Genomic DNA, 72,089 nt, shown 5'->3' with positions numbered 1-72,089 from the left:
ACTCAACTCGTCGTATTTGGAGGACAAGGAATGCTGAGTTGCATCCAAAGAACGCCATACGTACTGTGAAGCATGGGGGTGGAAACATCATGCTTTGGGGCTGTGGTTCTGCAAAGGGACCAGGACGACTGATCCGTGTAAAGGAAAGGATGAATGGGGCCATGTATCGTGAGATTTTGAGTGAAAACCTCCTTCCATCAGCAAGGGCATTGAAGATGAAACGTGGCTGGGTCTTTTAGCATGACAATGATCCCAAACACACCGCCCGGGCAACGAAGGAGTGGCTTCTTAAGAAGCATTTTAAGGTCCTGGAGTGGCCTAGCCAGTCTCCAGATCTCAACCCCATAGAAAATCTTTGGAGGGAGTTGAAAGTCTGTGTTGCCCAGCAACAGCCCCAAAACATCACTGCTCTAGAGGTGATCTGCATGGAGGAATGGGCCAAAATACCAGCAACCGTGTGTGAAAACCTTGTGAAGACTTACAGAAAACGTTTGACCTCTGTCATTTCAAACAAAGGGTATATAACAAAGTATTGACATAAACTTTTGTTATTGACCAAATACTTACTTTCCACCATAATTTTCAAATAAATTCATAAAAAATCCTACAATGTGATTTTCTGGATTTTTTTTCTCACTTCGTCTGTCATAGTTGAAGTGTACCTATGATGAAAATTACAGGTCTCTCTCATCTTTTTAAGTGGGAGAACTTGCACAATTGGTGGCTGACTAAATACTTTTTTGCCCCACCGTATGTTTTCGGTCATTTGTTGAAAAACAAATGATAGTCCCACTATGCACAAACCAGATGGGATGGCATATCGCTGCAGAATTATGTGCTAGCCATTCTGGTTAAGGGTGCTTTGAATTCTACATAACTAACCAACAATGTCACCAGCAAAGCACCCCCACACCATCACACATCCCCCTCCATGCTTCACGGTGGGAACCACACATACGGAGATAATCCGTTTCCCTACTTTTCGTCTCACAAAGACACGGCAGTTGGAATCAAAAATGTGACATTTGGATACATCAGACCAAAGGTCAGATTTCCACCGGTCTAATGTCTATTGCTCGTGTTTCTTGGCCAAGCAAGTATCTACTTCTTATTGGTGTTCTTTAGTAGTGGTTCCTTTGCAGCAACTTGACCATGAAGGCCTCATTCCTGCAGTCTCCTCTGAATAGTTGATGTTGAGATATGTCTGTTACTTGAACTCTGTGAAGCATTTATTTGTGCGGCAAACTGAGGTGCAGCTAACTCCAATGAACTTATCCTCTGCAGCAGAGATAACTCTGGGTCTCCTTTCCTCTGGCGGTCCTCATGAGAGACAGTTTCATCATAGTGCTTGATGGTTTTTGAGACTGCTGCTTATTTGAGTTGTTCTTCCCATAATATGGACGTGGTATTTTACCAAATAGGGCTATCTTCTGTATACCACCCCTACCTTGTCACAACACAACTGATTGGCTCAAACGCATTAAGAAGGAAATAAATTCCCCAAATGAACTTTTAACAAGGCATGCCTGTTATTTTTTTTTATTACCTTCATTTAACTAGGCAAGTCATTTAAGAACAAAAATACTTATTTTCAATGACAGCCTAGGAACAGTGGGTTAACTGCCTGTTCAGGGGCAAAACGACAGATTTGTACCTTGTCAGCTCGAGGATTGAAAATGAACTTGCAACCGTTTGGTTACTAGTCCAACACTCTAACCACTAGGCTACCCTGCAGCCCCGAAATTAAAATGCATGGTTGAGAGAATGCCAAGAGCGTGCAAAGCTGTCATCAAGGCAAAGGGTGGCTACTCTGAAGAATCTCTAATATAAAATTAATGTTGATTTGTTTAAAACTTTTTTTCGTTACTACATGATTCCATATGTGTTATTTCATAGTGTTAATGTCTTCACTATTATTCTACAATATAGAAAATAGTACAAATAAAGAAAAACCCTTGAATGAGAAGGTGTGTCCAAACTTTTGACTGGTACTGTAGCTTTCATTAAATATGGAATAAATCACAAAAACAAAGCTGTATTAAGATTCACATTTCAGACAGTTTCCCATTAACATTAGAAAAGCCGGGCCTCGATATACCCCTAGGCTACCTAAGCCAATAACAAATCTTCTTGACGTTAACATTCTAACAGTCTAATAATTCATGTATTAATATAGGCCTATGCCTATCGCAAAAATAATAATTTGTTTTTGTTTATGAAGATCTTAGGTAAAGAAAATGTATTAAAAAAAACACAATAGCATTTTCATTAGTTTATGTAACTGATGGCTGGCTATATGTGCAATCAAAAAACCTCTAAAACACTGGAATTCAAGAGTTAAAATCCATTAAATAAACAACATCACAAAGATCATTCATTATTTATTCATTAATTAATAATTATCCTCTTAGAGCTACCCCCCTACTTTTTTAAATTTCTGCCTGAAGACATACCCAAATCTAACTGACTGTAGCTCAGGCACAGAACCAACGATATGCATATTCTTGGTACCATTTGAAAGAAAACACTCTGAAGTTTGTGTAAATGTGAATTGAATGTAGGAGAATATAACACAATAGATCTGGTTTAGATAATACAATGAAAAAAAACATGTTTTTATTTTTATTTTTGTAGCATCATATTTAAAATGAACAAGATAAAACAAACATTGAGATAGGATGATGGGGACAATTTCAGTGAAAAACATAAGAGGGCAACTGTACTTGTGCAAAGTTTCAGAATGATAACTTCCAAAATGAGTGTGCTTACATGACATTTATCATTAAGTCACCCAAATGTACCCAAGTGGCCAAATTGGTGAAGGTATACATTTTGAAACAAATAACTATATAAAAAATGCCAAAATGGTATTCTAACACCCCCCCCCCCCCCCCCCCCCCCCCAAATAATGGAGAAAAAAATATGGGGAAAAAAATATGAAGAAAAAAATATATAGATTTACAAAATAACATGGGTAACTATTTACACACTTTCAATATTTGGAAGACCCTCAGTCCTCTATCAAATCCAATTTATTTATATAGCCCTTCATACATCAGCTAATATCTCAAAGTACTGTACAGAAACCCAGCCTAAAACCCCAAACAACAAGCAATGCAAGTGTAGAAGCATGGTGGCTAGGAAAAACTCCCTAGAAAGGCCAAAACCTATTATAATATTATAATATTATAATAGAACATGGTCGAGATTTTCAAATGTTCATAGATGACCAGCAGGGTCAAATAATAATAATCACAGTAGTTGTATAGGATTCAACAGGACAGTACCTCAAGAGTAAATATGAACAGTTTAGGGTTCCATAGCCGCAGGCAGAACAGTTGAAACTGGAACAGCAGCAAGGCCAGGTGGACTGGGGACAGCAAGGACTCATCATGCCAGTTAGTCCTGACGCATGGTCCTAGGGCTCAGGTCCTCCTCCAAGAGAAAGAGAGAATAAGAGAGAGCATACTTAAATTCACAGAGGACACCGGATAAGACAGAAGAAGTACTCCAGATTAACAAACTGACCCTAGCCCCCCGACACATAAACTACTGCAGCATAAATACTGGAGGCTGAGACAGTAGGGGTCAGGAGACACTGTGGCCCCATCCAATGAGACCCCCGGACAGGGCTAAACAGGAAGGATATAACCCCACCCACTTTGCCAAAGCTCTACACAATATTGTGCTGCTGTTGCCTGGTGCCGTAGCAGTTTATTTCTGCTGTAAAGTGAGTATCAACAGGTATAATAAACAGATATATATATATATATATATAGAGTACAGAAAACGTAAGGTTGAATATATTATTATAGACCTGCTAGATCTACTGTCTCTTTTATATTATGACATTTCAGCTAGATCTACTGTCTCTATTATATTACAACAGACCAGCTGTATCTACTGTCTCCATTTCACTTTGGCCATTGTTGTGGGCCTGCCCTCCCTTCAACAGCCTCAAATAGGCTATTTCATGTGGGTTGGGGTGGGGCGGCAGACACACGCATCTCACATTTAATTTACATTACATTTTTATATATTGCTTCTAAAATAAAATAATAAAACAATTATATTTTAGATGATTAATTTCAAACAAGGACATTGGCATGAGAAGAATTTACCAGTCCAAAACATGTCCTCTCCGTTCAAAAAATATTCCTACACTTGGAAATCGCTAAATTAATCGTCCTACAACAATCTGTCTCACTTTTCCGATCAATTTCTTCTAAAATTGTGTGAACACCTGAATATCTAGACTTCGATTTAGCTTTCCCTGACTTAGTCGCCATACTGATTGATATACTGTATAAACAGCTGAATCTGCGCGTTTACCAAACAATGCTGTGCGTGTTTCTCCTTCCGGTATAAAACTTCAATAGCGAATTACTCTCTCTACTCCGGAGTTTACTACATGGGTTGGTCTTTCAACACATAACCATTGCATATTGCCGTTTACCTCAGCTCATTGGCTATCTACCCAGCTAGATTTCAAGACGATCAGTGGTCATTGGGTTAAAATACAGTCAATCAATGAAACAGTGGTCATATCATTGGTGCACAGCGATGTCATTACTTGTTGTCTTCAAATCGGTTTCTTTCAGTCAATACGTCCCGCGAAATGGCCCATCAGGTTTGGTTGTGTTACTGGTTGTGTTACAAACAAACCAGTTGATTGCAATGAAACCAAACATGACTGGAAAAGTCACGTTTTGTGTGGGTATTTACCCTAGAATGTGTCATCAAAAATGGAATGAGACGGAATTCACGACACAAGCGGTTCACAAAATGTTTCGTGTTAGTGTATAAAAACGGATTTTATCAAACAAAAGATAAGTCATTGTGTAACAATGAGCATTGGGATTGCAAACAGATGAAGATTGTCAAAGGTAAACAATTTATTTTAATGCAGTTTGTGATTTTGTTAGCCTGTGCTGGTTGAAATAGATTTTTTTTATGGGGCTCTATCCTCAGATAATCGCATAGTATTCTTTCGCAGTAAATCATTTTTTAAATCTGACAACGCAGTTGGATTAGCAAGGTTCTAGGCTTTTGGTACATGTGAGACATTTGTATTTTCATGAATGTTTAATATGACTATTTATGTAGCGATCACCGTATGTTGTGGAATTTCAGCCGGTTATCGGGTTCCGTGCGCAGAGGTTAAAATGCCTATTTACTCTTTTCCGTCTGACTGCTCAATCCACTGTCTCATCAGCCAGCCAGGCAATTTACAAACTTGATCTCAACTATAAAAAGCATCTAGCATTCTTTTAGACTAACATTTAGTTTTCAACAGTGGAGATTTGTATAAACCTTGCTGTCTGTCTCTCCAACGTTTGAAACATTGTTTGAATATTCAAATTCGATCTCCAACTGTCCCATAGTAATGAACTTGGGATGAGACAGACAGGCAGGTAGCTTTTCTCAGCCAGTCGAAATCCTGAATCAGCATAATTTCTATGGATATATATACAAATAACTATCAATAGAAAACAGGTAAAACTAAACAAAATTCATAAAGCCTGCTGTCTTTCCAGCTTCAGTTCGATGGGATTGTGTTAGCAGTGTTGTTGGCTAGCTCCTCTGAAGAACAGTATCCTGATGAAAGAGCACATTTTCTACGCCAGGCAAAATCATGCATCATTAACTCATTGTCATATATGTATCCAATTAAATGTCAATAGAAAACAGCTTAAACAAATGCAAATGCAGCTACTATGCTGTTATTCTGGCTGCACTGTTTGACATGACTGTAAGTTAGCTGTAGTTGGCTTGCTAGCAAGCAAGTGTAACATTTAGAATGAATGTCTTGGTCCATAGATACAGAAAAAAAAGTCTGAACGTCTGGGTTGTGTATCTGGCAACCGAACGGATAGAACAACGACCAAAACCTAGATTTGTGTCGGGACTATATTTTGTTGAAGGATGAAATAGTAGGAGTAAATGAATCAAAATAACGTTTTTAATGAAAATCTGTCAATCATTATTTGAATATGTTGGTAACCCATTGTATAAAAGTGATAGTGCCCTCGAAACCACTGTTTGGAGGACATTTTTGGCAAGGTTTGCCAGCCCTTGACTTTGTCTCGGGCCTAATAACACACATGCCAATACTTTATTTAAACTCCATTCTTAATTCATTATTCATTCCATTTGTGTAAAAATAGCAACAATCGTTGTGTTTGTCAACAATCTAATGCTAAAGAGTTCTAAAATGTTGTAATGATTGCTGTTTTCATGTAACATTACATGGAAGATCACAGCTCACTGTCTCAGGTCTGCTTACATCCATAATGGTATAACGTATAATAAGGTCTTCTAACCATAATAATTGGACTGAGCAAGCCCGGATATAGAATGGATATGCAGACTTGTGAATACCATGATTATTAACATTGTTATGTGCAGAAACGATTTTCCCCCCATGCACACCAAAGTATTCTAATGTGTTTTGCAGGGAAGGGGTGACAGAATTCCAAGCTGAATCAATTCAGCTGAACTGACATGCTGGGTGGTTTTCTCACCAAAGCAATGGGTTATTCTTTAGGGTCTATTTATAAAGCTTGGTCTGTGATAGAAGAAAAAAGAGCTCCATCCAGACTTCAGCTTTTTTTTTTTACCCTCACGTAATTGGATGGATGAACTAAATATCTTGTAGCAATCAATGGCTATTGATCGGCCCCCTGTGATGCTTTTATTCCTCTTGTAGCATGAGCGCACTTGAAGAGACTTTGGTCATCGTGAGTGTGGAAGGGAGAGAGGAGATAGGATGTTACATTCTGGTCAGGCCATTGTGTTGTGATATGTCTTTCACACGACCTCTAGATTAATTAACAACCAGTATAAACTTACTTTATTGTATACTCAAACTATCTAGCCTTTTGGACATACTTTTTCATCTGAGCTTGTCATGCCAACATTACTCCGATCTTGAATCTCTCCGAAACGGCAGACATACATGAGGTTTGACAAATGACTGTGAATGAATGCCTCTATACAGTACTGTATGACAATGGGGACAAAAGGGCATAGCAGGCACAGCTATATACCGCAACTATAAATGTTCAATGTATGGGTATCAGATTACAAGAACTGCTACTTTGTTGGTGAATCTGTGAAATCTTCTGGGCAAGATCGCTAGGTAACTTTACCGGAACAGCCCTGTGAATGTGGCACTTTGTGCCAAACCACACAAAAGATGATTTGTTCTGTCATATAAACTGCATGACAACATTACATTGAAATATTCCAAATAGAATCTACAACTCCATAGAGCAATCTATACATGAGATGAACACCATGTTTAGAAAAGGCTGCATGGTGAAAAGACCATGAAATTAGATTGCACTGGGCCGGGGCCGATGAAATTGACTGGCTTCTGACATTCAGGTTGGAGTAAGCTCTCCAAGGATATCTGGCCTTCAGGTCTTTCACCAGAGGCCATCTACCATTCACCTGGGTTTGTGGCCCATGCCTTTCCTGTGGCCCCAAGCTGCAAGAGGGCACCAGCGGAAAGGTCTCATTCGCTGAAGAGGAGTGATATGCTTTCCCATAACTGTAGGAGCCATTGAATAGCCTACGCCTAGTCTGTCACCCAGATCTGTATCCAACATCTATTATTGTCTGCAAAGATCTAGAGATCCGAACTGAATTTTCAGTCTGATCTAATTTACAAGATAGCACATAAGACATCAATCATTTATTCAGATTTGGTCTGGACCAAAAAATTATGTCTGTGGACTTTGAAATCAAGGCCAGAGCATACGGACCAAATTTCAATGTCTTTTCACCGTCCATGGACATTGGTGTCGGACGGTGCTCACTGTCAATGCATTTTTTCCTAATATTTAATAATATATAAGCAGTGTTGGGGATAACACGTGTTGGGTGTACTCAGATTACTTTTTTTGTGGTAACGAGTAACTTAACACATTCGTTTTTCAATTTAAGTAATCAGTTACTTACAGGAGTTACTTTTTCAGAGGAGCAAGTTGTTACTTTTACAATATTATTTCCCTTTTTCTTTGCTGGCACAAATAAAATAAATATCTCTCCCCCTACGTTCTCTGTGGTTCAGAGGTTTTGAGAGACTTCTTCTACTGCGGTATAATCGCTACAGAGGAAAGCAGTGAAATAAATATCCAAAGTGTGAATGAAGGTGAACTTCAGTGAGTACCGTAAAGATTGTGCAAAAGAAGATAAAGGAGCGCAGCATCATTGCAACAACAGGGTGGTTTGCCATAGTTGGCTCAACTACAGTGGATTCAGGGGCAACATGTGAGAGAGTGGTGCGGTCCCCACCAGTCAGCCTGCCGAGCCAATGATGGCCCATCGACACTACTGTACACCTAAACTATAGAAAAATACATTTCACACAATGACTAATAGTTAGCCTAAATACAATATTAAATTAACAATCGTCTGAGGCGTGACAATATTATCAGTTGTTTAAATTGTATATGAAGAATCTGATGAACAGTGCAGTTTGGAATTGACACAGAGGCATGGAAATGGTGGACAAAATGTGACTTTTTCAAATTCTCCTATAGTCACAAGCAGATAAGACGTTTTAAATTCTATATAGTACCAGAAAAAGCTGATTTTGTTGTTTCCAAATCACCTACCTTGCCACATAACTTTACATAAAATTACATATTGAGCTCTATTTCAAAGTAACCTTTTGGCAGAATTACACCACGATTACAACACTCAAAGCACAGTAATATATTTAAACTCTAAATATGCTGTTCTTTTCAAATGCATTTTCTTATAGAACTGCCCTTAATAACATCATAGATTTAGCTGGTTGTAACTTGTGGAATAGACACAGGCTGGAATGCAGTTTTAACCAATAAGCATTCAGGATTAGACAGACACAGGTGGGTCTAATCCTGGATACCATTGAAAAGGTCTAATAAATAGATGTAATATAGCCTCACAATCAATCCATTATTTATTTTAGACAGGTCTAAAGAAACATGATATGAAGAAAATGTAGTTTATTTCAGAAGAACAGAATAGCATACTGTCAGGTTTAGACCTGACAGTGAAGTTCTTCCTTACAGGCCCTTAACCAACAATGCAATTTTAAGAAAAATACAAAATAAAGAACTGAAAGTAAAAAATAATTAAAGAGTAGCAAAAAAATAACAATAGCGAGACTATATAAAGGGGGTACAGGTACAGAGTCAATGTGCAGGGGCATTGGTTAGTCAATGTAATTGAGGTAATATGTACATGTAGGTAGTTATTAAAGAGACTATGCATAGATGACAGAGACTAGCAGCAGCATGAAAAGTGGGGGGGGGGGGGGGGGGGGGGGGCAGCAATGCAAATAGTCTGGGTAGCCATTTGATTAGAAGCCTCTTGGACCTATAATTGACACTCCGGGTACCGCTTGCTGTGCGGTAGCAGAGAGAACAGTCTATGACTAGGGTGGCTGGAGTCTTTGACAATTTTCAGGTTCTTCCTCTAACACCGCCTATTATAGCGGTCCCTGATGGCAGGAAGATTGGCCCCAGTGATGTACTGGGCAGTACGCACTACCCTCTGTAGTGCCTTGCGGTGGGAGGCCAAGCAGTTGTCATACCAGGCAGTGATGCAACCCGTCAGGATGCTCTCGTTGGTGCAGCTGCAGAACCTTTTGAGGATCTGAGGCCCCATGCCAAATATTTTCAGTCTCCTGAGGGGGAATAGGTTTTGTCGTGCCCTCTTCACGACTGTCTTGGTGTGCTTGGACCATGTTAGTTTGTTGGTGATTAAGACACCAAGGAACTTGAAGCTCTCAACCTGCTCCACTACAGCCCCGTCAATGAGAATGTGGGCGTGCTCGGTCGCCTTCTCCTGTAGTCCACAATCATCTCCTTTGTCTTGATAACGTTGAGAGGTTGTTGTCCTTTCACCACACGGTCAGGTCTCTGACCTCCTCCTTATAGGCTGTCTCATCGTTGTCGGTGGTCAGTTCTTCCACTGTTGTGTCATCGGAAAACTTAATGATGGTGTTGAAGTCGTGCCTGGCTGTGCAGTCATGGGTGAACAGAGAGTACAGGAGGGGACTGAGCACAAACTCCTGAGGGCCCCCCAAGTTGAGGATCAGAGTAGCAGATGTGTTGTTGCCTACCCTTACCACTTGGGGGCGGCCCGTCAGGAAGTCCAGGATCCAGTTGCAGAGGGAAGTGTTTCGTCCTAGGGTCCTTGCTTATTGATGTGATATTAGGGCACTATGATGTTGAACGCTGAGCTGTAGTCAATGAATAGAATTCTCACATACGTGTTCCTTTGGTCCAGGTGTGAAAGGGCAGTGTGGAGTGCAATGGAGATTGCATCATCTGTGGATCTGTTGGAGCGGTATGCAAATTGAAGTTGGTCTAGGCTTTCTGGGATAATGGTGTTGATGTGAGCCATGACCAACCTTTCAAAGCACTTCATGGCTACAGGTCAGCAGTCATTTAGGCAGATTACCTTAGTGTTCTTGGGCACATAGACTATGGTGGTATGCTTGAAACATGTAAGTATTACAGACTCAGACAAGAATAGGTTGAAAATGTCAGTGAAGACACTTGCCAGTTGGTCAGTGCATGCTCAGAGTACACGTACTGGTAATCTATCTGGCCCTGGGGCCTTGTGAATGCTAACATGTTTAAAGGTCTTACTCACATTGGTTCGGAGAGCGTGATCACACAGTCATCTGGAACAGCTGATGCTCTCATGCATGTTTCATTGTTACTTACCTCGAAGCAAGCGTAGAAGTTATTTATCTCATCTGGAAGGCTCGTGTCACTGGGCCGCTCTCGGCTGTGCTTCCCTTTGTAGTCTGTAATAGTTTGCAAGTCCTGCCACATCCGACGAGAATCGGAGCTGGTATAGTACATTTCGATCTTAGTCCTGTATTGGCGCGTTGCCTGTTTGATGTTTCATCAGAGGGCATAGTGGGATTTCCTATAACCTTCCGGGTTAGAGTCTGGTTGGGGTATGTATGTATAGTCAATGTGGGGACAACGTCATCGATACACTTATTGATGAAGCCAGTGACTGATGTGCTGTACTCCTCAATGCCATCGGAGGAATTCCGGAACATATTCCAGTCTGTGCTGGCAAAACAATCCTATAGCTTAACATTTGCTTCATCTGATCACTTTTTCATTGACTAAGTCACTGGTGCTTCCTGCTTAAATTTTTGCCGTAATCAGGAGGATAAAATTATGGTCAGATTTTCAAAATTTTCCAAAGAGCGAGGAAGAGCTTTGTACGCATCTCTGTGTGTGGAGTAAAGGCGGTCTAGAGTTTTTTTCCCCTCTGGTTTCACATTTAACATGCTGGTAGAAATGAGGTTAAATGGATTTTAGTTTCTCTGCATTAAAGTCCCCGGCCACCAGGAGTGCCGCCTCTGGATGAGCGTTTTCCTGTTTGGTTATGGCGGTATACAGTTCATAGAGTGCGGTCTTAGTGCCAGCATCGGTCTGTGGTGGTATGTTGACAGCTACAAAAAATACAGATGAACACTCTCTAGGTAGGTAGTGTGTTCTACAGCTTATCATGAGATACTCTACCTCAGGCAAGCAAAACCTTGAGACTTCCTTAGATATCATGCACCAGCTGTTGTTTACAAATATACATAGACCGCCACCCCTTGTGGCTGCTGTTCTATCCTGCCAATACAGTGTATAACCCGCCAGTTGTATGTTATTCATGTCGTCGTTCAGCCATGACTCGGTGAAACATAAGATATTACAGTTTTTAATGTCCCGTTGGTAGGAGATATGTGCTTTTAGTTTGTCTAATTTATTATCCAGAGATTGTACATTGACCAATAGTACAGATGGCAAAAGCTGATTAGCCACTCGTCACCTGATCCTCACAAGGCACCCCGCTCTCCTTCCTCGAAACCTCAGTCTCTTTCTCCTGTGAATGACGCTTCTACAAATGATTGACTCAGGGGTGTGAACACTTATTGTATGTAAATGAGATATTTCAGTATTTCATTATCAATCAATTTGAAAAAGGTCTAAAAACATGTTTTTACATTATCATTATGGGGTATTGTGTGTAGACGGGTGAGATTTAAAAAAATTATTTAATATATTTTGAAGACCAGCTGTAACACAACCAAATTTGGAAAAAGTAAACTGGTATGAATCCTTTCTGAAGGCACTGCATATATAATGTATACAGTCTATATTTCCTTTATAATTGTTTTAAATAATAAGAAATAAATACAAATCTGCCTCTTTGTCCCCCCACAGGGGCTTCAGCCCCGTTAAGCACTTGCATTAATCCAGCCCTGATTAAAGCTACAAGGACCACACCAACATTTACATGTACTAACTGACTCAACATAGGCTGTTTGTTAAAAGATAGTTGGTGCTATTTGTACTTTTCGAACTACAACTGTTTTAACTTAGCATAAACGCTCCATAGGCTTGAATGGGAAGTACTTGGATTCACCACTGCTCTTGAACTATTAAAGTTACAGACACCACCTCAATGTTGACATGTGCAGACTGACTCAATTTAGATTGCTTCATCACAGCTTTTTGCTACCATTCCTACTTCCTAAACTCTAAAGTTTGTTGTATCCCCATTAATTTCAATGGCGGAATGCAGACTTCAACATTCTAAACTGAAATCACTGCCACCAAACTTTCAGAATTTTCAAACTAAAAAAAGTCTGAGAGCTTCAAAACCCATTATATGGCTTATGATGATATTGTACTCACTTAGCCTACTATACTAGCCCACTATAACACACTATAATAATTCCACACCTACAAACCACCCCAAAATAGGTCACTATAACTATGAAATCCCTATTACTACCACTACAGCTAATGCCATTACTACTGCCATCCCTACCACTACTATTTCACAAGCACAAATTCTTCAAGACCAGCAAGCACACCACATTTACTTTAGTGAATTTTCTTTTCTAGTTTTGTCTACAATGACCAAATGTATCAAATTTACCAATCTCAATTTTTGTATTTTGCTATAGTATCAAAAATAGATATGTTTTTAAGCTTTGACTATCTTGTTTGCTTCGCTGTCAGTACACAATGTGCCATTCCTAACATTTACTTTACATCGTCAGTGAATCTACAGTACTTTCCATTTACTTTTTCAGAAAGTGGGACCATGGAGGGAGTTTACCAATTGTTACTAATATGAACTAAGTCAAAAAATTACTGTCATTTTTCAAGGGATGATAAGCTATTTAAATGCATAAGTGAGACAATATCTTTACAGTGACTGGAAAATACATTAATACATTTTTTGAGTCTCTGTTAACGTTTGATGTTAATTAGGGTATCGACAAGTTAAAACTAATTGGCCACCCACTGCCAACTTTCATAGATTGAATTGCTTATACACCAACAAGCCATGCCAAAAAACAAATTGAAGTAATGGTATTGATTTTTGTTTATGATGTCGGGAGCCATTCATTTGGGTTCCTACTTAATATCAACCTTGCTAAGTGAAACTTGGCAATAAAAAATAACAGAGAAAGAAAAAACATGGCTTGAAGAAGAAAGAAATCTGCCAATTTCATGCACATTGGCAGGAGGAATCGAATTTCACACTGTCTGATTTGTGCCTTTTAGTCTTACTGCAGATCGAGAAAATGAATTTGTAAGACCGCAATCTCACAAGGTTAATCGGTGAGGACGACATGGAACTTTTATTTTATCTATTTACTTTTTCATTAGTGCTCTCTGAAGCAGAAATTGTAATCAGGAATGCATGCATTGGATGTTGTTTTGACAAGAAGCTGCATTGTCTCAGCTTTATGAGTACTTCCTTTCCTGTGTAATTACTTGTCTATGGCTTTGTTTTAAACTTTGTGTTTACATGTTCCATTGTAAAGTCAAACATTATTATCTAAACTGCAAAGAGGCATTGTAAAGTTCTGCTTATACCAAGGAACATGTCTGACTGCACAAGGCTTGTCTTGATTGCCATAGAGAAAGCTGCATGTATTGATTGGGACTTGTCTGTACCTCGTATGTACTGTATATTAGAGCTCGGGAAGAGCATGGTAAGTTAAATAGCTGCAAACAGCTCTAACAATAAACATTCCAGGGAGGTGAAGAGAGGTATCAGATGGTCTAATAAGGAAACGTCTCTTCCTACGCTACAAGGATATGGTGTTCGTAGTAAGAGCGGCGTGATAATGCTTCTGAAATCATTAGAGGGAGGAAGATATCTCTCCAGAGAAAGGATAAGACCCTGAGGTTTTAGGTCCCATGGGGCTTTAAATCAATGACAAACAGTCAGTCACCTCCTCCCCTCGAACTACATGTAGTACTCAGAGGCTTCTTGCTGCTGTCACGTTCGTCATATGAAGGAGACCAAGGAGCAGCGTGGTATGCGTACATTCTCTTTATTAAAAGAATGAACACAGAACAAACTAACAAAATAACAAACGAAACGTGAAGCTACTGGAATGCACAAAGGCAACTTACTGTAGACAAGATCCCACACCAGAAAGTGGGAAACAGGGCTGCATAAATATGTTCCCCAATCAGAGACAACGATAAACAGCTGTCTCTGATTGGGAACCATATCAGGTCAACATAGAAATACAAAAACCCCTAGACCTACAACAACCCTAGACATACAACACTAGAGTACCCACCCTAGTCACACCCTGACCTAACCAAACTATATAGAAAACAGAGATATCTAAGGTCAGGGCGTGACAGTATCCCCCCCCCCCCCCCCCCTCCTCCCCGGTTCTGGACAGCCCCCCTCCTTACGCTGATCCCTCCGCTTTTGTGGAACCGGACCGTGGATCGTCGCTGGAGGCTGGACCGTGGATCATCGCCGGAGGCCCCGGTCCCCAGACCATCGCTGGAGGACCCAGACTGGGGACCGTCGCTGGAGGCCCCGGACTGGGGACCGTCGGTGTAGGTTCCGGACTGTGGACCGTCGGTGGAGGTTCCGGACTGTGGACCGTCGGTGGAGGTTCCGGACTGTGGACCGTCGGTGGAGGTTCCGGACCGTGGACCGTCGGTGGAGGTTCCGGACCGTGGACCGTCGGTGGAGGTTCCGGACCATGGACCATCGTTGGAGGTTCCGGACTGTGGACCGTCGTTGGAGGTTCCGGACTGTGGACCGTCGCTGGAGGCCCCGGACTGGGGACCGTCGGTGTAGGTTCCGGACTGTGGACCGTCGGTGGAGGTTTCGGACTGTGGACTGTCGTTGGAGGTTCCGGACCCTGGACCATCGTTGGAGGTTCCGGACTGTGGACCGTTGTTGGAGGTTCCGGACTGTGGACCGTCGCTGAAGGTTCCGGACTGTGGACCGTCGCTGAAGGTTCCCCGGACTGTGGACCGTCGTTGGAGGTTCCGGACTTGAAACTGTCGCCGGAAGCTCTGGACTGGGAACTGTCGCCGGAAGCTCTGGACTGGGAACTGTCGCCGGAAGCTCTGGACTGGGAACTGTCGCCGGAAGCTCTGGACTGGGAACTGTCGCCGGAAGCTCTGGACTGTGGAGGCGCACTGGAGGCCTGGTGCGTGGGACCAGTACAGGTGGCACCGGGCTGATAACACGCACCTCAGGGCGTGTGCGGAGAGGAGGCACAGGACGTACTGGACTGTGGAGGCGCACTGGAGGTCTGATGCTTGGTGCCGGCACTGGTGGTACCGAGCTGGGGACACGCACCTCAGGGCGAGTGTGAGGAGCAGGAACAGGACGTACTGGACTGTGGAGGCGCACTGGAGGCCTGGTGCGTGGGACCGGTACAGGTGGCACCGGGCTGATGACACGCATGTCATGGTTAGTGCGGAGAGGAGGTACAGGAAGTACTGGACTGTGGAGGCGCACTGGAGGTCTGATGCATGGGACCGGTACATGTGGCACCGGGCTGATGACACGCACCTCAGGGCGAGTGGGGAGAGGGGGCACAGGACGTACTGGACTGTGGCGGCGCACTGGAGACCAGATGCGTGGGACCGGTACAGGTGGCACTGGGCTGATGACACGCACCTCAGGGCGAGTGCGGGAAGCTAGCACAGGACGCACTGGGCTATGAATGCAAACTGGAGACCTGATGCGTGGGACCGGTACAGGTGACACCGGGCTGATGACACACAACTCAGCACGCCCGCTCTGCAGCGCTCTCAATGCTAACACCTCTCTCCGGAATCTTGCGTCAAGCTCCTCATCCGACTCCCTGACTGGCTCTGGTTCTCTCCTCGGCTCCGCCGACTGCTCCATGTGCCCCTCCCCCATTTTTTTTTTTGGGGGGGGGGGGGTGTTTCTGTGGCCTACCTCGTTGGTTTAACTCCTCATAACGTTGCCGTTCCGCTTTTGCTGCCTCTATTTCCTCCTTCGGACGGCAATATACCCCAGCCTGTGTCCAGGATCCTGCTCCATCCAGGATCTCCTCCCAGGTCCATTCCTCCTGAACACGCTGCTTGGTCCATTTGTGGTGGGATCTTCTATCACGTTTGTCATGTGAAGGAGACCAAGGAGTAGCGTGGTATGCAACATTCTCTTTATTAAAAGAATGAACACCGAACAAACTAACAAAATAACAAACGAACCGTGAAGCTACTGGAGTGCACAAAGGCAACTTACTGTAGACAAGATCCCACACCAGAAAGTGGGAAACAGGGCTGCATAAATATGTTCCCCAATAAGAGACAACGATTAACAGCTGTCTCTGATTGGGAACCATATCAGGTCAACATAGAAATACAAAAACCCCTAGACCTACAACAACCCTAGACATACAAAACCCTAGACATACAACTCTAGAGTACCCACCCTAGTCACACCCTGACTTAACCAAAATATATAGAAAACAGAGATATCTAAGGTCCGGGCGTGACAGCTGCTGACATGTTGCACTGCTTTAAAGGCATGTCAGTTGAACCAGGAGTACAGAATAACAACAGGAGAGTTGTCCTTAAAAATTTAACTTTCAACCCTTCCAACTTTACTTCCTGTATATCCAGTTGGGTTCCATTATGGTGTAACCACCTGTCAAAATATCAGAACATAATCACACATAGAACTATACCACCACACAAAAGAAGACATATGCGCTGCACATGCACGCTAGTACACACACACACACATAAAGGTAGCACTTTGGAGGAGATTTCCTTGCCACACAGTGATCAAAAAGAGAGTAATTGATTTGATTTCTCCATTCAGCCCATCATTCATGAGAGATTTGTGAGTCAGTGACTAAACACTGTCAGGGTGTCACCTGCAGGTTAACCAGCTACCCAGGATGAAGTGCATCACTAATGAAAGGTTTTACTCTAGCAGCAGCCAACCTCTGTCCACAGTCAGCCTAACACCCAGAGTAATTTCCCTCTTCAATAAGAGGTGCTATGATATTATTAATGGCTTTTGTGACACAAAACAATCAGATTCCGGCAAGGAGAAGCTTCAGATCCGCTAAAATAAATTGGAGGAATAACCCGTGCTTTTCTTCTCCCCAAATGGATTTGTGGCCTGTTCTTCAAGTTTCTGCCGAGGCAGTTGTTTTGTCCCAGTTATGGATATCGCATCCACAGTTCACCACGGTCACTGCATTCTTTCTGCCAGCTCAAGTTCTTCGCTCGCAGATTGTTTCCCTGCTGTACTGGAGGAAATTTCAATTTCAGTGATTAGTGCTGCACCTTGTTTAGCTCAAGTCTGCTCAGAGGGTGTTTCTACAAGGTCAGAGTCGTGCGACCAAAGCATGCCGGGAAGAGCAAACACAAAGGGTAATTGATTTAACCATGATCGGCGAGGCTCAGACATGGCTTACTGAGCTGCTGCAGATTTATTACCACATCTATGCGTTCTCCTCTTCTCAGCTGATTAAACTCACAGACCAAAAATGCACAGGGGGATGTAAATTCGATGGCTGCATAGACACAAGATCATATCAGCCCTAAGAGAACAGATTGACTCACTCACACACACACACACACACACACACACACACACACACACACACACACACACACACACACACACACACACAGACACACATACACAAGTGCCTTCCTGGAGATCTGTATCATTGCACATGCAGGTGTGCAGCTCAGCTTTACTGTGGCCTCACAATGTAAACCTTGATAAACTGGCCTGACGACAGAGGATGGATTAGAGAGAGAGAGAACACTGTGGTGTAAGCACTACTCCCATAGAACAGCACACATGGGCAAAATGTACTCACACACACACGTACACTCACACACGCACACAGCAGTTTACAGGAACCACATAGAACCACATAGAACCACAGACACACACTGGTTTCTGTCTATTGACCCAAGGCAAAAACGTTTGTATGCTGTTCTCCTCAGGCTATCCCCAGCTATTTATTCTTCTTCTTTACCCAGATTCTCTCACATAAGGGTGGCCACTGGTTGGAAAAGCCCTGTGGGGTGTGTTGGTGGTTGTATGGCTGACCTACAGCGACACCAACCCACACACACACTCTCCCTGTGATCTTTGCTTTGGTTCCCCATGTTTCTCTCCCACCAGACTGTGTCTGAGACGCACACTGTATTGGCATTTGTGCGGCTGCTGTCGCCCACCCCCTGGGCCAAACCAAGCGTCATAGATTTCCAGTCGTCTGGCATTAGCCTCTGACTCCCGCCTGCATCCACTGGATCGCTCGCTCTCTTTCAACCTTATCTGAGCCATGTGCATCTGAGCATGTGCAGGTGTGCAGCTCAGCTTTACTGTGGCCTCACAATGTAAACCTTGATAAACTGGCCTGACGACAGAGGATGGATTAGAGAGAGAGAGAACACTGTGGTGTAAGCACTACTCCCATAGAACAGCACACATGGGCAAAATGTACTCACACACACACGTACACTCACACACGCACACAGCAGTTTACAGGAACCACATAGAACCACATAGAACCACAGACACACACTGGTTTCTGTCTATTGACCCAAGGCAAAAACGTTTGTATGCTGTTCTCCTCAGGCTATCCCCAGCTATTTATTCTTCTTCTTTACCCAGATTCTCTCACATAAGGGTGGCCACTGGTTGGAAAAGCCCTGTGGGGTGTGTTGGTGGTTGTATGGCTGACCTACAGCGACACCAACCCACACACACACTCTCCCTGTGATCTTTGCTTTGGTTCCCCATGTTTCTCTCCCACCAGACTGTGTCTGAGACGCACACTGTATTGGCATTTGTGCGGCTGCTGTCGCCCACCCCCTGGGCCAAACCAAGCGTCATAGATTTCCAGTCGTCTGGCATTAGCCTCTGACTCCCGCCTGCATCCACTGGATCGCTCGCTCTCTTTCAACCTTATCTGAGCCATGTGCATCTGAGCATGTGCAATGCAAGAAGGAGCGAGAGAAGGAGAGGCAGGCAGGGGAGGGAGGGAAAGCAAGGGCAGTAGACAGAATAAGCAATAAGGAGAGAAGGAGGGGTAAAGGAAGAGCGAGAGAGGAGAGACAGATTCAGTGGTGGGAAAAGGGAATAAAGGAATACAGATGGAGCAGAGGAGGATGGCGAGTGAGTGAGGAAAAAATAAAGAAAAGAGGGTTGGAAAGATGGCTGGTGAGAGAGTACGCGTGGCAGCAACACAGAGCTGAGGGAGGGAGAGCATATAAGGCATTGTCAATACTTCTAATGAGAATGACATTCATACGGCATTATGTTAATGGAATAGGAGATTATTCTGAGGGACACATTGTACAAGATGATGCAATTACAGTCCTTACAAAGACCCAACTAAAGGAGGAGTGTGAAAGTGATGAAAACTGATGAACAACAGTGTTCTCTGTGGACTCATCAGCAGAAAGATAAGAGCCAGAGCTCCTCTTATTGGTTGGTTTAGGTACTGCGGCACTATTCCACTCTGGCACCTGAAAGCAGTTTGTGTTCCATAGAACTAAAGGAAGATGATAAGGAAAATAGAAAGTTGAAAGTGCTGTGTAGGAGTAGACATGTGCACAGATGGGGCTCTAGGGGTACCTGAGCATCTGCCCTTGTGACCTCCTATGAGAAAAGTGCCCTTTCAGATTGGTAGCATTTTTTATTAATACATTTTTATTTGACTTTAAGTAGGTTTTCTCTCCTGTTCTGTGACAGAATTGCCCATCAAACTAGCTAAGTAAAAAAAAATGGAAATTCCACCTCCCCTGTTCCTCTGACGCCCAGCAAGCGTCCACTGCACTTGTCCTCCTGCTGCTGCACAAGAAGAAGCTATGAGTAGTAGCACACTGGCTACTTTTTGAGCTGCATGTCATCTCTCACGGACAGGGAATGGAAGGGTTCAGTTCGACACTTTTTAATTAGGCCTAAAACCCAGATGTTAGACGCAGAACAAACTCCAATCAAGAGTAGTTATATTGTTACAACAGCATGCAGTAGCTGACAGTTCAAAAATAATTGTTACTCCATGTTTTTTCCTTAGTTATTCTCTACTTCCATTGTTTCTCTACATGCATCCATTTCTTCAGTGTAGTTAAGCACAGACAACATAATGAGAGCATTGCTACCATATAATGTTGACGGTACGTGACCGTTGATATTATACGTTGGGTATGTGACCTGCTAGTGTTGGGTGATGTGGGTAGGCTGGTGGGAATGTATTCTTCTTTGTGCTAAGCGGACGATAAAATCTCTGTCCCTCTTGATACATGGGTGTTGTTTATCCAGAGTCATTTAGCATTTGTCACCTCAATAACAATAAGAGGGAGGAGAAATGACGATTTTGAATAATGAGTCTGAACATTCTAAATGGTGCACCAAGCAGGGAATGTTGATTTGAATGGCACCGTTTGTTCTATTCAAATGGTGTGTTTGTATGCTGTATCTTACAGTACTTGTCACTTTGCTGTAACTTAATTATAGAGTGGACGTGAAATCTTTGCTAACTGCTCTCATTTCTAACCAATTTCACTTTGAGACAGAAGGGCTGTCCTCAAAGCTGTGATACAGTACCTGTATTTTTAAATCTCCCGCTGTTGAAGGCATAGAAATGGAATTCTAATTCTATGTTTTCCAGTTTATCATCTGTTCTTTCCCATCCTACCATCCGTTTCCTTCCTCCATCTCTTTATCTGGCATCTGCCTCTGGCACCTGATGAGACGCTAGTACCGACAAGCCCCAAATGCCAACCAGTGAGAATCCCCACTGGGTATACTGTCTGTGACATCCATCGCACATCTCATCCTGCCATTATCTCAACTTTCCCACAAGAACAGTCAAAGAAAAATGAACCGGAGCAGAGAACTCTGTGATGAATGTCATCTCTTTTGTCTTCCTCTTTTGAAATAAACAACGTTATAAAAATAAAAACAACGTGATCCACCATTTAAGCATTTCTCCCACTCTGACACTGCTAGTTAATGTCAACTCAAAGTTGACATGGCTTCCATGCAACAGAAATCATTACCATGTTTTTGATCGTTCTGAATCTATACTTTTCAGATGGTTATTTAGAGCTGAAACCCATTAGAACTGTGAACCGTTTGAGTTCGCTACACTTCTTTGTGCTTAATGACTCAATTAGTGCATCCATTTGTTCAATTAGACAATTAAAATGGTGTTAGTTGCATTTGACACTTTGAACAAGTTCACTGTTACATGGATAGAGGGAATTGCAAGGAGGAAAGTTATCAAGAGAATAAGAAAACCAATCCAACAAAGGAAGACAGAAGTAATTAGTGTGTTGAAGTCGATGTAAATATGAGTTTTATACTTGTTCATTTATGTTAAAGAAATGATTTTAATTAGCGAGATGATGTGATAATATGTGATAATACAGTGGTGTTATGCGTTAGTTCAGAAAGCTGTCAATTTGCCCTTGGAAGAATACTGCCAAAACAATTTTCCATGTTTAGTCAGCATCACCACGGGAACAGACATCATGAAAAATATATTCTCAACAATATACATTCAAGCATATACTATAATGCCAGGTCACATGTAGACACACACACACACACATGCGCACATGTACACACACATTGTATCAGGAGCCTAAGCTGACAGAATCATGGTAATAGCATCACCAACGTAAATCAAACCAGTTGAATCAGACGCAATGAATGTCTTTTGGAGGCAAAATGCTAATGGTTTTGTGTGCTCAATTTACACCTGAATCAATTTGTGCATATGTGTGCCTGTGTGTGCCTGTGTGTGCCTGTGTGTGTGTGTGTGTGTGTGTGTGTGTGTGTGTGTGTGTGTGTGTGTGTGTGTGTGTGTGTGTGTGTGTGCGTGCGTGTGTGCGCGTGCGTGTGTGTGCGCGTGTTGCGTACTTGTGTTAAGTATGTGTTTGTGCCCTCAAACCTATCATCAGTAGTCTTCCTGGACCTGCCTGTCTGTAAGAATGTAGAGGTATTTTCAGTAATTACAACAAACAGTCCATCTCAGTAATGGATCAGAGAGCTGGGTCTTACTGAACAAGCCTACCAGCACCTTAGCTAGAATTGAAGATACAGTCCCCAGAGGAGAATAGTGCAGTCAGGGTAGGCTGGGTAGGCAGTGCTTACCCTGTGATAATCTAAGCCAAATAAAATATTTAATTATATCAAAATTGGTCATTCAATTTTTTTTTTATATATATATATTTTTCCCCCAATTGGTAATTACAGTCTTGTCGCTGCAACTCTCGTACGGACTCGGGTAGGCGAAGGTCAAGAGCCATGCGTCCTCCGAAACACAACCCCGCCAAGCTTCACTGGTTCTTGACACACTGCTTGCTTTACCCGGAAGCCAGCCGCACCAATTTGTTGGAGACCTTGTCAGCGTGTACGCGCCTGGCCCACCACAAGTAGTTGCTAGACCGTTATGGGACAAGGACATTCCAGCCGGCCAAACCCTCCCATAACCTGGACGACGCTGGGACAATTGTGCACCGCCTCATGGGTCTCCCGGTCGGCAGTGACACAGCCTGGGATCAAACCAGGGTCTGTAGTGATGCCTCTGGCGCTGCGATGCAGTGCCTTAGACCGCTGTGCAGTGTTTTTTATGCTCAAAATCAAAACAATTGTTAAAACTGCATCAAAACCTCAGGAAAGGTACCAGGGTCTGCATGCCTTCCTTCCCAATGTCCCAATACATTCAAATTGTTGACACGCATGCCATTCCTGACTGCAGTCACTGTTAATAGACAGGGTCAGTATAGGACTCATTGCTTTTCCTAGCTGACATTCGTTGCATTGAGCGGGTTTTGTATTTTGCTCATTCGTATTGCCTTAACATGTGTGGGTAAGCTCTGCAAGTTGTGGTATGTCAACATAATTTGGAGGGCACATCCCTTAAACTAAATGAAGCTAGCTAGCTAGAAAAAACAACCTGGAAAATAGACACTAAGTTGCCTGACCAATGCCCTCAATAAACATGAAAAATCGGCATCACACATCCAATACATCTAAGGAAGTCCAGAAAGGACGTATGAATAAAAAATGACATTCCCTCATTATGTCGAGATCACAACTTATTTGTTTCATGATCACTACATAACAAAAGTTGTTTTGTCAAGATGACGAGATAATCAAAAGTACCACACATTTGTTCAGATGCACTATAACCACCTCATCAAAGATCCCTGTGGTTGCATTAATCGCAATGCACTTGCGGGGCATTTAAGCCTGAATGTTGCTTTACAAGCAGTCCTGTCTCCAAGGCTGCGTACTGCCCCCAATAACAAAGCCAATCACATGCAAGAAACAACGCAGATAACTTGGCTAGTCTTGTGAGCTAATCTTATTTGCTAGCTAGAAAACTATATTTTATCTATGCTGATTGTTAGCTTCCAATACTGATCTGTATATAATTATAAGGGACACTTCATGTTTTGTGGATAATATAATATGACAGACTGATTAGATTCAATTTCAGCCTCAAGAGGCTGATAAGTCAGGATGCTGCCTTTTAGGCTGTTTCAGAGGTAAGACTCCTTACAGGCAAAATAGCAGTTAAAGTGTTTTGTAGGCAGATGAACATCTGATACAGGAGGTGATCTCTATTCCCGGCAGGCTGATCTGATTCAATAGTAGCCTCAGAGGCTGATGTCAGGATGTTGTCTTGTAGGCTGTTTCATAGGTAAAGCTCCTTGCAGGCAGATTAGCTGTCAGCACGTTATATAGGCTGATGCATATCATCCAGAGTGAGTGAGCTCTATTCATGGTAGGCTGATCAGATTCAATAGCAGCCTCAGAGGCTGATCAATCAAGATGCTGCCTTATAGGCTGTTTCATGTGTAAGGCTCCTTGCAGACAGCCTACAAGCAGCATCCAGATGTATTAGTATGTGGGGCTGCTATTGAATCTGATCAGCTTTCCAGGAATAGAGCGCACCCACTCTTGACACATAAAGACTGCTAATCTGCCTGTAAGTAGCTTTACCTATGAAACAGCCTACAGGGCAGAACCCTGACTTATCAGCCTCTGAGGCTGAAATTGAATCTGATTAGCTTGTTATGAACGGAGCTCACCCACTCTGTAAATGTAATTATTATTCATAAAACATGAAATGTACCTTACAATTATGCACATATAAGTTATGAAATCTAACAACCAGCACAGATAACAAGCTAGTCAGCTAGCTAACAAGACTACCTAGCTAGCTAGCTCGCTCACAAGACTAGCCAAGTTAGCTGTGTTGTTGCTTGCATGCAATTGCCCGTGGTCTTAGGTGTGGCTCACAGCCTGGGAGACAGTTTGCCTGTCAGGCATCGTTCAGGGCTTATATGCCCCATGAGGGCTTAGATGCAACACACGCTCTTGGCTCGAGGTAAGTGACAATTAGCTTGTTAGCATTCTAACTAATAAACGGATAATGAGCTCCAAACACAAATGAAAGCATAATGTTAGAATGGAATGTACTCTTAGTGTAGCAATCAATAAAAATGTATGCGCTGATCCAAGTGGGCTTTGCTGCCTCAGACAGGGGCGCCGCCAGGCACTTTGGACCCTATGAAAAGATATCACATTGGGCCTCACCAACTCAGGCCACACCAACCCTGTACAATTGCTGTAACCACACACCTTCAGAACCCAGTCGACCCTTCAAAGCTTTAAATAACTCTACCTTTGCAGGCTTGCAACTCCCTTGTAGTCCATTATTTACTGTACGATGTTTACTGACAGTGAGCTGTGAAAATATATCACTGTGCAGACATGCATGCAACATTCTGCATAAAGTGGAATTCACTATTTGATGCAAGAGTGATACCCTCTGTAAGAAATGTGTTAAAGGCCATCTTTTACAGTCTAAATGTAATTTTAATGGTAAAATTCTTGAATGGAAAATGATCTTAACATTACTGAATAACTTAAATATACATTAACCTCTTCAATACAGAGGCTCTCTGGATGTTTACTTTTTTGCCAAAAACAAGAAAAGAAAAAGAAACCGTTAGTTGTATTAGTACATTGTAAATACAATATTATATTAATGATGATAGGTTAATCATTTAATATTGAAAAAAATGTACCAGATGTTCTAATCATTTTTTAGGGCCCCTGTCAGTCACAGGCCCTTAGAATCATCCTAACTTTCCCCCCATACGTCGGCCCTGGCCTCAGCCATACTGTCAATATATCATCAATATGTCCACTCTACAGCGTTTATATCGTGATCTCAACAAAGTAACTTTAGTTATGTTGTGATCATGAGATAAATAAATGCAAAGTCAAGGAGGAGTTTTGGGGATTTCAGTTCACTGGTCACGATAACAACACCCACACGTTCCAGCAGGTATATCTCACTGATCATCCCCAAAGCCAACACCCCATTTGACCGCCTTTCCTTCCAGTTCTCTGCTGCCAGTGACTGGAACGAATTGCAAAAATCGCTGAAGTTGGAGACTTTTATTTCCCTCACCAACTTTAAACATCAGCTATCTGAACAGCTAACCGATCGCTGCAGCTGTACATAGTCCATCTGTAAATAGCCCACCCAATCTACCTACCTCATCCCCATTCTGTTTTTATTTACTTTTCTGCTCTTTTGCACACCAGTATCTCTACTTGCACATCATCATCTGCTCATTTATCACTCCAGTGTTAATCTGCCAAATTGTAATTATTCGCTCCTATGGCATATTTATAACCTACCTCCTCATGCCTTTTGCACACACTGTATATAGACTTTTTTTTCTACTGTGTCATTGACTTGTTTGTGTTATTGGCTTGTTTATTGTTTATTCCATGTGTAACTCTGTGTTGTTGTCTGTGTCACACTGCTTTGCTTTATCTTGGCCAGGTCGCAGTTGTAAATGAGAACTTGTTGTCAACTAGCCTACCTGGTTAAATAAAGGTGAAATAAAACAACAACAAAAAACATTTTTGATTGAAGTGAGCGATGACAAACGAGCTGCGGCCTTGGTGGATTATGTATTAGTGTTGGGAAAGCACAACTGTGCCATTCTTGGCCGTCATGCCACTACTGAGAGACTTGTCAAACTCAAGTGGAATAAAGACTTTTACAACACTGTCACGAGAGGTCACCCCGATGGACTTCATATAAGTAGTAAGGGTAGGCCTAAATGCTCATGTTCATTCAACAGGCTAATCCATTCAGCACCATGGAGTTAACCTATAGTCTATCATATAAGTTGCCCCCAAGGCGATGTCCATTCAACAGTATAAAAGATGTCTCTTAGTAGCCTCCTTCATCATTTTCACTGTTGTCTACAGTGGTTTTAATTTCAATTTCATTTCCTAAAGAGGTCTAGCTGTTTATGGTTTAGATTTACAGACAACATCCCTGTGACGCATTTGACATGTCAAGCTCAAATTTCGTTTTGATGAGACACTTTGATGTTTTGAACTGCATTTCTCAGTCAAGAAAAATAAAATGAAAGATAAACCCACTAATATATCTTAATTATACATGTATTCAACCCCCCGAGTCAACCTTTGCCTGTGATTACAGCTGTTAGTGTTGCTGGGGAGGTCTCTAAGAGCTTTGCACACCTGGATTGTACAATATTTGCACATTATTCTTTTTAAAATTCTTCAAGCTCTGTCAAGTTGCTTGTTGATCACTGCTAGACAACAATTTTTAAGTCTTGCCATAGATTTTCAAGTCGATTTAAGACAAAACTGTAACTACTGTAGGCCACTCAGGAACATTCAATGTCATATTGGTAAGCAACTCCAGTGTATATTTGGCCTTGTGTTTTAGGTTATTGTCATGTTGAAAGGTTTAATTTGAATCCCAGCATCTGTTGGAAAGCAGACTGAACCAAGTATTCCTCTAGGATTTTGCCTGTGTTTAGCTCTATGCCATTTATTATTATTATTATTATTTTACTCCCTAGTCCTTGCCGATGACAAGCATACCCATAACATGATGCAGCGACCACCATGCTTGAAAATATGATGGTACTGGTACAATACTCAGCGATGTGTTGTGTTGGATTTGCTCCAAACATAACGCTTTGTATTCAGGACATAAAAATAATGTATTTTTCCAACATTTTTTCAGTTTTACTTTAGTGCCTTATGTAGGATGTAAGTTTTTTAATATTTGTATTCTGTAGAATTCATTTATGTTAGTATTGTGGAGTAACTACAATGTTGTTGAACCATTGTCATGTCCTGACCATAGATCAAATCAAATCCAATTTATTTACATAGCCCTTCGTACATCAGCTGATATCTCAAAGTGCTGTACAGAAACCCGGCCTAAAACCCCAAACAGCAAGCAATGCAGGTGTAGAAGCACGGTGGCTAGGAAAAACTCCCTAGAAAGGCCAAAACCTAGGAAGAAACCTAGAGAGGAACCAGGCTATGTGGGGTGGCCAGTCCTCTTCTGGCTGTGCCGGGTGGAGATTATAACAAAACATGGTCAAGATGTTCAAATGTTCATAAATGACCAGCATGGTCGAATAATAATAAGGCAGAATAGTTGAAACTGGAGCAGCAGCACAGTCAGGTGGACTGGGGACAGCAAGGAGTCATCATGTCAGGTATTCCTGGGGCATGGTCCTAGGGCTCAGGTCCTCCGAGAGAGAGAAAGAGAGGAGAGAATTAGAGAACGCACACTTAGATTCACACAGGACACCAAATAGGACAGGAGAAGTACTCCAGATATAACAAACTGACCCTAGCCCCCCGACACATAAACTACTGCAGCATAAATACTGGAGGCTGAGACAGGAGGGGTCAGGAGACACTAGGGGTCATAGAGAGCCCTTATTTTCTATGGTAGAGTAGGTCAGGGCATGACTGGGGGTTTTTCTAGTTATTATTTTCTATGTGGGGTTCTAGTTTAGTTTTTCTATGTTGGTGTTTGGTATGATTCCCAATTAGAGGCAGCTGGCTATCGTGGTCTCTAATTGGGGATCATATTTAAGTAGCATTTTTCCACCTGTGTTTTATGGGATATTGTTTTGAGTTAGTGTATGTTTCACCTCTTAGTTACGGTTCATTGTTTGTTTCATTCTTCCTTTGTTGTTTTGTGCGTTTCTAATAAATAATATGTGGAAACCATATCGCGCTGCAGCTTGGTCTGATAATTATTTCAGCGAACGTGACAACCCTCCTCAGTTTTCTCCTATCACAGCCATTAACCTCTGTAACTGTTTTAAAGTCACTATTGGCCTCAAGGTGAAATCCCTAAGCGGTTTCCTTCCTCTCCAGCAACTGAGTTAGAAAGGACGCCTGTATCTTTATAGTGACTGGGTGTATTGATACACCATCTAAAGTGTAATTAATAACCTCACCTTGCTTAATGTCTGCTTTTCTATTTTTTACCAATCTACCAATAGGCATTGGTTTGTGGTTGGAAATTCACTTCTCGACTGAGGGACCTTACAGATAATTGTATGTGTGGGGTACAGAGATTAGGTAATCTTTCAAAAATAATATTAAACACTATTATTGTACACAGAGTGAGTGCATGCAACTTATTATGCGATTTGTCAGGCACATTCTTACTTCTGAATTTATTTAGGCTTGCTATTACAGATTTACATTTTTTTATCATTTGTAAAAACTGTTGACATTATGGGGTATTGTCTGTCAGCCAGTGACACAAAATCTCAATGTATTCCGGCTGTAACACAACAAGATGTTGAAAAGGTCAAGGGGTGTTAATACTTTCTAAAGGCACTGAATGTGTGTGTTACAGGCTTTGGTTTTTATTTTGATTTCGATTTGAAGGTTGGTTCTGCACAGGTGACATTCAAGAGCTGCAGAGACTCGCTTGGCATGAGAGATGTTGGAAGAGCTACACAGCCATTTAGCTCGTCCTGTTTGTTTGTGAATACAAAGCCTTTTATTTTGTCTGCCTTTTTGGTTTGCTCCATGTGTATTTTAACTCCCTAACCTAAGTTGATGTCGGTTTTCTTTTAGTTTGTCTGTTATCAGGCAAATCTAGAAGGCATCCGTGTTAAGACCCTACTTCAGTTTGCTTGGCCAGCAAACATCAGGATTAGGATGCCTTTCAAAACCCATTTTTAAAACCCCACCTAGTTTAGCTTTGGTTGTCCGTGATTCATTTGTTAGTTTCCTTTATATGTTGAGCATTTGGGGAACACAACAGTGTGTAATAATATTTGGCATAATAATATTATGTCAGTGGCTGCGAATGCAGAGTTTAAATTGCTAATTAGACTGTGTGTCTGTGTCTTGATTGTGTTTGATATGCTACCTAGATAGCTGCATGTAACTCCCCACTTGAGTTTTACATTGGGGGGGGGGGGGAACAATTAGCATTTTAACCACACACAGGCCCTACTAACTGCTATTTTGCTTCTCAATGATCATGCAAGTACCGCAGGAGGAGGCTACCGAACTGCTCCACCTCTGGGCGGCCAAACTTTGTAGGCAGCTGAGCATATGTATCTAGACCGGTAACCAGATTCTGACAATGGCCGAGATCATTTTGCATCGCCCAGCATGCTAAAGTTCCTTAGTTTGTTTGTCACCTACTACTTTAGACTGCCTACTATTGCTAATGGAGAAAAAACGAGCACATTTTTGCAATGATGATTGCTCTTTTGACAGCCTGTCAGTGTCTTGCTTGTGTTTGATATGCTTGCCTAAATAGCTGCATGTAACTCAGCAGCTAAAAACACGAAATAACCTGCCTTTGTTTCTGGCTTATGTTTGCAATACTGTTACAACGCACAACAAAGTTTGTTCAAACATGTTGATTATGTCTTCTGTGTAAAACATGATAGCTACATGTAGCCTAACACCCTTCCTGGAAAAAAATATGTTAAATCGCACTTGTAACAATGGCATACATATTTAGAATATGTTGACCATATCTTTAGTGTACAACATGAAGTTTCCCGTCCATGTCAAGGAGGGGGAAGGGGCACCGGAGCCGTGGAAGCACTGTGCAGAAGCTACACAGGTAGCAGAGTGGGCAGCATTCACATAAAATAAATACTGTACATCAATCTGCACATGCACGGAAATCTCCGTATCAATAGCCATGGCAAGTCGGGTTCCTGAAAATCCTGAACCGCAGCCACTCTGCAATACTATTGTGTGTGTGCTTGTGTGTGTGTAGAGTTGTAAGTACATTGTGAAAGGCTGTGGAGTTTGCATTGCGAATTACTGTGATGAAATGTGCAGTCAGCATTCCAAACGATTGAGATGAAATGTGTTCACATATTGGTTGTTTAGTGCCACCTATAAGTTGTAACTGTGGATGATACATTGGTCTGTGGCTGAGCTGAGTTGAGCAGTGTGTCATTTTGTCAGATGATTTCAACTATGCCGTCATCAGAAGATCACGCTTGAGTAACTTCGCTGCACTGGTATTTACATTTGGCGTTTTCTTTTCTTCTCAATTTCGGTTAATAGACTATGTTACTCTGGTTGTTGGATCTATCTGTTGTATGGTGAGCTTGGGCTTCATGACAGTTTATTTGTGAGTAAATCTGGCTTCTATAATAGCTAGTGCCTACTCAGCCACCAACCTCACCGCACGTCATTGGAGGAGAATATAGAATGCTGATCTTGAATAATTAAAAAAATACCATTAAGCTCACATGGGTCTATTTATATACACCTGGCCTGATGGGGTGTTATATGTTTATATCAGGCTACTACAGGAACCTACAGTACGCAAAAACGGTATCGCTGTACATGTTATGAATATGTATTATTGTTACCACAACACCATGCTCTATGACTGCAAGTTGGTGATGTAAATGAATGAGCTCTTATGTCAATGTTTAGTATCACCCACTTCAGTAAATTAGCGAGACAATTTGTTTTCTAGGTAATTCATGTAATAGCTCGAATAATAGGCAAAAATCCTAGCACCAGTGAGATGGGTATGAAAACTGTTTGCCTGGCATCTGTAGTTGCTGACAGCCACCAGTCACCCCCGTTTCTAAAAGAAAATGGTCACAATTAAAAAGCTATTCAGTTCCGGCTAGCCAAGCTTTATTTACTTTTCAGGCCGTCAATGTGTCGAGGAACCCCGCAGCGCTTTCCGCTCAGTGGGTGATGTGTATTTGAAATAGGAGTATAACAAGACTATAACTCAAATGTATCTCTAAACAAGCTTGATTCACTCAGTTTTATTTCAAAATGAATAAAATGTGGTTTGTATTTCTGTTTATTATTATTATTCCGTCTTTTATGACTAGGTTTAATCCATTATTATTATTAGATATTTGCTGTCTATAGAAGAGTCAGTAGCTTGTTTCTTAGATACAATTCCTCAGCTACAGAGGATATAAAGCAGTTATTCAATGGGTCGTTCCATGTCATTTCAGCAAGCCATGACACCCACCATCTCAGATTGTTTTGAAATAATTTCTGTAGTGTCATGACGTTGGCCTGGGGGTAGGTTTATGACAGTCATAAATACCTCTCCCCCCTTTTTCCTCTCTCTACCCTACTGATGTGACATATGAAAATCCTTTGGTTAACATAGAGATTCAGGGAACATCAGAAGGTGGGGGGAAATTATATTATATATTATATTATATACTATATTCTGGCAATCCAACCAATTGAACATATGCGGTGGTACTTAATGAATATGATGTCAGTTCGGTTGTCATTTAAGACATTCTCAACAATGATAGGATGACATAGGATGACTATAGAGTGGAAAGTCTGCACATTGTAGTTATCGGATTCACATGGAATTGTTGTTAAATTTAAATGTTTAAATATAAAATTATTGGTGAAAAGATTAAATGTAATTTTAGCTTCCAAATGAGAGATTTGAGTTTTCATACGGATAGGGCTCTGCTCAATCAGTGGCCCGCCCCTGTAAAGAGACATGGGTTCTAAAACTTTTCAAACACACCGTTCTCGCTCCACTATATAAAGCCTTGACGAAAATGTAACCACCTGTTCCGAGGATGTGAGGACGACTGTCCGATGTCAGAATGGTTCAGATAATAACTACAGAACGAAGCCAACATCAGCGTGAGCTTTGGTTGCGAATGGTATGAACTTTGAACTCTTATTCACTACAGAAGTCATACCTCCTAGCCGTTGAGTTAGCAACAGCAGCTGCAAACGTGGGCTAGGAAAGAACAGACAGAGTATCCCGTCTACCACACAACAATGTTACTACAACGTATCCAATTTACCAGCAGAGACATTCTTCAAAGGACTCTGTTGGGCACCAAGGCCTTCCATCTACCACCAACCTACCGAAGCGCAGCTCAGAGTAAATATTTATTGCATTTTCCTTTTCCAAATTGGCGGTAATTTAGAATGCATAAGATACTGTATTTACGATAGAGATATCACTTCTCCCTTTGTTCCTCAGTCATCCCGCTCTTTTACTCAAACTCAGACCCTTTTCTTTGTGTCATATCTGTTCCCTCCGCTAGGGACGTTTTCCGTCATGATATAATTTGTAATCAAGGTATGATTAATTCTGTGTATATGTAATTCTGTGTGATTAGTTAGGTATTTAGTAAATAAAAAATTAACACAATTTTGTATTGCTGATTCAAATTGTTAGCCAGGGTTCGTGAAGATAACCAAGAATTTACAACTTTCAGATGAGACTGAAATAAGATGACGATTAAAATTGTCTGCTATTGATGTAAAATATTACTAGGTTTTAAGAGTCAATTCGGAAGATAAAGCTCTATAAATATTATTTTGTGGTGCCCCGACTTTCTAGTTAATTACATTTACATGATTAGCTCAATCAGGTAATATTAATTACAGAGAAAGGATTTTATAGAATAGCATGTCATATCACTTAATCCGGCATAGCCAAAGACACGACAGTAGTTACCAACAGATAAGATTAGCATCTCTGAAGCTCTATTTTGTTTGAGATTGATATATGATAAATTAGGCAAATTTATAGGATTAATTTAATATTCAGTAAATATAGTACCTAACATCTGATTTGGACCAAACATCTTTCTAACAATGAGTAAGACATGAGGAATCCAAATAAATGGTCATCAACGAACCCACCAGGGTTAGGTTTATATCCCATCCTGACATTACCATGCTCTGTCCACTAGATGGTGGTATCCCCTAAATGTTAAAGGGATAGTTCACCCAAATTAGAAAATTATATTTAGTTTCCTTACCCTGTACTGTTGACTGACCCCATTCCGTATAAATTTGCAAATTTGCTAACATGATTCTCAAAAGCCGCGACAGCCGCTGTTACCTTCTGAAGATAACTTCCGCCCTAAAAACCCGATTCAAATTCGACACAAACCTTCCAATAAGTTTGCAATGACACATGAAAGAAACTCTTTATGGTGGTTTATTTACATTTTAGAGGTGATAAGTTGGACAGATCAGGTGAAAAAAGCTGTGTCCCCACACGGCTTATCTCCCCTATCATGAAGTAGGTTTCGCTTCCCCACCCGTCATTTTTAAAAAGACCCGATGGAGCTCATTGCCTTCTTCAATCATGCAGAGACGGGTAGCATGAAGGTCTCGTCACTGATTTTGCTGGAAAGGGGAGAAATTATGCTTTACAATGGTATTCATATTACAGTATTATGTTTTTTGGGGGCTAAAATAAGGTAAATTGTACGTTACAGCGCGATGTACAAAAGTGCGTTAGCTAACTATAAGTAGTTTATGGACTATGTATGAAGGCAACCCATGCTTTGTTTTGTTTACCTTGCCACTGTTTCAAATGGTAATTTTCCGGCATTTGTAGCACAAATTCAATGTGTGGAACAAGTAACCTATATTAGCATTTTTGGGCTCCATATCCAAACCAACAAGTAAGATTTTAGATTTGGACATGAAGCGTGAAAATGCTAATATAGGTACCATTGACTTGCATTGGATTATTTCCACAAATGCTAAAAAGTTAGCATTTGAAAAAGTGGAAAACAAACCAAAGCATGGAAACCAATATGTATTGTATTTATATATGTATTTTGTAATTTGGGTGAACTATCCCTTTAAAACCTCATCAGGCCCAAGGACCCCAACAAAAATCAACGCTTATTTCACTACTTTCATTTATGTCCAGCAATTATATTTAGCCTCACATTGAAGTGTTTTACCATTTTGTTTCAGGACAACCAAGGCTACAAGGAGAAAACAAAACAATTTGACTTAAACAAACTAACATGGTCCAAGCACACCATGACAGTCGTGAAGCGGGCACGACAAAACGTATTCCCCCTCAGGAGACATGGGTCCTCAAATCTTCAAAAGGTTCTACAGCTGCACCATCAAGAGCATCCTGACTGGTTGCATCACTGCCTGGTATGGCAACTGCTCGGCCTCCGACCGCAAGGCACTACAGAGGGTAGTGCAAACGGCCCAGTACATCACTGGGGCCAAGCTTCCTGCAATCCAGGACCTTTATACCAGGCGGTGTCAGAGGAAGTCCCTGAAAATTGTCATAGACTCCAGCCACCCTAGTCATAGACTGTTCTCTCTGCTACCACACGGCAAGCGGTAAAGGAGCTCCAAGTCTAGGTCCAAGAGGCTTCTAAACAGCTTCTACCCCAAAGCCATTAGAATCCTGAACATCTAGTCAAATGGCTACCCAGACTATTCACATTGCCCTCCCCCTCCCCTCTCCACACCACTGCCACTCTCTGTTGTCATCTATGCCACTTTAATTAACTCCACCTACATGTACATGCTACCTCAACTAACCGGTGCCCCCGCACATTGACTCTGTACCTGCACCCCCCCTGTATATATTGTTATTTTTTTACTGCTCCTCTTTAATTACTTGTTACTTTTATTTCTTTTATTCTTATACATATTTTTTGAATCTGCATTGTTGGTTAGGGGCTCATAAGTAAGCATTTCACTGTAAGGCCTTTTGTATTTGGCGCATGTGACTAATAACATTTTATTTTATTTTATTTTATTCGATTTGATTTAAACAGTTGCATTCAAATATTAATAAAAAAATAAGGTCCTACAAGCAAAAAAAATTATGAAAGTGAATTTATAAGAATGCTTTAAGTACGGAAATGGTTTGCTCAATGGGAAATGAATGTCCAACTAGTCAGTGTCAACTGTGAGGAGGTTGGAGTTTGTGACAGCAACTATGTGAGATTATTACAGTATTATAGACACTATGTCCTGTGAGTTCCTATTATTTTCTACTGTATGTACTGTAGAAGAACCCCTGACCTTCGAACTACTCTTGTGTGGCTTGTGAGTGTCATAGAGCAAAACATTTTTGAGGTTGAACAAACCCAATGGTAATTGATTCAAAACAGTGTTTTACTGTATCTTTACTTCTCTGTTAGTTACTGATTTTAGCTTCACAGTTGTTTTCCATTGTGTTTCCTAAGTGTTTTAAACAAATAAAAAATTGTCCATTAAATGTACTACGGGTAATGCATCAAGTTCTAGCTCATTACATCTACAGTTTCCAATTGACTCATTTCTCCCCCTCTCCCCGTCAACTCTTCCCCAGGTTGTTGTTGCAAATGAGAACATATTCTAAGTCAATTTACCTGATAAAACAAAAGTTCATTAAAATGCATGGAAATAAATAACAACTTTATCAGGGTAGGTTGACAACAATACCTCATCAAGGCAGAGGTGCAGTTGCGTTGTGGCAAACCAGAGGCAGTGGAGCAAAATCTAGATCGGACTCTTGGGTCATGATTTAAGACTTTGACAGAAGGGGTGTCGTCAAACTGTGTGTGCGAGTGTGAAAGTAGATCTATAGCGACGTATTTTATAGAGTGCGACATGCAAAGACATTTGAAATAAATGGCCAGATGATGAGCAATCCCACTGCGTGTACAGTATGTGTGAAAATGAATGGACGCTGTTGGAGAAGCAACATTATCTCTCTCAGAAACCTAACACCCTGGAAAGTCAGACAGGGAGGAATAAAGATATGTACAGTATCACCCGTAAACCAAGATAAATAGTTGATGTGCAGTATCCCCTGAAAAAGCTGTAGAGTTGGTACATTGCCAATTATTCTTTTTTTGTATATTATTTTAAAACAATGGAACGCCACAAGATTTTAAACGGTGGCATAAAACTTAAAGTTAGCATTTCTTTCTAAACAGAAGTAAAGGAAAATAAATGCTACAGAATGAACAAAACATACATTTGATCAGTCTTTGTTGAGTGAATATAATGGAGCACGGTAGTATGTATTTTGAGAAACACCCATGGATTGTGTATGTGTGCCATTCAGAGTGTGAATGGGCAAGACAAAATATTTAGGTGCCTTTGAATGGAGTATGGTAGTAGGTTCCAGGTGCACCGGTTTGTGTCAAGAACTGCAACTCTGATGGGTTTTTCACACTCAGTTTCCCTAGTTTATCAAGAATGGTCCACCAGCTAAAGGACATCTAGCCATCTCTTTGCACACTCACAGGGCCATAAACACTCACAGGGCCCTTCACACTCACAGGGCCATAAACACTCACAGGGCCCTTCACACTCACAGGGCCATAAACACTCACAGGGCCCTATACACAAAGGCAATCTGACACTCCAACACACACACACACAAACACTCACTCCATAATTTGCTCAGACACAGATAACATGCACAAACATTTATACTGACTCTACACACACACACACACACACACACACACACACACACACACACACACACACACACACACACACACACACACACACACACACACACAGAGACACACACACACATACACATACACATACACACACACACACACACACACACACACACACACACACACACACACACACACACACACAGTCACATACAATCATAGTATACGCTGCTGCTATAATTATTATATACAGTATATATATCTTTTAGAGGGTAGATCAGCTTTAATATTGCAGAAAGATTGTAGCTTACTACATAGTAATTGTCTGCATCACTTCCAATCCCCCATATATTTTATATATACATATATATATATATATATATACAGTATATATATAGTGTATATAAACACTACCGGTCTAAAGTTTCAGAACACCTACTCATTCAAGGGTTTTTCTGTATTTTACTATTTTCTAGTAGTGAAGACATCAAAACTATGAAATAACACAAATGGAATCATGTAGTAACCAATAAAGTGTTAACATGGCACACCTGTTAATTTAAATGCATTCCAGGTGACTACCTCATGAAGCTGGTTGAGAGAATGCCAAGAGTGTGCAAAGCTGTCATCAAGGCAAAGGGTGGCTACTTTGATGAATCTCAAAAAATATATATTTTGATTTGTTGAACACTTTTTTGGTTACTACATGATTCCATATGTGTTATTTGAACGTTTTGATGTCTTTACAATTATTCTACAAATAAAGAAAAACCCTTGAATGAGTAGGTGTGTCCAAACTTTTGACTGGTACTGTACAGATACACATACATAACTATATTCACACAAATACATATACATACATACAGTACCAGTAAAAAGTTTGGAAGTTTTGAATCCGGCGTCTTTTTGCATATTGGTTCATAAACAATGTGCCGTGGAATCAGTACATCAAACATCTCTTCCTAACTATTTTGCAATCTATACGGCACAGTTGTCAAAATTTTACTTTTTTATTTGTCACAATTTTCTTTAACCAATTATGTTTTTTAGTGCAGAGCTGACAGACAAGTTCCCTACTATTTCCCCCTTCCACTTTCCTCTTCCATTTTTGCCATAATGCTGCAATTAGTTGGTTGTAATTTTGCGTAGAGCAGATATTTCCATATATTTTTGTTAGCTGCATGTGTGACATAACTCCACCAGTCCTATTTATAATATTATTTACAAAGATTATCTTTTGGGAAAAAAATGCAAAAAAGGTATAATGTTTTTTTTTTATCTGTTAGTATATTTGAACTTAGCCACAATATTTGTCATATTATTTGTTATTTTTTTCTGTTGGATCACATTTTTTTGTACTGTTTATTATATATCCTAGTTGCCTTACCCTTCTACATATCTGCCTCTATCCCTCCAGTATCCCTGCACATTGTAAATATGGTACTGTAACTGAGTGTATATAGTATGCTTACTTACTTTCTCGTGTTCTTCTTATTTCTTATTCCTAATTCTTGTGTATGTTTTTGTTCTACCTTATGTAATGTTTAGTATTACATTGTTATTGATTACTGCATTACTGGGTTTAGAGCTTACAAGAAAAGCATTTCACGGTACTTTTGGATGTGACATTAAAACTTGAAACTTGAATTGTTCAATCAAGCTTTTCCCTACCAGCTCCTGCTTTCCGGGCATAAAAACTACAATCTGTCTCCAGAATTAGCATGTTGCGCATGGGAACACATGCACACTAGGCCAGAGCAAGTTTTCCCTGGTTTTCCCTGTCGAAACTAGCTGATGAATGAACTATGCTAGTTTTCGTCCTCATTACCCAGCTCCCTAAATACTGCACCCTCAACTTCAAAACTCCTTTGCTAGTTATACAATCATATAACTAAGACATTTGCTGGAAATAAACATTGTTTCAATGTTGTTTCATTGTTTTGTTGAATGGTCATGACTACTTTATGATATCTGTCGCAAGATGGCGGTGGCGAAGGATATCATTGCTACTTAAGTTCAGTTTTGAGATCATTGACATAGGGTTAGCTGGACGTTCTGACTGGCCTTGGAACTGTGACAAAGGGCAGCCTTCCCCGCTTGGCTCGATGGAATATGTGGTGTTCATTTTCACTCTGTTTATTTAGAACCTAACAGACAACTAGTTAAAGCTCAAACCAAGTTTATTCACCCACTGGTTCAAACAGCTGAAAAAGAACAAGACATGTTTGCACCAGCACAAGTATTTATACCACCCTTTAGGTAGAGCCTTTTCTCTAGACACTACATCTTTGTTGCTAGGCAGGAAGTTAAGTAATGTGGGTAATAAACTGTTCCTTCTCCCTTCATGTGATCTGACCTGACCTCGGGCCCCCATTCTTCACTAATCCACCACTATCCACCCTTACCAGTGACCGCTACTATGTGATTGCCTTTTTCCCTTACTTAGTAACATTCCAAGCTCCTGGCTCATAACCAACCTCCTGACCCTTCCTGTCTCAGCCTCCAGTATTTATGCTGCAGTAGTTTATGTGTCGGGGGGCTAGGGTCAGTTTGTTATATCTGGAGTACATCTCCTGTCCTATTCGGTGTCCTGTGTGAATTTAAGTGTGCTCTCTCTAATTCTCTCTTTCTTTCTCTCTCTCGGAGGACCCGAGCCCTAGGACCATGCCTCAGGACTACCTGACATGATGACTACTTGCTGTCCCCAGTCCACCTGGCCGTGCTGCTGCTCCAGTTTCAACTGTTCTGCCTTATTATTATTGGACCATGCTGGTCATTTATGAACATTTGAACATCTTGGCCATGTTCTGTTATAATCTCCACCCGGCACAGCCAGAAGAGGACTGGCCACCCCACATAGCCTGGTTCATCTCTAGGTTTCTTTCTAGGTTTTGGCCTTTCTAGAGAGTTTTTCCTAGCCACCGTGGTTCTACACCTGCATTGCTTGCTGTTTGGGGTTTTAGGCTGGGTTTCTGTAAAGCACTTTGAGATATCAGCTGATGTACGAAGGGCTATATAAATACATTTGATTTGATTTGATATACATTACTCATACATGTAACCATTAACTTCTAGCAAGTATTTCAAATTACAACCCAACAGTGGTGACTTTGCCAACACAGACAGATTTGTACAAAATATTGTAACCTTAACCTTTATAAAACTGGCTATTGTTTTGTTGATTAAATTGGAATTTATTAATATAATGAGTAATCCAGAAATGTCACGTGCTAATTGACACAAGAAAACTCAAGAAAATAGCAACTCTACAGAGTGTAATGAATGGCTAAATTACTTCCGTACACAAAAGGTCCCCAGAGCTCCTTCACCTCCTCACCACTCTATGGAGTCTTGCTGAGGTCAACGTTGACAATGCATAATAAGCAAACCCATTAAAAGGGATATGGCTTCGAGTTAGAATGAACATGAATAGAATTTAAAATGATTGTTGGCTTCCGGGTTATGTGGGCATTGTGTCAAGAAGCAGTTGGGTTGTGTTTCGGAGGACGCACGGCTCTCGACCTTCCCCTCTCCCGAGTCCGCACGGGAGTTGCAGCGATGAGACAAGACTGTAACTACCAATTGGATACCACGAAATTGGGGAGAAAAAGGGGTAACCTTTTTTATATAAATCCTTACGCAGCACAACTCAGAAGAGTCAACTATCACTTAGCGACGGCTATGGAGGAGGAAGTGGCTCTCTCGGAACATTCAGACAGAAACCTCATTGGCCCAACTCTCTATTCAGTATATATGGCTTTGGATGAAGGCATACACATGCCGCGTTCAACCATTTAGCAAGTCAGAAAATTCTGAATTTCTTAGTTTCCACTAGCACATGAACGTCGCATTAATCCGGGGTAGGCCAGAGGGAGGGGACAGGAAGAGGGGAAAGGGTAGGGCATTGTCCTCTTGCCAAAATGTCATCTGTGAATTACTGCCGTTGACTTTAGTTGTAAAGGGTGTGGACTGAGCAAAAACAAATTCATCATGGGAGTTATGTTGTCCAAAACCCTGGTATCGATTCAAACAAGGTTTCGCTAAAACTGACTTAACAGAAAGGGATTTTTGAGCCTATGGGAATGAAATTCATGGCTCTAGAGTTACAGTTGCGTGGAACAAATGATGAGAGAACGACTGGTGTAGAGTTTCCTAGTTCCGAATAGCACATGAAAGCGGCATAAAGTGAGAATCAGCCCCACAACAGCTGGGGATCATTTGCATGGTGCTGGGAGGGGCCTCCCGGTCCATTGGTGGAGTGGAGGAGATAATTAGTTAGGGGAATAGGTTTACAGGCACAGGGGGGAAAAAACAGTTCATGTGCTGCATAGCACACTCGGTTCTTAGGGCGAGAGAAAAATTGTTTTGGCTACAGACACTTTTAGGGTGAATGTCTTAAGGTGAAATATTTGTTAAGAGGGAGGACTGACTACCTTTAAATGTTCTGCTAACCTGTTCTGAATAAGGGTTTATTCTTGGAGAGTGGAGTTAGAGAGAACAGGAAGGGGTTCTTGGAAACCTGTTGCTGTGCAGCCGGTGAGTGCATGCTCCTTTTAAGGTCCTTTTTGAAAACGATTTAGGATGTATTCTTTCTGCATGCTTTTAATGCAGTTAGGGTAGAATTTCCTCTTGCACCCTGGGCAAAGTTAGTACTATCTGTTACTGCTCTTGACTCATGACAGGTTGTCATAGTAACAGACCTGATGAAGGCAGAGCTTCCTGAGTCTGTTTAGAGATATACTATACAGTGGCATAGTAGCTATTAACAAAGCAGGAAATAATGAAGCAACTTGTTGATTAGTTGTTTACTTACACAAGCACCCTGCAACTGAGATTTTGAGGCTTGTTATAACCAGTAGGCTGTTTTCCCACCTCAACGTTGGTCAAAGTGTTACTGTGTCTCCTCACATAAGACACTTCTGTAAAGTTATAATTGAGGCAGATAGTGGTATGTAGCCTACAGAGTTATACATCTATGATGCAGTAGCCTGCATTTTATGAAAACTAAACACAAACAGCCTTTTCAGCTTATGTGACGATGCAGCTGTGAATGACATCTGCCCTCATCGTGGCACCCAGTCAGCCAGTAGACACCTAAAACTGAAATTTTAGTTCAGAGTCAATGCTTGGATTCTACTTGACACCCTTGAGTCAAAACATTATGGTTATGACTTGACATTGGTTGGGTACTGCAAGACTCTCCAAGACACAGAAGGTAAGTTCTGAGACAAAATTATCTAATGTAACCAGGTAGCCGGGGGGAGGGGGCTTGCACGTTGTGTAAGAGCCCCCACCCCCATCAAAGTTGCCCGTACCTGTAGAAGAAGGAAGAAGATTGCATGTGTTAACTTCATGCAGGAGAGAGGCAGCCATGATGATACCCATGAACAGACAGACAGGGATAGAGAGAGAGAGGGAGAGAGAGGGACAAAGAGAGAGGGAGAGAGAGAGAGAGAGGGAGAGAGAGAGAGAGAGAGAGAGAGAGAGAGAGAGAGAGAGAGAGAGACAAACAAACAGGTAAGTGCCTCTCCAAGCTCAGAGTTCATAGACTGATGATCTGTCTTAGTGTGAATCAATCTGACTTATTATATATGATCTCTGATTAAATGATAGCAGCTTAAGTTTAGAGGGTGTTTTGCATGAGTTAACTTCATGCAGGAAATAGGCAGCTATGATTATATATATTTTTTAAATAATTTTGTAGAGTGGAGAATGATTAATTTCAGTTTGACCGTTCATGCCTACCTTTTCTTATAAAAAATGTTTAACTGTGTATGTTGCTGGTTATTATTACATTATTACAACTGTATATATATTATGTTAGAAACCACACATTATTTAGAGCAAAAGTAGCGTTATAAATCTGTAAGTTAATATTTGTCTTTATCCTTTTCTCTAAAAAGTCACTAGTAATGAGCGTTAAAAACCTGAGCATTCACAGGGTTGGTGTGAGGAGGGTAGAAGAGGGGAGTGAGGAGAGTTATTCAGCTCTCCAGACTAAACTGTATATCTGACTGTTTGACTGCGATAAGGCTGTGCTCCATGCTTCCTCACAGCAGCACTTCCTCTGTTTGTTAGAAAGCAGTTGGGTCAGCATGCTGCAGATACAGGGAAGCAGAGGGAGGAGGGCTTTTGGACCATGTCTAAGGGAATGGGATTGTATAGACAGCCTCAGACGTTATTTTGTATTTGTTTTATTGTTTTAGAGGGTAGATCCACTTTAATATTGCAGATAGATTGTGGATTCTATCAATGTAATTGTCTGCAACATTTCCAATCCCCCATATAGTTTGCTTCTTTATTATTTTCCCCTAACCCGATCACCCCTCCGCTAACTGGAGTAAACTAATGAACAACAAAATGTAGGCGTCAACTTCCAGCTTATACATACTATATACATTTTACATTTTACTGGAAAACCATTTAGGACTTAAGTATGTTGTATGACAGAATATTTTAGTAAGAGGTTCAATGCTTTAATATTTAGTCATTTCAGCCCTCCCTATTCATTATATAAATAGGCCCGTTTAATTTTGTCTGGTTTGCCGTTCCAAATAAAGTGGAATATTTTTTGCTCCACAATTGAAAAAAAAAAACAATTTGCTTGGTCTAGGCAGGGCCATACGTATCTGTATCTGTGTAGCAATAAAATATGTGATCTAAAGAACAGAGCAGCAATACCTAGTGAATGCAACAGCGCAACAGGTGTGTGGGTTTGTCTTTTGTTCATGTGTGCAAGCATTTGTGTTTGTGTGTGTGTACAGAACACGTTTCTTTGCACCTATACTAAACAGGCTAAGAGGGATTAAGATATTTACATACCATCTCCTCTTACTTCCTTTCACATAGAGATTTGATACTAGAGAGCTGAGTAACACCCCCACACTCCTACATCAGGATACAGCTTTACCCTCTAATTTCTGTCTCTCTCTCTTTCTTCTTCTCTCTCTTTCCTTTTCTCTCTCTGGACATCCTGCCTACACCCACTTTGCCCGGCTGTGGCCTTTAACACGACCCCTGACCAGGCGAAACCAGAAGCCATGACACAACCCATGCCAACCAGTAAGTATTCTCCAACTGTCCAGTCTGGTACCGTTGAACCACCACACAACTCTCTGCATGCCTGAGCAGCCTGGGCTGTGCCTTGCAGAACAGAAACAGATTGTAGTGTCACCTTCTGCTCCACTACAGTATTTTACAGGAAGGGATAATGGTTTGGAGTATATGGGGTGGAGCCAGGGTGAAAGTACTAAAACAGATTCCCTCTCACTGTACTGTAACTCTCGAGACCCCCTATACTCCACACTGTTGTAAAGCACACAGCACCTGACCTTGTCTACCCTTGAGATAAAAAAAAAATGGAAGAAGCACAACGTATATCGGACACCTGGTAGTCTAAGAGGCATGCTGAGTGATGCTTGTATTACTGGGTTTGGGCCAGGAGTGTTCCAATCAAGAAACCAGAACAAAATGAACAACAGCAAGCAGCGGTTTTATTTTACACCTTGTGATCTTCCATTGTTGAGTTGGATTTCATAGTTTTTTTGATTTCTTTATTTCTTTAGACTCCACCTGTGTGTCCTGTCAAGAGCTGCCTTGTAAAGTGGCCAAACATTGACATAGCAGGAAGAAGATTGTTACAGTTGTTAGAATTTCTTTCAAAGCATTGACATTTAAATGTTTTACATTTGAGTCATTTAGCAGACACTCTTCTCCAGAGTGACTGTTAGCTAGGTGAGACAACCACATTTTTCTTAAATAAAGTAATGTCAGAAAAGTAAAAGCATTTCCATACAGTTTCCAGACATTATAGAACATTCATATTTCCTGTAATTCTCTATATTTGCAATACATTTTCATTGCTATATGGAATATGGTGATGTGTGAAACTCACTCCTCAGCCTGAAGTGTCGCCACTTGCTCTGAAAAACTGCTAACTTGTCAAAGGGACCGACTGGTAAGACTATAAAGGCAGATCTCCTAGGTCTCAGTGTGAGCTGAATCGGGAGGAAGCGGTACTCGCTAAGCAAGTAGCGGTGACGACCGTTACAAATACACAAAATAGCTCTTACACGTACACAAATATACTGAATGAGTAAAATGTTAGAATCAAGAAATGCAAATGATATGAATCTATTGAATACTTTACATTTTGAAATATCCAGATGTTATAACGAGCAATATCTGAGGGTTTATATTTTTATCAGATCAATCAAAGTTCAGAATTAAAATTGGATCTGAGCAACAACAACAAATAAATAGGCCTATACTTGAGCAAGTTTTGATATACAATACGATTTCATGTGGCGTGAAGAAAAACACAAACTCTCAGTCTTTGAGAGTTCATCATTGAATATGTACTGTATTGACAGACAGGTAAAAAATATATACATTGTCACATACACCGAATAGGTAGAGTCAAATGTGTTGTTTTAGGTTGCCAGCTGCCATAAGCCAAAAATACATGCTGGAAGTGCATGGTCATGTATACAAACAATACCTAAGGCACATAAGTATGGGGGGGGGCGGGGGAGATTTAGTAAAAGTCAGGGCTACTCCAGCTATGCTATATTCACAGCTGTCATTGTGCGTGCTATCCATTGTGCATGCTAGGGTTGTCTGCTAGGGTCTGGGGGAGACGGAGCAGGCGGGCGACATGACAGTTGTGAATATAGATCTCCTCAGACACCAGGCCCTGGGCCTGACAGCGGGGAATGTGTTGCCAGAGTGGCAGCTAGACATCCACAGGATAAAAACAGTCATCTCTCACAACCAAGTTGTGGGATTTAACAAGGTGCAATCTTATCATGAGAAAAAGTATCCCCTCATTAGTGATGCAGTGACAAACAGTTAATCTGTCTGGATATTAGAAGCAAATTGCTCAGGCTGGGTTGAAGAAGTTATGAACATTCAATAGTTATATATATGTATATACTGTATATATATATATATATATATATATATATTCATCTCTGTGGGTTTCAGGATGAATTACGGGACCACAAAGTGAGGCTGTATGGAGAACACCACCACATGGGCCACAGGTTTAGTCAGTGTCTGTCTCGTCAGTGTGTAGATCAAATTTTATCTCCGTACATCTGTACTATCTGGAGCATTTAAGTTAATGACATAATAGCAAGTCTTATCACTCAATAGATCTGTAGGCTACTATGAGAGAGACAGTTATGGGCCAAAGAAAGAGGCAGGCAAGCGCCTGCAGACATTACAAAGCTGTCTTTCAAGGCCTGATTGTTCCTTCTCCTATTTTCCGGTGATGCATTTTTAAACTCCATTTTCATAACGGAGGAGAGGCAGCAGCAAACATCATTCTATTCGGCTACTTCAGAAAATGACTGGTTCTCCAACCCATGCATAATAAGCTTTAGGAAGGGAGGGTAAAAATGTTCCTCTGCACAAGTCTGTGAATTTATTATTTCTCCTTGTAAGCATGACATTCCTTTCACTGAGCACACCTGAAAGCCTGAAAGCCGTAAAAGAATATTAGAGGGTTTTCGATTTAATTCGATATTGTGCAGTAACTACTGACAGGAATTAGGTTGAAGCAAAAAAGAGGTGATCACTTCGAGCTCCAATTATCTCAAAATAGGCGATGAAGACCCAATTTTAGAGACTGACTTGTCACTTTTTGATGAGGATAAGCTCCAATAACTCTGCTTTATGAGATATTAATGATTAAGCGAGCATAAAATTTGCCATCATGCTTGGCTGCTGATAACCCTAAAGTGCTAGGAGGGAAATGTGATTTTAATGTTAATTGACAATTACCTGTCACCATGCCTACAGGTTGAATCATTCCCTGCTTGTAGCACAAGACAATAACACTATGGGAGCCACAAAGTCCAGCATTTCGCTACACCTGCATTAACATCTGCTAAATACGTGTATGCGACCAATAAAATGTGATTTGATTTGAAGTAAAGTACGTGTGTGGCACTGCCATAGGAGTGCTTTGAAATCATCCTCACATTGTCATATGGTGGGACCAAAGATGGGTATACACCTGGGCTCATTCAGGTGCCTATGCACCATACAACTGCAATATGACGGTAGTAAGCTTTGTGTTGTGTAGGAGACATTCTGTTGGTGAGCTGAGGATAAATTAACAACTAGCAGAGTGTGAGTGATTCTAGGGTTCATGTATGTAAGGCTTTTAGGTGACAACTACATGACGCCACACACCGTCACGAATGCAAGATGAATTTAACCACACACTAAGGAGTATGTCAATTGGACTGTATGTACAGTGCCTTGCGAAAGTATTCGGCCCCTTTGAACTTTGCAACCTTTTGCCACATTTCAGGCTTCAAACATAAAGCTATAAAACTGTATTTTTTTGTGAAGAATCAACAACAAGTGGGACACAATCATGAAGTGGAACGACATTTATTGCATATTTCAAACTTTTTTAACAAATCAAAAACTGAAAAATTGGGCGTGCAAAATTTTTCTGCCCCTTTACTTTCAGTGCAGCAAACTCTCTCCAGAAGTTCAGTGAGGATCTCTGAATGATCCAATGTTGACCTAAATGACTAATGATGATAAATACAATCCACCTGTGTGTAATCAAGTCTCCGTATAAATGCACCTGCACTGTGATAGTCTCAGAGGTCCGTTAAAAGCTCAGAGAGCATCATGAAGAACAAGGAACACACCAGGCAGGTCCGAGATACTGTTGTGAAGAAGTTTAAAGCCGGATTTGGACACCAAAATATTTCCCAAGCTTTAAACATCCCAAGGAGCGCTGTGCAAGCGATAATATTGAAATGGAAGGAGTATCAGACCACTGCAAATCTACCAAGACCTGGCCGTCCCTCTAAACTTTCAGCTCATACAAGGAGAAGACTGATCAGAGATGCAGCCAAGAGGCCCATGATCACTCTGGATGAACTGCAGAGATCTACAGCTGAGGTGGGAGACTCTGTCCATAGGACAACAATCAGTCGTATATTGCACAAATCTGGCCTTTATGGAAGAGTGGCAAGAAGAAAGCCATTTCTTAAAGATATCCATAAAAAGTGTCGTTTAAAGTTTGCCACAAGCCACCTGGGAGACACACCAAACATGTGGAAGAAGGTGCTCTGGTCAGATGAAACCAAAATTGAACTTTTTGGCAACAATGCAAAACGTTATGTTTGGCGTAAAAGCAACACAGCTGAACACACCATCCCCACTGTCAAACATGGTGGTGGCAGCATCATGGTTTGGGCCTGCTTTTCTTCAGCAGGGACAGGGAAGATGGTTAAAATTGATGGGAAGATGGATGGAGCCAAATACAGGACCATTCTGGAAGAAAACCTGATGGAGTCTGCAAAAGACCTGAGACCGGGACGGAGATTTGTCTTCCAACAAGACAATGATCCAAAACATAAAGCAAAATCTACAATGGAATGGTTCAAAAATAAACATATCCAGGTGTTAGAATGGCCAAGTCAAAGTCCAGACCTGAATCCAATCGAGAATCTGTGGAAAGAACTGAAAACTGCTGTTCACAAATGCTCTCCATCCAACCTCACTGAGCTCGAGCTGTTTTGCAAGGAGGAATGGGAAAAAATTTCAGTCTCTCGATGTGCAAAACTGATAGAGACATACCCCAAGCGACTTACAGCTGTAATCGCAGCAAAAGGTGGCGCTACAAAGTATTAACTTAAGGGGGCTGAATAATTTTGCACACCCAATTTTTCAGTTTTTGATTTGTTAAAAAAGTTTGAAATATGCAATAAATGTCATTCCACTTCATGATTGTGTCCCACTTGTTGTTGATTCTTCACAAAAAAATACAGTTTTATATCTTTATGTTTGAAGCCTGAAATGTGGCAAAAGGTCGCAAAGTTCAAGGGGGCCGAATACTTTCGCAAGGCACTGTATACAGATCTGTTAACATCCATTTGCTCATCAAGCACCAATTGTGGACCAGGCCACATTGAATAGGTGCATTAAATAGGTGTTGAAGAATAATGATCTGTTTTTCAACCAGCTGGCAGGGCTGTTCAAAAACACTGAGGCGGCAACCTGATGTTTGTTTGTATAAGCTGTTCTGGTGGCTGTCACTCAACGTGTTCTCATTAGCCTGCTACAGAAAAGAGGCCCTTCTCTATGTTTTATCAACTTTCACTGTGCTAGCTACCATGTTAACTTTCTGCAGCGTATAACTGCAACCTATGAATAATCAGACATGGAAATAGAGCTATTATTTTCCCACACACACTAACCCCCAGTGCCCCTATCTTAGTTCACAGAGACAAGCATGTAGCGTCTCAGACACAGAGTCAGGAAAGGACACAGGATAATGGAGATTCTCCATTTTTAGTATGAAAGCATATGTGTCAGAGGAGCTGAGAGGAGATGACAGTAGAGCTGACCTTGACTTGTCTGGGCTGCTGGAGTTGTGCATTCGTGAGAGGCTGTGCTTGTGAGGAGGCAGAGAAGGAGATTTCCCCTTCCTCTGCTCTCACTGTCAGGGTTTTTACTCTACTTTCAGACAGGTAGAAAGATTGATAGAGAGAGGGAGAGAAAGAAAAAAGTGGGAGAGAGAAAGAGAGCATGCTTGACAGAGGAGGACACAGACAAATACAGAGAAGCAGAGAGTGACAGAAGGGAACAGTACGTGGCAGGCGGAGAGAAAGTGCAACAGAGATAGATTGAGCCTGGGATGGATGGAGTAGTTGGAGAAATCGATAAGAAATTAAAGGGAGAACTGGAGTAGAATTAAAGACGAGATGGGAACAGGAAATAATCTTTTCTGTTTTCTTGGAGCAGGATGTGTTGTATTTAGAACTATAGGGGTTGGAGGTATTTTTCCAGGAGATGAGGTAGAAGAGGAGGTGATGTGTTTCAAAAACCAGTGTGGAAAGAGGGGAGAGACCCAATAACAATCCCAGACTGGCGTCTCTGTAGTGTGTTTATCTTACTCCCCCCAGAGTCTCCTCCCCTATCCACTTCATCCCTCAGCTCCATGCTCCAGAGATAACAGGACAGATGTGCTGCCACAGCAGCAGCACCAACTACCTCACACTCTCCCTCTCTCCCTCACACTGGTGCTATAGCTTCACACCAGCGAGAGACAATCAGGTGCCTGGCAGGGAGGCTCGATGCTGGTCCTGGAGGACAGCTGTCCAGTACGTTTTCCAATTCCCTTGGAGTGTCTGTCTTTCAGCTTCTGGAGACAGCAGAGGTGCTTAATTGATTCCACCCAGGGTAAAGGCTGAGAACTCTCAGATGTTTATAGCCCTCCCATACAGTGTAAATCTCAGTGTTACACACATATCTAAACTGAGAGAAAAGCAGGAGAAAATGGTACGGTATCTCCAAAAAAGTTTCAGGCTCTAATATCCTCTGTCGTCAGTAACCACAGAAATGTTATGAGTAATATTTAGAAGTTGGTTCCGATTTTGTAAAAAATGTATAGCATTTGCAATTAATCAAATTCCAAGTATTCGGGTGTAGGGTGCAGAGTTGAGATGCAGTTAATTAGGCCAAAACCATGGCAACAAACTTTCACTGCTTTTCTACAAAAGAGCAAAAGCCTTCGCCAGGCGCTGAACCTATCTGCCACGGTCTGGACTGTTCTGTTTATCTGTTTCTCCCTGATTCACTGGTCTCTCTGTGTGTGGCTACAGTAGTTAGCCCGGCAGAGAACAGACCTCTTTGTTTATCCCCATAGGCGGTAAGGCAACGGGGAGCACAGGACAAGGCACCATCTGTCCCCAATAATCCTCAATCATGCCTGAAGCAAGTCATCTGATCCTGTCATAAGATTTCATAGCCATTAACAACCTGGCCCAGAATCTTCCGCTTTACCCGGTCAGCAATGGGACAACCGCTGTACCTTTTACACTACAAGGAAAGAAAGGAAGAAGAACGGAAATGGAAAGTAGTGTTCTACAGTTGCCAGTGCCATATGGTTGGAAGAGATAGGGTCTCCAAGCTATATTCCCAGCCAGATGTGACCCCCAAGGCCAACCTGGACTCAGTGGAAGACTTAACATAGTAAATCCGGGACGCTGAAATTTGTATTTTGTTTTCTATGTTACGTCTAGTCTTCAGCTCACAAGTCCGGGCTGCCAAGGCTGCCAGCCAGTAAGAGGGATGGATTAGTTTGCTGCCTACCAGTGTCTTTCCAAGAAGAATGAGGAGAAGGCACAGGAAAGGGTGTTTGTCATCTCCTTCAGCCTGTCGTGTGAATATGTTTGCATTAAGAAGTGGGGTTCGAAGTGGACTCCGTAACTCTCTTGAGGATATCCCCCTGTTGAAGTCAATGTAACACAGATACCATTGTTCAGCTTTCATTAAAAACAGTTCCCAAACAATGACAATTCAGAAGGATAGACTAATTCATGGAAGGCAGGTTTACATACCATTATGGGCCTCCATGGTCTCAAACAAGTTCATGTACCCTAACTTTTCTTTGTTGTTTATATTTGCCTAAGATTGTATTCTGAAGTACAATGCAACCATTGGTTGTTCTCCAAAATAAAAAGTATGCTCATTATTGTTCATAAGCCACTCCAACGCAAATACAATTGCATTGCCATAATTCACAGGGGGAAAGATCTTTCTTCCTGCTGCCAGTAACCTTTAGCCTCCAATTATTTTCCCTCTGTGTGATTTTGTAATGATGAAGTGTGGTCCTGCTATTGAATCGGTACAGGGGAGCACTGAGGTAATTGAAAGGATCTGAGGGAAAGTGATTTCATTTCTCAAATAACAATCCCTGAGGCAGTCTCCAGCTGACAATGTCTGATTAGGGCTAATAACTGTTTCAGCCAGGGGGCATATGTTAAGTTTTAAGTATTAGTAGCCTAAAGTTAAGATGACAACTGTTAGCATAGCTGGTGGACTGGTTAACTTTGGTCAGTCAGGTCAAGTGAGGCTTTCGCAACATGCTGGAATAGTGATCTGATCTGCCAGATGACATCATGTTTATTGAGGTGTCTATTTGTTTGATTTTGATGATTGACACACATTCAGGGCACCACCTCTTTCTCTAAAGGTGTGTGACATTCTCAATCTATTCTGTCTGTATTCCTCATTTTGTGTTGTGGTAAAGTAAAGGAGAAAGGTTAAAAAAAAAAACTGGGAGAGTGATGCTGCTACTATATGTGTCCAACACAATATTTCCAGTTTATTTCCCGAACCTTCACTAGGTAGGTCCTATGTCCTCAAACAGTTTTTCACAATTTGGCAGTAGACTCTTGGGCTATGTCCAGTCAACCAGCCATCTTAACCCTGTGAGACCCAAGCGTTTTTGCAACACTTAGAAAAATAACTCTAGCTAAGAATGTTTGTTTCTCTATTTTTTTCTACAGAAACACTACATCATAGAGAAGACAGGAGGACACACAGCAAGAGATACTGGGTCTAAGGATATTAACTATGTAGTGTTCGACATTTTTTTCGACAGTTTACGACCTGTTGAATTTTTGCCTTTCTGCACTTGGAGGTCTCACAGGGATAAAAGACAAACAGTGTTTCCCTTCCAGCTTAATTTTCCAATATGATCTCCCTGAAACATAATATTATCTCCCAGTCACTAAATAACTATATATGTGACCTGGTGACCAATGGGTCATTCACAATCTCCCACATGTCAACTCTCTCAATAATTCAGAATCCATTTTTGCCTCTGAAAGATGAAAACATTTCCTTCATGCAATTTTAAACTGACCTTGTGCTTGGTAAACACTATTTCTGCAAAGCTCCTCATTTATTTTTCTGAGCCATCGACTCCAGTTGAATTTGTTATCATTTTTCACTTTTTGTTTTGAAGTGAGATCGGACAGTGTCATCAAACAGGATGTGCAGAGGGCCAGCCCTGCTTCACCCAGTGACTCAGGAAACATGTGTCCACAATGTTAGATATAAATCTTTAACTGGTCACTCAGGCCACAGATTATAATTGGTTTGACAACCAGTGCTCGAAACCAAACACCCAAAGCCCCAAACACCCAGTGTTGCAGGTTCATGAATTATGACAAGTCATTGTCGGACAAGGAGAATATATTACAGAATCATAACACTTTATTTATTTATTTGGAATACTACAAGATATAATTCCAAGAAATTATACATGTTTGTATCCTTCTCACAACGATATGAAGTTACCATTGTGCTTCCCTGGAGGTTTGACCTAAAATATATGGTTATTCGATAGGTTGTAAGGTTCCTGGTAACAAGTCTCTGAGAGGGGATCTGGGGCGCACCCTAATCCATCGTTCTGACAGCTCTGGGCACGACAAATAAGTGACACTGCAGGTGGGGGAGAAAGATAATTTGTTTTGTCTTCTTAATCAGAGCTGCGATATTGGATCCAATGTTCTATTGAGAGCCGTCCTCATGGTGGCATGGTAAATTATAAGATGCCAATCTAGAGGCTTCCTCAACAGGTTAATTACTTTTAGAGTATTCCATGGCAGTCCGATGATAACATTGTCATCGATCATTCTAGTAGAACTTTGATTTTGCAACAGAACTTGCAGACAGAGACTAGGGAGTCTGAGAGGCTGAGTGTGAGAGAGATAGCGAGAGAAAAGCCTGAACACAGCCAGATACAGACAGAGGAAAGCAGAGTAAGAATGTGGGGAGAGGCAAGGAAAGATAAGGGAAAATGGAAAGTAATGCCAAATACTTGAGACACAGTGTAATGGTTCAGTGTAATGGTTCTGGGGCGTGGGTGGAAGGGATTGGAGGGGCCAAACATGTTTTATTACAGTACAGCCCACTGGATCACAAACAAGAGTTTGTGCTGAGGTGTGGCTGCCCTGTAGCCTCAGTCTCAATCTTCTCCTTTCACTCTTCCTCTCCCTGTCTTTGTATATCATTCCAGGTTTTTTTCTCTAATTGTCTTTTTTTTCCTCTCCATTTGTCCAGGTTGCCTTCCCTCACGCCACACCCTTCAGACACCTGCTTTCTGCAAGTTGTTGGCCTCCTCACTCACTTGCTTCCTTCCCGAGCTGTGATTGAAATGTTGTCATTGAGAATTCTGGTCGCGGTTAGAGACTCTGTCAGAAAATGGATAAGGGTTGTCAGGGTAGCAACGAGCAGCGAAGTAGCCATGGAAGGAAAGGGGAGAGGGATGATCATGGCACATGGGTAGGTCTGCGAGAACCAACGCTCCACATATTTAACTTGTTACAACACAACACATAACATTTGATAAACAACCTCGGGTTCCAAGAAGCGCTCCTTCAAGGACCAATTTTCTGATAGGATCTCTCGTACATTCACGCCTACAGCCAGAAGAAATATGCTTTCCACTTTTGATGGGATGCCTGATAATAAAAAGTGTTCAACACTGAAAATACAGGTTTGTAAAGCCTGTCCAAGTTTAACACAAAATGGTGTCTGACAAGCTTAAAACTCCAACTCATATATATGATATATTGGGCTTTTACGGGGGCGACCCACTCAAGGCTACTTACAGGCCTGGTCGTCTTCTGTATACAGCATTTCACTCCACAAATTAGCTTTACGTAGTATCCTTGGCAACAATTACAAGACCTCGGACTTAAACATATTTTACCTTAAACACAGACTGTGTATTACCTACGGTTTCTCAATAGGCCTAGATGAAGTGTACTGATAATTGTGTTTATTCAGTGGACCCTTTGGAGATGATAACAGCTGACTGTTTTGTTTTGAAAATTGCGTTCTGTATCTACGAGATGGATTGAGTTTTGTTTTGTACAGTCTGTATTGATTGAGATACTCAGCCAGATTTCATTAAATGAAACTTTGAAGCCATTTTTTTTTGCTACCACACTCTCTCTCTCTCTGCCCGTATGCGGTAGACAGAACTACTCTGATGATGACTTTGCTGTGTGTCTGTTTGTAAACACTTCATTGCAAGTTCATTATTGATGTTTCCATATTGCCAGATTGCACTGGCATTGCTTGCATTTCATCAAAGCATCTGACATTACTGCTGTTGAAGAGATTGCACTATTGCCCTCCCAATCAACCCAGTCTAAAGTAGCAGAAGAAAGAAACTCATTAGAATGTGTTGATTAGTTATGCCGGGCAGGCCGTTCGCAAGTTATTCAAATGTGTGTCGTTCTGCTGCTTCGTCTCTCAGGCGGTCATTTACTTTCATTACCATCGCTGGAGATGATGATCAACTTGCATCACTGCTACAGAATGCACTAGATAGAACAACGCTGAGTAGTTTGGTGCCTATCTAGCCTAAATGGCTGCCATGCAACTTGAACTGTGTTTTGCAGGAGATCTCTAAACACACAAGGGCATGCTTTCTGCAAATACTGAACGTACAGTTCATCCGTAAAGATACCGTCTAATGTAAGTGTTTATCCTAGAGCTGAGTAACTAGCATTCACAGTGATAAATGGCAGTATAAAGAAAATATGAAGTGGAGGTTCCCATTAGATATCTGTTTTTACCTAATGAACTCATAGAGGCTGGTCAAACCTCTCAGATTAATAATTTAAAATGGCATGTCTGCATGGTTTAAGAGCTGATAAGATGCCTCCCTCCCCAGTCTCCCACCGCTACCCAATCCTTTCCTCCGTATTCTTATCACAACGTGACTTGGAGGTCAGTGCATGAGTAGAGTACAGTATGTGAGGGAAATATTAGTCGGGAACATGGAAGAGAAAAGGCAGCTTTGGCCAGCTCATACAAAGTAGCCATTTTGATTAGCGAAGCCCAATTGTTTTCTCAGACAGCAATGTGAATGTAGCCAAGAAAATATGGTAAGACTGGATTGCAGTCCATTGTACATACCCATACATACCTGTACATACCCATACATACCCGTACATTCTGCCTCTGTATAGTCTATCAGGGAGTTGCACACTTGGACTTAATGGAAGCAGTAAGCTCAGGCTTTCAGTTCCTCAGAATGGCTATGAGCTACTACCTCGAGTGACGAAATCAAAGCAATTCTTCAGTCAGCCAATTATTGCCCTTTCATTGAATAGTCCATTTAGATATTATTTTCGTTGTACAGCACCATACCAGTCTTACTCTGACAGTGCTCTTACTGGAGGGGATAAATAAGAAATGTGTTTTCTCCTTTAAGTGATGTGACGAGGAAAATGATTGAGAAAGCCAAAGTTCTTTTTTTTTTTGTACCTGCAGTGTGTGGGAGAGGCAGGGTTCAGAACACATGTATATGAATATTAGACCAACGTTTTTTGAAAGTTGTAAAGTCAAATATGTTTGGAGCCCAGGCAAGGAGTTTGTGGGGAATTAAAGATACAAGAGACAAACCCTGCATATTAAAACTCTTCTGCAAGGATAAAGTTCCCTTGGTCGGCAAATTGAAATATTTGCCATTTTACTCAGAAGTGTTATCTTAATGCATTCTAAGACCCTGACGTTGGGAGAAAGTTCATTGTTCATTTATGGAGACCTTGCAGTCTCAAGACCAGATGAGTAGGTTTTTGATGTGATTGGTTATGATTTCTCCTGGTTGCTTACGTAACATATACCTAAGAATAGTGTTGCTAATGGTTGGTGCTTAGCTCATCCACAAACACAAATGCTGTACATTGAACATGCTTGTGCATCATTTTCTCGACATGCAGTATATGTATTTAGAAAATTCAGTACACCGTATAATAAGGGGAAGATAAATAAAGGGAACTGCAATATTATCATGTTTATCCAAGACACAACCACTCCACCTGCCATAACTCCAAAGATGTGCATTTCATTTTAAAGGACACTAAGTATTTAGATTTTTCAGACAGCTGCATGAGCAGCTCTCAGCATGTTAAATAATACAAGACGAGCATCCTTCTCTGTGGAACATTACCGAAAGAGGAAGAGCAGAGAGAGATGGGGGAAGAGAGAGGTGTTTATCCAGTCATTTAGTGGATGTTTTCACCCTCAGTTAGGCACAGGCAGCGGGCCACAGCTGAGCTGTTTGCTGACGGAAATCAGGAGTCAGCCATATCCACCAGACAACGACAGGTGGGAAATACAGTTGAGAAACCGCCCTTGCAGCCCATCGATATTAAAAAAGTTTGAAATCCTCTGAGGTGAGACTGTGCTTTGAACACCGTCTGTTCAATCCTTGAAATTCGAAGGCTGTATTGAAGAGTTGGCAGTTTTTTTGCAGTGCTATCAAAATTCATATCTAGCATCTACTTATTTGACAATGAATTTTTATTTTAGTCTCCCAATCTCCCATGTTGTTTGATAGGCTCTGCTTCTCAGACTGAGATGGAGATTATTCTCAAGCCCCTTCTGCCACTTCATAATTGGAGAAGCATTGGTCCAACAAGCTAAATGATCCCAAAAAGTTGTGGGATTACAAATTGAACAGCAACTCACCAACAAGTACAAGTCAGTAACAACACCACAACTGTTGATTTGATTTGAGACATAATTGTGTTGCGACAGCATGGGTGGCCTCAAGTGACCGCTGCCAAAAAACCAAGAGTGTTATTGTCATGGTCGCTAGCATTTGCATTCACCTCTCAAGACTTATCACAACTCCATTAATGACATCCCCTATGCCAGCTGGCCCAGAGAGGGAACCAGGAAATTGACTGTCCAACTGCAATACCTCTATACTGAAAACTACTTTAGAGCACCAACTCTGCACTACGTGATAACATTTTCATTAAGATTGTGCATCCAGTCTGATAGTGTGAGAAGCAAGATGCCAGCTTTTCTAACATTTAAATGGATATTATTTACTTTTCCTTACGATGGCCACTAAATTGGACAGCCATTTAGGGACCAAGAGCCACTAGAGCTAGATGCGGCCAGGCTTTAGCATATATTTATTTCCTGAGAATATCATATCAGCACAGTGTCAGCCACAGATCTGCAGGGTGGAATTAATTTGGCTTCCAGTTCCCCCTTCCTTCCTACAGGGAGACACTTACCAGGCCTGCTTCACAGCCGGCTTTGGGCAAGATTAACGCCACTTCTGGGAATGCGATGAAAGCAGTGTCTCGTTCCCGGGGCAAACTCTTCTGCGGATGTGTCGGCGAACGAAGTGAAAGAAGGAGGTGATGCACGTTGGCTAATGCTCTGTGGCATCCAATACTCACCACCCTCCTCACGCCTTTGCCTGCCTGTCGGCCTCTTTGGCTTCTGGTGACGGGAAGAGAAATCTGCACTTGGATGTGGCTTAGTGGTCCCCATCGGGGGCAGTGCAGATGTCCCACTCTCCATGTCGCGGCAGCGAGCGGATCTTGCTAACGAGGCTAACGAGGAGACACCTCCGGGCGAGACAGGCCCCCCGTGTTTGCTTGGCAAATTTATCAGGGATTTGAGCTCTCTCCACAGCTCTCAGATCTTGGCTGGCCTGATTAAGTGTAGACCATATAAAGAAATTAAACTTAACCCGTTCCCCTACCCTGAATTATGGATGGATATATTTTTGCTTTAAAAAAAGGATAGGATAGGCTGCCTCCCTCTGAATTTCACCATGCATCTTAGTAGCAGCTTAAACTATTGACCTGCTTGCTGCCTCATGTGATGTTGAATCTTGCCTTAAGCAAAGTTGCTATTTTTTCCAGCAGGGTTTCCTTGCAAGTATTTGAAATGATGCATGCACTTGAAAGTGTGCAGTTCTGTTACAGAATATTGAGAAACAATTTCTACCTACACTTTATAAGAAGTATAACAGTTATAGCTGTTGTGTAATTATGTAAAAAATATTGTTTCAGCGTCTATTCATATATAGTAAGACTGTGAGGTGAAAAATGTATTATGATTATACATTTCTGGAGTGAAAGTGAATCTTCCACTGTATTCTACAACCAAACACTGCTTGCTTTCTTTGTCTATTCACAGGTCTGAGTGAAACAGCAGACATGATAACCCCTGTTGGTGAGTTTATTTTTCGATAAAGTATCTTAAGTTTCTGCAATCTGAATAATGTTATGCATTCCGAAATCCAATCTAGATTTTTACAAGGGAATGAGATTGCATAGAGGTATCCTGTCTTCTATCTATGATAAACAGCGATAATACACCACACTAAAGAATGGTTATATTTAGATAAGACAAAATACATGCAGCTCGGCAGCAGACACAGGGTGTTTCTCAATATGCATAAAACCGTGCTCCACACTCTCATGCTCCGTGTGCATTCTCCGAGGACGTTCTCTTGAGTATGTTCTTTTGAGGACAAGAGTGTGGAGAACACATAAAACATTACATTTGAGAAGTCCTTGCACTCCCCCTACTGTATTACCTGACGCTGCATCTCCCCATTCACTGAACATTATTCCAACCAGGACAATGGCAACAATAGAGGCAAAACAAGATATACACAAAGCAAACGTTTCACTTCATAATTGTCAGATATACTGTATGTGAATCGTAGTAATCCAGCTAGTTAAACAGGCAACAATAGCCTAAAACTAATGTTATGCAAGGTAGATGTACATTGTCCGTGTGTAGCTAGCTTGTCATCGAGTGTATAACAGGCGAAGTCAGGTGCAGGAGAGTTGAGTGATGTAAACAGGCGCACTTTATTTAGTTCCAAAACGAGATCACTACATAAATAACATGCGCTCAAAACACCAACATAACACACAAAACAGGATGGGAAACAGAGGGTTAAATACAAGTAGATTGATTGGGGAAATGAAAACCAGGTGTGTACGGAAACAAGACAGGAAAAAATGCATATATGAAAAATGGAGCGGTGATGGCTAGAAAGCCGGTGACGTCGATCGCCGAACGCCGCCTGAACAAGGAGAGGAGCCGACTTCGGTGGAAGTCGTGACAGTACCCCCCCTTGACGCGCATCTCCAGCCGCGTGCTGACACCGGCCTCGAGGATGACCCGGAGGACAAGGTGCAGGGAGATCCGGCCGGCGACGGTGAAACTCCCGCAGCAGTTCAGGATCCAAAACATCTGCAACCGGAACCCATCACCTCTCCTCCGGCCCGTACCCCTCCCACTCCACGAGGTACTTTAGCCCCCCCCCGCCTGACGCCTCGAATCCAGGATTTGAAAAACTACAAACCTCAGATGTCCCACTTCCTGGTTGGATTTTTCTCAGGTTTTTGCCTGCCATATGAGTTCTGTTATACTCACAGACATCATTCAAACAGTTTTAGAAACTTAAGAGTGTTTTCTATCCAATACTAACAATACTATGCATTTATTAGCATCTGGAACAGAGTAGGATGCAGTTCACTCTGGGCAAGCTATTCATCCAAAAGTGAAAATGCTGCCCCCCATCCCAAAAAGGTTAAATGGCCCCATAAACCGCGGACCCAGCTTCCGGCAGGGCAGGCGGAGGGGCAGGTTATGGGTCGCGAGCCAGACCCGGTCCCCTGGTGCGAACACCAGGGTCTCACTGCGGTGACGGTCCACGTTGGCTTTCTGGCGACGCGCGTCTCGCTGGAGATGGACACAGGCGGCCTCCCATATCTCCTCTGCGCGCCTAAACCAGTCGTCCACCGCAGGAGTCTCGGTCTGACCCTGATGTCACGGTGCCAGAACCGGCTGGTACCCCCAATACTCACTGAAAGGGGGAGAGGTTAGTGGAGGAGTGGCGAAGCGAGTTCTGTGCCATCTCGGCCCAGGGCACAAACGCTGCCCACTCCCCCGGCCGGTCCTGGCAATAGAACCACAGAAACCTGCCTACATCCTGGTTGACTCTCTCTACCTGCCCGTTACTCTCGGGGTGAAAACCTGAGGTGAGGCTAATCGAGACCCCCAGACGTTCCATACACGCCTTCCAAACTCTCGACGTGAACTGGGGACCCCGATCCGACACTATATCCTCAGGCACCCCGTAGTGCCGGAAGACATGTGTAAACAGGGCCTCCGCAGTCTGTAGTGCCGTAGGGAGACCAGGCAGAGGGAGAAGACGACAGGACTTAGAAAAATGATCCACAACGACCAGGATTGTGGTATTTCCCTGTGGGGGAGGAAGATCCGTTAGGAAATCCACTGACAGATGTGACCAAGGTCGTTGTGGAACGGGTAAGGGATGTAACTTACCTCTGGGCAGGTGTCTCGGAGCCTTACACTGGGCAAATACCGAGCAGGAGGAGACATAAACCCTCACGTCCTTAGCCAAAGTGGGCCACCAGTACTTCCCAGTCAGACAGCGCACCGTCCGACCGATCCCCGGATGACCAGAGGAGGGAGAAGTGTGGGCCCAAGAGATCAACTGGTCACGGAAAGCAGACAGAAAGTACATATGCCCAATGGGACACTGGAGGGGAGCGGGCTCTGTACGCAACGCCTGCTCAATGTCCGCATCCAGATCCCACAAGACCGGCGCTGACAAATGGATATATGAAAAATGGAGCAGTGATGGCTAGAAAACCGGTGACGTCGATCGCCGAACGCCGCCCGAATAAGGAGAGGAGCCAACTTCGGCGGAAGTCGTGACATAGCTACCAATTCTTCATGGCTAGCTTGCTAGTCAGTAGGCCCTATTGAGTTACCCATTCACTGAACCTTCTTCCAGCCAGGACAATGGCAAGAGACGAAACAAGATATACACAAAGCAAACATTTTACTTCATAACTATCAATTAGCTATATGTGAATCGTAATAATGTAGCTAATCAGATAGTTTAACAGGTAAAATAACCTCAAATAAATGTGATGCAAGGCAGATGTAAATTGTTTGTGTGTAGCTAGCTAACAATTCTTTGTGACTTTCTGGCTAGCTAGCAATAGTAGCTAGCCAATTAGCCCTATTGACTTAGTACGGGCTTGCGATCTACAGTACGAAGGCAGGTAAACATGCCAAAATTAACACAGCATGTATTTACTAACATATCAAGATAAAATATTGTAGTCAGGCAATATATGAGATGTGAATAGGTAACATTTCATTCCGAAGTCGGAGTGTATTTTCTCTCACTTCAGCTCAAGTAATGGGCGCACTTGACTTCAATAAATGTTGCGTCATTTTTTACATGGTTGCGTCATTATTTCTTTGCATACTTTCCTTTGAAGATTGCATCGATGCATGCTTCAAAATATATACAAACAGAGTACGCATTCGAGAAGTGCCCTCCGTGCTCCGTTTCACATACTTTGATTTGGACACATACTCCGATCCTCCCGTGCTCCAATTTGCATGCTCGGAGCACAGTAGTATGCATTTTGAGAAACACCCACAGTCTCATAACGGAGTATGTGTTGCTTTGGTCAGGTCTAACTGAGGGAGAAGAGATGGTCTGTGAGTCTGCATCTAAAATAGCCAATCATATTTGGATCAAGGTTGAATGACTTATGGATTTCATATGCATATTGAGGCCCCCAGAACAGGCAAGCATTCATAGGCCTAAAGTTGGCCTAAAGTTGATGTGTTTTACACAATTCAAAATCTTGATTTAGTACACAGTAACTGAATGAGCCACGCATCCTGGACACTGTCCCATCCCAGCTGCTTCACTTCACTACTCTGTTCCCACAACTACACACTGAGGATCTGTTGTTGAATTTCCCTCCCTCCGTCCCAAATGAGAAGGCTCTGTTAGGGCTTTTTAATTGCTGAGAATGTGTCCACATCATAAACAATGCATTGAGATGAGGATCTAATGAGTGGGCGAACACCAAGATGTGTTTCGGGTGATTAGGCATTAATGAGGCTGCCTTTTAATTGCGCACTTTGGGGTCTCCATTAACTAATCACTATTTTGTTCTTCCTTTCTTTCTTCCTTCTTTAAGCTATAGCGCTTTCTCATGCTTGCAGGGATCGATCTCCATTTTGGATTTAACGTTGTGTTTTTATAAATGACACGGTTTCGGCTATGACTGACTGACTCTGTGACTCTGTCCTTCAGAGAAAGTCAAGATGGGCAGATGTTGCCTGTGCAATAATTCATGATTACCTTTAATCACTTTCTTTAATGAGAGTTTTGTCCCCCGGTGACGGATACAAAGTACCTCTCTGCACACACACACACACCAGGGAGACAGCTGTCTATAAAAACAAACCTTTATGAAACATTTACATTTGTTAAAATAACAAAGTAAAGCCTGGGGAAACTAAATATTAATGTGGTTCAAGATACATGGGATAAATTGAAGGTAAAATAATTGCTCTTCCAGCATTATAACTACACACTGTACTTTAGCCATCTATGTAACTTATGTGAACCTACACTACCGTTCAAACGTTTGGGGTCACTTAGAAATTTCCTTGTTTTTGAAAGAATAGCACCATTTTTGTCCATTAAAATAACATCTAATTGATCAGAAATACAGTGTAGATGTTGTTAATGTTGTAAATGACTGTTGTAGCTGGAAACGGCTGATTTGTTTTGTAATATCTACATAAAACACCAGTCTCAACGTCAACAGTGAAGAGGCGACTCTGGGATGGTGGCCTTCTAGGCAGAGTTGAAAAGAAAAAGCCATATCTCAGACTGGCCAATAAAAAGAAAAAATTAAGATTGGCAAAAGAACACAGACACTGGACAGAGGAACTCTCATCCCGGAGCCGCCTCTTCACTGTTGAGGTTGAGACTGGTGTTTTGCGGGTACTATTTAATGAAGCTGCCAGTTGATGACTTGTGAGGAGTCTGTTTCTCAAACTAGACACTCTAATGTACTTGTCCTCTTGCTCAGTTGTGCACCGGGGGCCTCCCACTCCTCTTTCTATTCTGGTTAGGGCCAGTTTGCTCTGTTCTGTGAAGGAAGTAGTACACAGCATTGTATGAGATCTTCAGTTTCTTGGCAATTTCTCGCATGGAATAGCCTTCATTTCTCTGAACATGAATAGACTGACGAGTTTCAGAAGAAAGGTCTTTGTATCTGGCCATTTTGAGCCTGTAATCGAACTCACAAATTCTGATGCTCCAGATATTCAACTAGTCTAAAGAAGGCCAGTTGTATTGCTTCTTTAAGCAGCACAACAGTTTTCATCTGTGCTAACATAATTGCAAAAGGGTTTTCTAATGATCGATTAGCCTGAAATGATAAACTTGGATTAGCTAACACAACATGCCATTGGAACACAGGAGTGATGGTTGCTGATAATGGGCCTCTGTGCGCCTATGTACACCTATGTAGATATTACAAAAAAAAAATCTCAGTTTCCAGCCTCAATAGTAATTTACAACATTATAATAACGTCTACACTGTATTTCTGATCAATTTGATGTTATTTTAATCTACAAAATATGTGCTTTTCTTTCAATAACAAGGATATGTCTAAGTGACCCCAAACTTTTGAACAGTAGTGTATATGAGCACATCTGAAATCCCTTTCTTTTTGCCTCGTTAGTTTGCGATGTGGATGATGGATACTTTGATGCCATACTAGGAGGTGAGTTATAATAGAGTTATTCTCATGCCCAGAACACTCAAAGGGTTTCCATCAGCTTTGCTTCCCTCTGCAAACCTCATCCAAGTCAATATGGCTGATGGATTTGATGCTGGAGGCAGACATCCTCCTTAGTTTAACGATGCAACACAAAGACATCGCTTTCCCTTTCTTTCAAAGCAGCAGTCTGCTAAATGTTTCGGAACAGAGCTATTTAAAGCTAATTTCTGGAGTCAGCCAACCAACGGGACAAATTTTACATGTAAAAACCATTGATATTTTTATGGCACAAAATACTGTCCTTGTCTCCCAGCAGCTGTAACAGACCACAAAATATGCATTTAAAAAAACACTTTGTCCTTCTTCTGCCAGTAATGTGTTCAAACTAGAATCTAGCGTGAAACTGACTTTTTATTATCAAGAGACTGGCATTCCACAAAATAGACAATTAAGTTACAAAACATCTTCACAAGTTGTGATTTTTGGCCCAAGAGATTTTTTTCAAACTTAACAGGTCATTGTGTCTCTACTACCACATTACCACTACCATTCACTGTTGGCAAACGATCACAATGAACTTTGATTGAAATATTGTCCTTTGAAAATAACAGAGAAACAGTTGTTTAGGCCTGTACTTGTCTCTGAACACCACATTATTGAGCAAACTCTTGTTTAGTACTGCACTCTGTTGGCAGATTGAAGCTTGATAAGTATTTGGAGATGCATATCCCTTTTGGTTTTGTGTTGGCGTTTACCAACCATCAAGGAACGGTCATCTTTCTGATCCACATACAGTCCGATGACTTTGCCCATTCAAAGATCAATGACACTTCAATGTCGAAGTCCTGCCTGTGCAGAATCGCGGGCTATTGTGAAAAGCAGCCCTCATTGTATTTTGTCATTGTGATAGTGAATTGTCATTGTGAGACCAAAGTCCTTTCTGTAACACCCTCATCTATCTCCATTTGCAGCTGTCATTGCTGCTGTGGTCCTGGTGCTTCTTTGCTTGGCAGTGGTAGTGATTCGCTACATGTACCGGCACAAAGGCACCTACCACACCAATGAGGCCAAGGGCACCGAGTTTGCCGAAACAGCGGATGCGGCACTTCGAGGCGACCCGGCTCTGCAGGATGCCATGGACGAGAGCAAGAAGGAGTACTTCATCTGATCTCAGGAGCGGCACCCCCTGCTGTTTACAATGAACTTGGTCTGCCAAAATAAGTGTATTTTGGGGTTGGAGGATAGAAAAGCTTGGAGAGGGGGTGAAAATCGCCTCGCCATACTGAGGCTCAGAGTGACTGTTCAGACAATCTACCAAAGAAACATCAGATGCATCTTACAATAATATCAATTCAGTATTCTTCCCCCTATCTGTTTCTCTCTCCAATGTATTTGGCATATCACCATGCATATACACTTTTCAAAACACTGACTTTGCTATTAGGAGGCTATATTTTTGTCATGCAGAAGTGGGGAACAGTGAGGAAAAAAGCTTCTTATGAGGATCTAAGGCACCCATAGACACCTATGCCTTCTGTGGAAAAAGCAAGAGTATTCCTAGAACACAGAGTTGTAAGTAATGGACCCTTCTCAAAAACGTCAATGATGAAACTCAAGGAAGTGAATGAATGTAGAATTTCTCTACAAGCTCACAAAACAAACTCTATTTTCTAATGGTATTGAAACCAAAGCAAAATCAATTTTGTAAAGAAGAAACCTCTCAATAAATAGTAGGAGGAAAACATGGAACAAATGATGTCGAAGGAAGCGACTTTTACTGTACGAAATTAATCACCAATGGGCCCTTACCAAAATCCTGAATACGTCTGGTTGCTCCCGGAATTACTTTTCAATAACTTTTGTTTGGATTGTGATTGTCAATTTGTGAGTGTTCAAGGGAATGCCTTTAGCAATGGTTAATAACTAGTTAATTACAGATCCAAAGAGATAAAGTGATAGCTGAACAACCTAAAACTGCAGGAAGACCTTGCCGGATGAGGTTAGTTGTGAATACCAAAGTGATGCTCTGTCTTAGACAGGGAGGATCAGGGTTCAAACAGGTTCCTAATGACATTTTCTCACTAGTAGCCAAAAATCAATTCCAAGTATATTGACATGCTATTTGGATAGCCACAGAAAACCAAACATATAGTGTGATCTTCCCATCCTGATTTGGGCTTAATAAATTACACTAACAACAAAGTATTGTGCAGTTTGTGTCCATACATTTTTTAGCATGAACATTATAGACCTGACATTTTTTGGATTGATGCAGAAATCAAGGATGACTTTGTGAGCACCAGAGGTTCCTGTATAAATGTCTAAGGGTGGATAAGTGTTGTGATCTGGTCAAGGCCGTAACCATATTTGTAGAACTATTTGTGGGGCAATTTCTTGGAACACTGTAATGATGTTTTTTAAATTGCCTTGCTAAGGAAAAATATTGAAGTACAACTCATTCAGCTGTAACTGCACTGCCTCAGTAAAACGACAACTGCAATCATTGGATATTGTTTGTGACGTTCCGCCAGGATGATACTAGACAAAAATGAGAACACTCAAGGATTTTTTTTTTTTTGTCAATTAATTTTATTGTGGTGGAAATGGCAACTGAAAATAAGCCCCCCCCCCCCCCCCCCCATGCTCCAAATCTAATTTCAATTCCCCAAACCCTTTTTCTCTTCTCTGCTGGCTTTGATTAATGTGAACTTTTCTTTGTCTCCATGATTGCCTAGTTCTGAAAGAATAGAAGGGACCGTTTTCTTGATTCAAAAAAGAAGGTTTGTTAGAAGGGACAATGCAAGATGGCTCCTCTGCAAATTATGCTTTGATAACTAGTGCTGATGCAAACAAGTATAAGACACATACGCAGCAATGTAACTATTCACTCTCCTGAGGGCGGACACTTTTTTTTTTTAGATCACACCTTAAATGGAGTGTAAGACAATTGCTACCAAAATGTATTTAATCTCTGCTGAAGATAACGAAATTCTCTCCAGCTTGTAATTTCCTAACACAAGATAAAAATGAGAAGACTTGTAGTAAGAGGATGCATGGCTATGCCAAGGCATAGCACTTAACAGAAGCTGTTCCAGAACTGAAGATACCTTGATCCCGGGATTGTGCATAATTTGTTTGCTTTTGGCCCTCTTTGCAATAGTGCATGTCATTGACTTTCACTATAAGTGTATTTCATACATTAATAGCAGCTTTCAAACTGAGAGCTCTCTGTAACTACAGTTCATTTTTGTTTTTTCATTCTTAACTGACAGGAGACCACTGACATTGAGAAACAGAGAGGAGAGATCTGAGCTAGCCTCAGCGGCAGTAAGAAATACAACTTTACTCTCTGTTTCTTTTGCACTGTGGGATTACCAGATTCAAGTGGCAGGAATTTACTCTTTACGTCCCCTTCACCTTGAATGTTTTCTTAACTGTTGAATTATTCATGTTCACGCATTATTTTGAAGCTCAAATGTTTTATTTATTTCCACGAGGTAAATCCAACTAAAAGCAAATAAAAGGCATTCTAAGTCAACTGTACTATTTCCAAGTTTTTGAAAATGACATATATAAATGTATTATTAAGTGAAAAGTGCTGCTCGGGTTCAGAAGTATTTTCCACGACTCGTGAGCCGTGACTGGTCTTCCAGATCAATAGACAGCCGAGTGTAGTCATAGCTAGTCTGTTTGTCAAGAACTCTGATGAGCCCACTATCAAAACACTGCTGTGAAACGTATCAAGCATGGCTCCCCTTGCAGAGAAGATTTAGTTCTGAACGGTAAACAAGCTGAGAAACGATGAACTGAACATTGCTTCCATGTAAGCCACTCTCTTGAAATCTCTAAGCTCCACCATGATTCCAGGCGAAATAATCTATTTCTGCCGTTACAATATAAAACTGACAGAACCACATCATTTTTTCTGGTCAGGTTGCATTGCAGTCACTAAATACTCGATCTCAAGCCTAGAGCATATGGATGTCTCGCAACAGCTTCATTTAAATTAGCCATTCTCTTTCCATCCATATACTGTCCATAACAATCGTTCACACTCAAACAAGAAAGAAATGAAAAGATATGTAGGCCTACTGCTACCGTACTTTCCGTAACATATTTTAGCTGTGTTTGGCGCCTGGTTTATATCCCTCCCAAAAATTGAGCCCTCTCTCAGACACTCATGTGGAGAGATACAATAAGGCCTGTTTGAGCCGACAGGTCTCAGACAGAAGTTATGGCCCAGACATTTGCCTTGATTGATCTCCCCTCTCTGGGAAAAGAGAATCACCGTAAATAATTCCCAGTGTGGTCTAACAGACATGACCGTTGGACACTTCTTGTCAGATCACTTTTCAAACCGCCGCTCATTTCAAGCTTCACATTTTCAAAATTTGTGACCGTCGCTTGAAGCTACTCAGCAAACAGGGACCAGTGCCAAGAAGACAGAGAGCGATGAGAGTGCCTGAGTCGTTCTGCACCATCACATTTGCAGCCAGGACAGTTCATTTAGCTATGAATCCCCAAAGATCCAGAAGTACTCATATTTGTGCTGGGATTTACACAAACTATAAATATTGGTGGAAGCTCGCCCTTCCCCAGTCTTGACTGAGATTGACTATTTTGAATCTCCCTTGGACGTTGATGACGCACAGTGATTCTTGCCAAAGACAAATAGCTTTATTGAAGTTTATTTTAGTACTCTATAAAAATCTGAAAGCTCCCCTTCTCCAAGAGTGAGCAAGATAAGGGAAAAAGAAAACGCATTTGAGTGTTGAGTGTCCTCCTTTGTGATAAAAGCTTAGCGTGCTGTTTGATTTGTTCATTGTGTTGCCTTGTGGTGACATGGTGTGCTCAGGATTGTCATATCAAAGTCAAGTTTCAACTGGGAGCATTTAATAAGCTATTCTTCATGACAACATTTCCCCACCAGCAAAATAGCTCTGGATGTCAAATGGCTGCTTTGTGTGTGTGAGTCAAAGTATATAAAGTTCAAGCTGAGCTCTTTGGTCCAAAGCTGTTGTTTGGGAGTTGACATTGCTTTATGTTGATCACCCAGGGGTTTATACATATTGGTTAAAAGGCATGATAATACACAAGATTTGCCTACATAATGTACTCTTCCTGTATGTTGCTTTAAATTGAGGAGGTGTACAAACATCATTAAGCTTAGATTTCTGTATATCTGGGATACGTTTTTAATCATGGCAGCATTTTACTACTTTTTGAACTCTGGATGAATTATAGCTAGCAATTAGGCTACTCATAGATTCATATCTGCAAAGGGCTACGCTGTCAAGACAGGATATGGAGAATTCACTGCCGCACCACCCAGGAAATTGCTGTGTATCAAAAAAATATAATTAGTAATCTAATATGAATGTAGTGTTAGCAGATAATTATGAATAATAGAAACTCAATAAGACTTTTAGATGAGGTGCAACATAAATGTTCTCAGAGCTTAAGTGGGGGGGACCAGAATCATAAGAACTTAACTGTGCATCAAAAGGGACAAAAGGGAGGAAGAGCTGGCCAAGCAGATTAATGTGCCTTGTTGCTGTTCAGAAAATGAATTAATCAAGAGTTGCACAACGTCAATATACTGAAGCAGCCGATATATAACACTTAAAATAATATATAGCGATCTTATCAAAGGAAGTATTCTTTGCTACTCATTTAGATAGTTACGCAATAAGTATATGTCTTGGGCTATCATGAAGACATCAATTAATCCTTGAGAGTCTAAGGGAGGGTGGGGAATTGTGTGTGTGGGGGGGGGGGTTCTACTAAGCTAACATGGAATTCTTTTAAGATGGTCATACCAAGGGTCATTTAGCTACTTGATTTAGAATTTTAGGACCCCTTCAGGTATCTAAAAAATATATACAGTACCAGTCAAAAGTTTGGACACACCTACTCATGTAACGTTTTTTCTTTATTTGTACTACTTTCTATGTTGTCGAAAAAAAACTATGACATAACACACAAATCAAAATATATTTTATATTTGAGATTCTTCAAACTGGCCACCCTTTGCCTTGAAGACAGCTTTGATCACGTTTCGCAGTCTCTCAACCAGCTTCATGAGGTAGTCATCTGGAATGCATTTCAATTAAAAGGTGTGCCTTGTTAAAAGTTTGTTTGTAGAACTTATTTCCTTCTTAATGCTTTTGAGCCAATCAGTTGTGTTGTGACAAGGTAGGGCTGGTATACAGAAGACATTAGACTGACAGAAGTCTGTCCTTTGGTCTGATGTCCAAATGTGAGATTTTTGGTTCCAACTTCCTCGTCTTTGTGAGATGCAGAGTAGGTGAACAGATGATCTCTGCATGTGTGATTCCCACCGTGATGCATGGAGAAGGAGGTGTGATGGTGTGTGGGTGCTTTGCTGGTGACACCGTCAGTGATTTATTTAGAAATCAAGGCACACTAAACCAGCATGACTACCACAGAATTCTGCAGTGATACGCCATCCCATCTGGTTTGCACTGTCATTTGTTTTTCAACAGGACAATTACCCAACACGCCTCCAGGCTGTGTAAGGGTTATTTGACCAAGAAGGAGAGTGATGGAGTGCTCCATCAGATGACCTGGCCTCCACAATCACCCGACCTCAACCCAATTGAGATGGTTTGGGATGAGTTGGACCGCAGAGTGAAGGAAAAGCAGCTAACAAGTGCTCAGCATATGTGGGAACTCCTTCAAGACTGTTGGAAATGCATTCCAGGTGAAGCTGGATGAGAGAATGCCAAGAGTGTGCAAAGATGTCATCAAGGCAAAAGGTGGCTACTTTGAAAAATATCAAATATTAAATATATTTTGATTTGTTTAACACTTGTTTGATTAATACATGATTCCATATGTGTTATTTCATAGTTTTGCTGTCTTCAGTATTATTCTACAATGTAGTAAATAGTAAAAATAAAGAAAAACCCTTGAATGAGTATGCGTCCAATCTTTTGACTGGTACTGTATAGTTGATTTTAAAAACACACAATACACAGTGTCTATATATGGAAAGATACACATTTAAACATTTCAGCCAATTGATTGGTTGAAAGAACAGATGACTTTTGGACCACCAAGATTTAGTTGAGGACAGCCCTAAATTGTAATTTTTTTTTTAAATAACATTTTTAAGAAAAACCCTGGAATTAGTTGGTGTGTCCAAACTTTTGACTGGTATTTTATATACATTTTTTTATGAAACGTTGAATTTGGCCTTACTGCTCATAACCCATAGAAACACATTGAATAACAGATAGTCCAAAAATGTGTCAAAAGGAAATTTGTGATGTCCTATAACTGAGTGTCAAGTTCTGACCTTAGTTTCTTTTTTATGTCTCTGTGTTAGGTTGGTCAGGGCGTGAGTTGGAGTGGGTTGTCTATGTTCTTTTTTCCATGTTATATTTTCTCCGTGTTTGGCCTAGTATGGTTCTCAATCAGAGGCAGGTGTCGTTCGTTGTCTCTGATTGAGAATCATACTTAGGTAGCCTTTTCCCACCTGTGTTTTGAGGGTGATTATTTTCTGTTTAGTGTTTTTTGCACCTTACACGACTGTTTTGTTTTTTTCACGTTGTTATTTTGTATTTCAGTGTTCAGTAATAAAACATCATGAACACATACCACGCTGCATATTGGTCCGATCCTTCCTACTCCTCCTCAGACGAAGTGGAAAAACGTTACACTGAGAGACATCAGAAAGATCAGGAAATTATTGTAATTCATTTTTACCCATATTTAACCCCATATTTTGGCACTTTTTACTGGTATCAGGCTACCTTCAGCGTCCTATAGCAAAACATGTAGATGTTTGGGATTTTTCTGGATGTTGGATGGTCTGACAAACACCGCTGTAGCTCGGCCAAAGTTAAATGTAACTAAATGTAATCGAAAATGTAATCTACATAATCCCCAAAAGTAATAATTTATCATTATAGGGCCATAAACAATAAC

General features: G+C 41.4%; 1 protein-coding gene across 1 annotated transcript; it reads left to right on the top strand.

Annotated features, from left to right (window-relative positions):
* Positions 1–42,389: 42,389 nt before the first annotated feature.
* On the top strand, positions 42,390–67,674 carry LOC110520176 (glycophorin-C). Its single transcript, XM_036974560.1, has 5 exons — positions 42,390–42,407; positions 43,916–43,952; positions 58,680–58,715; positions 64,098–64,139; positions 65,108–67,674. Exons 2-5 carry the CDS (start codon positions 43,931–43,933, stop codon positions 65,302–65,304), a joined length of 297 nt encoding a protein of 98 aa, XP_036830455.1. The 5' UTR covers positions 42,390–42,407; positions 43,916–43,930; the 3' UTR covers positions 65,305–67,674.
* Positions 67,675–72,089: the final 4,415 nt, after the last annotated feature.

The sequence above is a fragment of the Oncorhynchus mykiss genome, chromosome 3 (genome assembly GCF_013265735.2).
Source record: "Oncorhynchus mykiss isolate Arlee chromosome 3, USDA_OmykA_1.1, whole genome shotgun sequence".
Taxonomy (NCBI): domain Eukaryota; kingdom Metazoa; phylum Chordata; class Actinopteri; order Salmoniformes; family Salmonidae; genus Oncorhynchus; species Oncorhynchus mykiss.
This window is presented reverse-complemented; position numbering and strand designations above follow the sequence as displayed.

Bases quoted from the DNA above. Each gene is read 5' to 3' on its own strand.
- LOC110520176 (XM_036974560.1), top strand. From the start codon at position 43,931: ATGACACAACCCATGCCAACCA. The intron at 58,716-64,097 runs GTGAGTTTATTT...TTGCCTCGTTAG, and splicing joins AGACATGATAACCCCTGTTG to TTTGCGATGTGGATGATGGA. The intron at 64,140-65,107 runs GTGAGTTATAAT...CTCCATTTGCAG, and splicing joins CTTTGATGCCATACTAGGAG to CTGTCATTGCTGCTGTGGTC.